Source organism: Trichoplusia ni, chromosome 7 (assembly GCF_003590095.1).
Source record: "Trichoplusia ni isolate ovarian cell line Hi5 chromosome 7, tn1, whole genome shotgun sequence".
NCBI classification, from domain to species: domain Eukaryota; kingdom Metazoa; phylum Arthropoda; class Insecta; order Lepidoptera; family Noctuidae; genus Trichoplusia; species Trichoplusia ni.
Genome location: NC_039484.1, coordinates 6,697,295 through 6,769,383, shown reverse-complemented (window position 1 = coordinate 6,769,383; position 72,089 = coordinate 6,697,295). Strand labels below are relative to the sequence as shown.

Below are 72,089 nucleotides of genomic sequence, written 5' to 3'. Positions count from 1 at the left end.
TCTTCTACCCACGGGGACGAAGTCGCGGGCAACAGCTAGTTGGTTGATATAGGAAATAGAAGTAGTCTGAACTTGATTTTTAGGCTTTAGAACCAAGGATAATTTCTTGCGCTGTTTATTCTTCACTACTATAGCTCTCGAGAAGCGATGAAGGGTGGGCGTGCTCTTTAATATCTAGAGAGATTGACAACTTTAAATAGTCCGCCCTTAATAATGATAACACCCATTTTAAATCTATAAACAAATAATACTGCAAAATACTATCTGAAAAATGTAATCCTCGTTTAGTTGTAATTGAATTTAGAGTGCTCATCTTATGCTTAGTTTAATACTTCATTAAGGATTAAGATCACGTGTTTCCTCAATCCAGGCAGAATTGATTACATCGTCCACAGCTTCATCAGACGAGATTGAAATTACAGCGAGTAACCTTTAACAAAACGAATGCATTCATCTTTACAGATGACCTCACTATGAAAGTAATTACGGTTAAAAATGTAGGATCGGCTGCTGTAAATCCAGTCTTGAAGAAACATTTTTTGTAAAGAGTCCGTAATTATCTTATCACAGTACTCTATCCATAGGGCATTCAGTGCAGTGCAAATACCTTTAAAATGACTGAATTGTGAGTGTATGTTTATCACTAACACTCCTCGGTCTTATCTAAGATACATTCTACTTCCGAAGCAAATTAACCTACATGAGTTACATTACGGCATGATTGAGTAACAAACATTCGAATTTCCATTCATTTTAATCACCAAACCGAGTTAACTTTCGCATAAATAACATAAAAATGGAATGATGAAGGTGGTATAAAAAGCTGTCATAATGTATCATACTTTACCTTGAACTATGCCAAATAAATGTGAAGATTATACACCTCAATGCTCACTCTGATTATTTCGAGAATATCAACGAACTACAAACAAAGCCACAGAATACGTAAACCCAAGCGATGACTAATTTGCTCCTCATTTATGGAGCAATTTAACTTTGCATAACATTAAACAGACAAAACACACCAAGTTATTTGACTCCAAGCTAACAAAGAGGAAAGTTGCATTGTAAATCAAATACTTCCGACAAAGTTTTCAGTTAATCACCGAACCAAGGGTATTGTCAGACATAATTGAAATTTTTTCCACGTGTGCTATTTCGTTTTCCGACAGTGAGCATATGAATTCGACTCAACGTAATTAAATGGCTAACAAAAGATCAAGGTTACGTTCTGAAGATAAAACTTTTTGTTGATATTCGTGACCAAACTTGAATAATGGTAAAAAATCAGCGTGTAATTGTAAATAGGCTTCAGAACGCGGACTGGCATAGCGACAACAACGGCGGGCTTAAGAAGGAAGTTAGGTTGAAAGGGTAAGTGAACACGGTAAGCGGAATACCGAACTAGCAGTAAACAAGATCTTACAGACAGACATATGCACATTTAGCTCGCTGTGTGTAACGAATGTTAATACCTGTTATAAATTGAGAACTCGCGCTGAATTTCAAATCTAGATCATGTTAAATTATGCTTTCAAAGTAGCAAATTAAGTAAGTTACGTGAAACGAAGAATACGTAACTAGCACAAAGTATTTTAGACATTTATTCTCAATGAATCGCTCTACACTCTACTTTAAATTTAATTTAACTGATGAACTACATTTAAAAAGCGCTGTAGTAATTAGTAGCTCGTTCTGAGTCACAAATAATGTTGCCGTTTGTTACACTCGCTGAACACTTTATACTTAAATTAAAAATAAAGCTGACTATAAAGTTTAAAACATTAAAGGTGGTTCGACTCGCTAAACACGTTTAAAGCTTTGAATTCAAAATATATTTCCGTCTCTATCAAGTTCAAACGAACGACAGAAATAAAGATGCCTTAATTAGTGTAAGGCGATTTATTCGATGCGCTCCTCCATCCTAGGACATAAACAACAAACGCACTGGCTTAAAAACATAATGAGTATACGTATTAAAATAGGCGTCATACAGTCAAATGAGTTTACCATACATTAAGGCATCTAAACACGCCTATGCAGTGTACACGATACGGAACACTAAGTACGGAATAAAATTACTGAACGACTCCAGTCAAGGTCATCACATGCGGATATGGCGGTGTTGCCAGCCCACAGCCCACGAATGTGAGTACCTACTCACTCGATGCCACAGACACCCAAATCATCAGATCTCTAAGATGTAACAAGGACGGTATAATGAGATTTCATTGTTCGTTTCATAGACATAACTGAAATATAAAGTAATTAGACTGTAGCATATTTCATCTCTGTCCAATTAACTTCGTGTTATAATTATGATTTTTTTTCTGTTTTTTTGGCGTTGTGCTATTTGATTATAGTCAAGGACTGCTTAGCGAAGGTCAGGTAGGTACTAAAACTTAAACTTTGGCTTCTTTTTTATGTAATTATGTGTTACATATAAAACTAGAAAAAAAACTAAACGTGTCTACCCTTGTTTTATATTTTCGTATGTCTATAAATGAGTCGCCCGGTCGAGAGGTAAGCGGGCCTAATTTGCATTAAAACCCAATTTTACGTAATATGAAACAGGTATTTGTAGGTATTAGCCTAATTAAAAGAAGAATAATAACGCTACTTGATAATTAATAATCAAACATCTTGATTAAAAGGGGCTTTTGTGCTAGTTAAGTCAGAGAAAGGTAGTGAGCGTGGTTTTTGTAAGCGTGCCAAGTGGCGCTAAGTAACTGAGGTAGTTGTTAATAGCAATTACATTTTATGGTGGCTATCGAAGCTTTTCCGTAAAACTTGATTACGTGTTACTGCTACCGAGTCTGAAACGTCTCTGCGTCGTCTACATACCTACACACACATGTATTACGCACATACCAAATATTCACACGTCTTCCGATTTTAAAAGTCATCGAGTAAACTTCCACTCGATCAATTAGTGAAGTCGAATGCTCCAACGCCTCACGCGACTTGCTCAAATACGAATCCCATCTTAATTGTGAATCAAATGAATTTGATTGTTACGACCACCTTGGCCACGTCTAACGAGATAAAGCTTTAAACCGTGAACTTAATGAAAATCTCAATGACATAACTTATGAAGAATCGTCGGAACAAGTGAAGGTTCACCACTCATCGTGTCTCATCAAAGTAGAGACCTACTTCAGATTCATCCTAAATTAGATAATAATATAATTAACTAGCATTAAACGCCGTCTTACATAATAATTATTACAGACCAACATCTCTATAAAGATGAAAGATACAGCAAATTAAATAATAATCATTATTATCGACAATTATCAAATGTCGCGTTACGTCATTCTGCATAACAAATATGTTCGTTTGATTTTTCTGCACCAAAACTTTACAGCTGTATAGTATAAATGTAATAGAACAACTTCCTATTGTAAGTGTAAGTGTGTAAGTAAGGCAGTGGCGTGGCGTAGTGTTGAGCTATTATCTAACAGTGAAAGTGTGAGTGTGTGCGGCGAGCGGTGACGTAACGCGAGCCGGTGCGCGGGCGCCGCGGCCGCTGCGCGCGACTCGCTCCACTCTCACTGCCGACGATTGATGCTGGTTTTCAAGTAAACAACTAGGAAGTTCCAGATCAACTGGATATTTATTGATTCCTTATTAAGTTTAAGATTATATTTACAAGGAAGTGCGTCAAATAACTACATTTACTTACATTCGATGATGTTTAGATAAGTAAGCGCGTTGAAGTCTTTTGACTGACACGCTGTTCTTGTTTACTTATGTAACACCTCTGTGCATTATTTACATAATATCAGAGCTCCACTGATGCATTTACATAAACATTATACTTTTTGAAGTGCTCATAGTAAATGGTTATTGTATTACATTTTCTTTTAATGTTGCATTAATTTACTTTATGTTTTTATGCTCTGTGTGTTGTGCGGAATTTGTTTTACCTACAACTGCCGACGAGATATATTTTTTACCAAATATTTTAGTGTTAAAAGCTTCGAGATTTTTTATATAACGCTTTAAGTTGTTTCGTAGACAGGCTTTAATGGTAGTCACGATAAGTTCGCATAAAGTGTAGGTAGGTAAGTTTAGTTAATTTATGGCTCTTAATTTAAATCAAGGTTCGTTTTAATCGAGATCTCCCTCCGTTCTAAATCTCCGTGTCTCGAAGGTCCCTTGCTGGGCTAGGCGATGACTGTCAAACTCCTGCGCAGTGGAGTGGAGCGCTACGCACTGCCCAATTTGAGTCGCCACGCTCCGCCGGCCGCAGCTATTTCAGTCTTACACTTTTTGCTCGAAACTGAGCCACACCGATTTTTGGAGCAAGATTTAAACATCGAATTTAAATAAATGCTACTACAAAATCGAATACCCCTTTAATAAGTAATTGTTCTGATTTTCGGTCTCTTTCTGCATGTGGCAAACAAGGATTAAATTCCTTAGTGCCGGGTGTCATTATAAAAAAAAAAACACTTTTTAAATAATACCTTTGCCTTTATATTGCCTAACGAAGGAAAAGTCCTAGACTGTTATTTAATACGCATTACCGGATAATACACAATTTCTATTTCAATTCACATATGCGGATATACGCGTAATAATGACGGTCATCTATCTCTGTAACATCTTAGTCACTGTAAGGCATAACTTAACAAATGAGAATCGAATTGTGACGTCACACGATTGTGCTGCGATACATTCTTAAGAGGCACAACTAGGTTAAGCTATCGTTATTATTTAATAAATATGAATTAATTAATTAATTCTGAAAGCCAATTACATAAAATTACGTCTATTTTTATTTACAAAAACTTGTTTTTCTAGAATCGAAATCTAGATTCTGAGAAATATTCGTGTAGAAAGCTTTTTATAAGTTTCCATAAATAATTGATTATTGAATTGAATTTTGCACATAACATTTATTTTTATTTTTATTTTGAATTAAAAGAAAATGACTTATGTACCGAAACAGATCGATAAAAATGGTTTCAGTACCTACTTTTATTCAATTGAATAAATCCTTTAACTTTTTAGTATATTATGAATCGATACTAAATAGTTAAATGTGCATCGTCGTTTATCCGAAATGTCACAGAGTGAGAGAGGCGCACGCAATGACCTCACTCAGATGTTACATCTTGACATTTAGGTGGCACTTATATACATACATGTAAGTGCCTACGTTTAACACGTTTTGTTTATTCTGTATGTACTCTTGAACAAATTATACAAACATTTTATGTCGGTTGTAAGTATATTAAATACTGCAGTCTGTATAAAGTGGGTTCGATTAGATTTTGTCTCATTTTTAAAAAAATGTTTCATAAAATGAATGAGAACAACATTTACCAGGCGTAATTACTCACCATATATGTTAAGTTCGTAACAATTCGAACGATTTACATAAAATATTAAACGCTTCGAATAGGCAAGAGCTAAATCTACACACAATGCTTTTCTATATGCATATCGCTCGCTAAGTGGAACATTAAATTAAAGTAGAGGTTAGGTCAGGTTATGTAAACACCAGCCTCATTTGTTACAATTTCGTCGATCATAATAAGTGTGCCGGAAGACGCCAGTGGGAAACTCCGTCGAAGAAATAATAAGCCGAAAGAAATATCCAAAATTATGCAATATGTTGTCATGTGTTGTTGACGCAACGCTTGTTTTCGTGGGTCGTGCTAAGTGTGCCGCGACCATTACGGTCAGCCGGTGCCCCACTGAGCCGCGCTATGACATAACTGAGCTTCCGCCACCGTTCGCTCAGTGAAAGGTACGTTAACTCACATAAACTACGAGCGAAGGCGCTTCTCTCCAACACCATTGAGGTTTTTGTACTTACTCAAGTCGACGCTCTACTCGTCGCCAGTTTAACGACACCTCAACAAAAACTTAAAGGAGCTTATAAAGGTTGCGTTCTAAGGATGCCGGGTGAAGTAACGCCTACAATTATAACATCATTACGATGATTAGGCGTTATAATTTGTATGGCGAGTCAATAAACTGTCTATAGAATATGCCTTTAATAATTGGATAAATAAACGAATACGAGTTTTCGCGTTGTAATGTTTGTGTCGCAACTTAGAGTAGTTGCGCGGCTAGTTGCTACGTTACCGGACTAGTCGGTTATCGGAGCCAACTGGCTTGTAATTTGTAAGCTCTAATATTGTCATTTGAAATCGTAATTAAATACTAAACGCAGTGATACCGGCTAAACTGTTGCTTGTTATTCTGATATACGGGCGTTCTAATTACCTTGAAGTCGCGTCACTCAAAGATAATGCAGGGTTTTAAGTTTTTGTGGACGATGTTGTTTAGTTTCGTTTTCGTAAGTACGTAAAGTGGTTTCGGCTACGGTGAGACATCACAGTAATTTTCCGCGTTTAAAATATTGTTATGCCAATTTAACGAAAAGAAAGCCTATAATTTGATAGGAAACTACTTCCGCGAAGTTACATTGCAGGTTTTGGGTCTCCGACGTGTATGTAACTGTATGGAAGAAACCATGCGTTGCGTTATGATATTATGAAACGTGAGATTTACAAACGTCAGTGTTGGTACATGCAGCGAATAAAACAGATTAGTGTTCCGATATGTTTTTGTTTAATTTTATTGTTTGAAGACCACGCCTCAGAACTAACCAATGAGAATTTACAGACTGTCGTTAATGAGTACATGTTTAATGAGTTATTTTTGGATACATCGAGAATTGGTAATACTTTTTTAAATAAAGGTGTTTCTTAAAGCATGCTTAATTGGTTTTTTAAGCGCTATTTGCCTACACAGAAAGCCATTTAAAATAATCAACTGTGGGAAATACAAGTAAATTTTGTATTAAAAACAAAGAGTCAAGTATTTTTTTAAATAACTGTCAAGGGCACAAGAAAAAAGCGGGCAGTGACCTATTGTTAATTAGAAATATTTAAACTAAAAGAAAATAGTGAGCCCTCTTCATAGTTTACTCGTGATGAATACAAATATCACCTTTCAACGGTCCGGCGGCACCTTACAAATAAGCAACAAAGAAATAACAATTAAAAAAACATGACATAATTTATTTATGGACAAAGAAAATATGTTAGTCCACATTTTGAGAAAGGTTTTAAGACCAAGTTATAGAGGGCAGAGCAATTCGATGTGACTTTAATAAAAATCGAAGTGCTACTCTTGCTTTCACACTTTGTCAGCTTCTTGCAGGCCAACACTTAATGTTGATAAAACCTTTTTGCCAAAAATTAATTACTCAACTACAATTGTCTCTCTGGACAATATTAGATACCTGCCGACGTACATACACCCCACTGCTGGTTAAAAGTCTCTTCCCGTAAAGGGAAGCTTTGAGCCTTGAGTCAGCGATTTCAGAGGCTTGGCTTCTCCGCCTATAACTGGTTCCTTAGAATATATATAGATATATTAATACGAACCTGCACCTCAAGCATACCACCCATGCATAGAACCGCAAGGCTCCACAGCAATATCTGATTACTCTACTTAAAATACATGAAAATATTCGAGCACTCTAAAGCCCCAACTACCAGTAATAAGACATTATAAAACGCTTATGCATAAGTAAGTACATAAGTATTACAACTGGTTATTACCAGCGCGGAAGTACAGAATCAAGCTTCGATTAAAACCGACAATTGCATCACATACATTTGGTAATACTTACACTTTAGTTGTAAATAGTGGCACAAATTGCTTTGCATTATCGCTCCAATTCACTAGATATAATAGATAATGCCACACCAATAATAATAACTTGAACGCCTTCGGTTACAAACGAATGTCCAAGACTTAAAGTCGTCCTGTGTTATGTTGAAGCTAAACCAGTGACATTTCTGAACGATAAGTCATAACTGAGATCATTTACATACATTTTAGCGTTTTCAACGTTTATGTAATAGATAAAATAATATTCCCTCTTTGAATGTCGCGGTGGCCTTGCTGTGATATGTATGGAATTGCATTTACGAGGTTCTGCTTCAATCCCAACTCAGACAAAATAATAATGTGAGTTTTTAAAAGTTATATGTACTTTTAAATTATTCTATGACACCACTGATAAACGGTAAACTAAAAAATTGTCAGGGAACCTGAATTCCAAATATTGGCATCTAAAATCCCCAACCGGCAGTGAGCTAACGTGATGATCAAATGTTCTATCTAACCTTACTTATACGAGAAGAGGCCTGTGCCCAGCAGTGAGATATATATTTTAAATAGAGTCCGCGTTAGTTTAGTAAGATAGAGTTCTAAGTTTCAGTTACTTTGTAAAGTATAGCTCTACATTCTAGTATCCATAAGTAGTCCATAAGTTACGCTTTAAATCGATTCGATACCTGACTTCAACACACGTTCGAAATTGTAACACCGATTCTGAAAATTTGTTGCCACTGCGTTCAAATCGCGTCAATTCAATAGTCGTTTTGCCTGCAAATGGTTGCTACGTTATTGACACAATAAAATAGTTACGAATTCAGTGCGCGCGAGCGAACACTCACAGCTAAATTACGAGTGTCGATTTTGAATGTTTTCTATCCATTTTAACACTTTTCTGTTGGTCAAATGAAACTTGTTGCCTGTATTAATTTAAACATGTAAAATTAAGTTATTCTTTTATAGCTAAGTAGTCTTATCTAAAAATACATAATAATAAATATGAATAAGATAATTAAAATGAAACAAAATCATAAAATTAACACTAATTAAAAAAGACGTTGGTGGACTTTATAAGTCATCTAATTTATTAATATTAACATCTAAATAACACAAAATTTATAAAAGCTGCTACCAATACAAGTCTAAAAGAGAAATACTGAAAAAAGATACTCAGGTCAGGGTTAAGAAAAACGAGATTCGACTCGGTCAAAGTTAGGAAAGGTCACAGCAATAAACCTAGATAGCACACAGGATCTAGGTGACCTAAATATTACGTAAGAGCCGCATTCACAGCCGCCACAAGCTCCTCTAGTTAGGCAACGAAAATACCAGTCTAATAACGTATACACGAATGTATCAGTAAGCATATTGATATTTTAATGAAACTAGATTGGGTACAATGAAACGAGAGTACAAACAATCATCTCCTATCTGTCTCGAACGGGATAGAATTTCTTCTGAGAACTGTTTTACGAAACGAGCGAGAAAGCTTCAGAAACAATTTTTACATATGAGTCTTTTAAGTCTTTATAAGAACACTTTTAAGTATTTTTAATTTCAATTCAACACCACTTAATACCGAACCAGGTATTTATACATAACAGGTATATCCACTTAATTTATTGCATTTAATAAATCCCGATTTTAAATATAACTTGAATTAATGAGCCAGCTTTTGTATATAATTTTGTATTTAAATTGGATTGCATAAAGTATGAATAGACTTTCGTACTTAAAAGCTTTGTTTTTAATCTGCTTTAAAAACATACTCTAAATTCATTAAATCTCATGCCGTCTCTATCACTTTCATTTGTAACGTAGAGACAAGTAGACATTTAGAACCTTCACACAGCTAAGTTGCGTTTTAGTATGTGTCAGTGTGACGAATAGTTTAAAACGACAATAGTCCTTCAACTGAGTGCGCAAATATCACGTTATGTGTCATCAATCAATAATAAACATTGTCGCAAGTGTCATTACGTGTGTTGGTTAAGTTGAGCGCAGTGATGCGTAGCGCAGTGCACTGTACGTACTGAACGATCCTCGGATAATTGGCTCAACGAGCCTTGTCATTATACCTACACTTTAATGTGCGTATGAACACATCATATTAGGAAAGTACATAAAACATTACATATACATGTATTTGCCATCCATTGAGTTGAAAAAGGTAGAGTACCAGTGGAATTCTACAAAATCTTATGTTCATACATTTCATGCGCTGTCTAATTACAATCAGTATTCAACGCCTACCTATTTGTGACCTCCATTACTTAATATAGAGTTTTAGATAATTGAATATGATTCATTTTTTAAACGGGAAAAGTACGTTCATTTTTATAATTGTCCATTCGCAATTAGTACGACGACATTGTAAGAAAGTTTGTTATTGTAAGCAACCTACGCAACGCTAGAGTGGTCACGAATATTATCTTTAGAAATTGTAAGGCAAAATATATTTATTGCCCTCATATTTTAAATTGATTGAAAAATAGCTAGGGCTATTGTATTTTGTTTTCAGTAGAGCTAAAAATAGCTCTTTAAAAATATAACGTTTATTGAATAGGGTAGAACTGCCATAAACCTCTAAAAACATATTTTGAAGTTACAATACCGAAATATTTCAAACTAGTTCTTTAGCATGCCCAATAAAAATACTAAACGTAAACGTGATCAAACAACAAAAATTCTAGAAACCAAATACTATGCCAGTGGAGCGCACGCAAAAACGTACGCGTTGCATGCCGCAAAGGCACAAACACAATTAACCTGCGACTTGTTGATTGGCAATTGAACTGACGCGATGCACTGAAAGTATCAGCTGTACGTCTGGTGCATGGCTGTGTGATGATCACGACTCCGCATGATGCTCGTTGCCAACGAAGGCCGGTTCACGTGATTGGTAGAGCCGCCTTCGCCGGCTGGGGACGCTGGGGTCAATTGATGGCTAATTGTGAAGTCGACGACTGGGCTGCCAGTAGCCAGCCGATGCCCAACGATACAATTATTGTGCGTGCTGTTATTTTTCACACTCGCGTTTGTGTGGCGAGTACGCTTTCTATTTTTGAGTTGTTTATTGAGCGAACCCTTATTGCAGTGTGTTTTTTTTCGTTACGATACATTGCGCATAACTGTTCGACGTTGGTACGGGTTACAGAGTTTTTGCTCTCGTGTAAATTATAGAATAGATGGTGTATATACAACAGACATCGAAAATACATACTTAGAAATAAATAAATTAAAATAAAATTATCACGATCATATAATAAGGAATTTCTTGTCTAGGCTACTTAAGTGTTTATCCTTTTAAACTAGAACTTAGCGAAGAGCTAGAGGGTAGGGTACTAGGTTTTAAATGAATTACTTACTCTTTTCTCAAACATATCTTCTATTGCTTAAGCAATTCGTTAGCTTAAGCAATAGTCGTGATAAAGCCCAAAGAGCAAATTGCACCATCTAATGTTACCATAAAATAATTTTCTATAGAAAATCGTTACTTTATCCGATTATTTGACATTGAGTTGAGATGGTGCAACTACAACTCAGAGTAATTTGCAATGGGCTTATTGTGAAAATCTAATCAGTTGCCATGCAAAATTACTAGAGTTTTAAAACCTCCTATCAAGTAGTGTCTTATCAATAGATAGATAATTATTATAGTGTTCTATTTGTCACGTTAATAACAATAGATCATACACTAGACAAAATGTATGTATCCTTTTCCTTCAAAATTCTAGTAATTTCAGTTCTTGGTTACGTTTATTTACGAGTATCTCAAAAAATAACGCGAATTCTGTATAAATTGTTATTTTATTTATTCATAGAGCACAATAGACTCAACAATAAAATACAATCTATGATAATTCCATAGATAAAAAAACTATTGTTAATTACCTTAAGCCGTACGTTGCTCTACATTATTTTAAAGCAGATTATATCAAAATCGTGGAATTAGAATCATCGATACTAAATGTCGATATTTTTGGAACAGTCTTTTGCTAGCATGACAACACTATGATCTGCTGGCGTCTTTATGAGTAAAGACATAAAGTTGATTTTTGAATGTTTTATATGTTGTGTGTTGTTTTAAGGAAGGTACATGTTGGTTGGCGGGCCTTTATCGGGCACATATAGTGGGGTCGACGGCTCTGATAAGCATATCGGACTCCCGTCTCCACGTCTCAACTCACACCATATATTTCAATTATTAACTTCAATGATAAAGCTGGAACCGAACAAACTCATTTAAAATTACAATGCTTCGAGTTATGATTTTTTTATTGGGAGTCAATCAATGTGCTTTTATTTGTTTTCTGTAGCTGTTTTTCGCTAATTTTGGTACGAAATAAAATTAACACGATTTTCATCCGAGGTCTATTTAATTTACCCTTTGCGTTCGCTTTGACAACTTCACCGGATAATATGGATTCTTTTTGTGTAGTTTTAGTAGAATCTTTTGTACCACATGGAATAAGCTAGGATTAGGATTAAGATTAAGTACTAATTATCTTCTATTATAAGGTTACTTACAATCAGATAAATAATTTAAGTAGGCCAGTTTATTTTAGATATTTATGTACAAGAAAGAATTGAAAAAAAACCGTTACTTATCAGAAATTCAAAGTAGAGCTATTTCTCGTGCGTATGTATTGTTGATACGCATAAATAAAGCTAAAATGAAACTCTTTCTTGACATGTAAACAATATAATAACTATCATAGGCTCTTATTTGTAGCTTTAATGTATTCTTAACATTAATGTAAATCAATATTTCCTTTTATTAACAAATACAATTAACTAGTTTCACAGTATTGTCTTAAACATAAAATATTTCGTGTCATCCATAGATTAACAATAAAACAGCATAATATATCAAGTCCTTTATGTGTTACTTATGGTAATACCTGGTATAATATATTATATACATCATAAACATGATGAATATGTAACAGTGGCAATATTTTAGCACATGCGGGTCGCCCAAACTTCCGGCATGACATAGAACTAACCCGTTAACCTATTATCTTAAACTTTATTTAATTTAAATGATTCCGTGTTTTTTTAACGAATTTGACAGATTTAAAAATAGTCACATCTCAAATACCTAATTATATATCTTTTATATTTCTAATAGATCAACAGTCAATACGAAATAGTAAAACAAATAAAAAGAGGAATGAAAATATTAATGTTTTAATTATAACAGAACAACCCGCAACCCACTTCGATTCGATAAGCGCAATATTAATTAATGGTGTCGACGATAAACTCAATACTACATACAGTACCTAATAATATTTATCTCTACGAAAGCGAAAACAATCCGTTTAATTTGGCCACAAGATAAACTTGTTTATAATAAGATGCTGCGGTCTATTTCCTGAAAACAAGATAGTGATCTCATAACTGGGCGAATATAATAAGCAAGTATCAATATTCAAAATAATAATAAAGCTACTTTAATTAAGACAGCTACATATCACATGCTCAATGACTTCCTTTCCTTATTACACAAAGTAATCATCTCAATACCACATTATGCTAATTGCATAATTGACTTAGTATTGGATACAGACTGGTTCAATGCGAATAAGCAATACCAGTTTGGATTTATTTCTAACACGCACAAAGCCGGTCGATCGGAGTCAGTCGGACGTTTGTAAGTGGTATCGAAATGCCGAGCGATCTTATGTAATATCCCGCTAGTCGACTATTTCGTTGGCAAAAAAAAAACAAAACAAAAATTTCTGTTCTCATTGTTTCCGTCCACACGGGCGCGATTTATGTGGCAGTTCAAATGACCAGGCCTACTTCCAGATTGTGCCTAAAAACATAACTTGGCGAATGCGCGCTTTGTTCTCGTCCCAACTCTGCGGGCGACAGTTTTTTCTTAGAACCTTTTGTTTTTAAATTATGACCGAACCCCTAACAAACGAAAAAACTTTTGATGATTGATTGCCTCGTGTTCCTAGGTGGTTAAAGACCAGATACGTCTTTAACTTTAACCATTATTTGAAGCTCTTACAGGTTTAATTCGACAGTTAGAATTGAAGCAACAATGCCATGTTCGAATCGTAATTTCTTTTAGTATTCGATTTGAGGGAACGAGAGAATGGCAAAGGTATTACTGCTCACGTTTATAGGCCAGCATCCCTTGGTCGTAAACCAGCGCTCGCGCAGGCACGTCGGAGCGCGGTCGCGTGATCAAACCGGTTGTGGGGGTAACATTGTTCATTATTCAAATTAGTGCGTGCTGTTATAATTCGAGGCGAGTCGTTCCAACCGCGATTAGGTGCTCGAAGCGGCCAGGATTCGCTGTTTTAAACACTGTCTTCGAGCTTTTGTAGCAGAATTTTGATTTAAAGTAGCAACATTCCATTAGAAATTTGCATTTTATTAGTAGCAATCGCCATTTTGGTTAGGTTTACTTGGATAATTTAGTTGTTTTATTTGTTTACGCTTTATTATCACAGCTTCTATGAAACTCGTTTCTCAACCGGTTGACACGAAATTAAAACAAAGACCCAGAACTTTCCGTAACGAGCGATAACTTACGATAAACGCTGCAATGATCGCGTCATACGAGTACCAATACTTCCTAGTTGTAAACTGTCAGTAGAAGGAGGGTATTATAATAAATGGCATGTGTATATCGCCGGCGACACTACGTCGGTTGTGAGGCAGAACCGGTCCTAAACTTCCTCGTGAGCGATCAGCGTTATTGGAACTATTAGTGAGTCGACCAGCCGACGCGTTTGTCTGCTTATTGCTAAAAGACTTTCAATACAATTAATTTGAAACGACGCAACCCTGCTTATTCTCTTTCAAGAGATGTATTTTTCAAATCAGAACCTTGCCCGCAAATGAGAAAGTTCATTTTCCAAGTAAAAGTAAATACTACTAAAATCACAATCCATATTTCGCCGGGATCGTTTTTTGAGATACATTTAACACTTAGTGAAGTGAAAGAACAGTGTTACACCTTTACCTTGAACCTGCAATAAGAGTGGTAACATGAGGTTCCATTATACCACCTTGGGGAACACCACTTTTTATTGGATCTTCGCACGATTAAAATAAGATAAACTTTAACCATCAAACAGTCGGATGAGATAAAAAGATAAGCATAGTTTACGCATATTTTCCAACAATTTTTAATCTAGGAAATAGCCGAGTAAAATACTGCGCATGAGCTATGCAAATGCTATCCATAGATCGTGAATCTCGTCACTGATGTCTGCTACATGTGACCTGCGACGCGTAAATCTCATTCATTATACAGAAACGCCTTTAATTGTATCCATTATAATGGAAAAATACAATGTGAGTTTCTGTCTAGCACTGATGTTAGTCTCCTTTGTATTTTTCATACATTTACCTGTTATTAAATGACTCAAAGAGTCCATAGTGTAGTGCATGCTTGTTATGATAATTAAAAGTGCAATACACACTATATTACTTTTGTTTAATATATTAATATTGTGGTTGTGTATTTTGAATCACGGTTAGCTAATTGTGTTATCAAGATGTTATATTTTGACTGCATCTTAACGGCGACTTAAAATTGATTTCCTTTTGATACTTTATACTAGTTCATACCTTGCCAAATATTAAAGGATTGGCGACTTTTACGTATGTAAAGCCTTACTATTAATTACAAAGCATTTTTTGTCCATATGTATTTTTAATAATTCCCGCTCTTGTTACGAACCGCGTCATAATTATACCGATCATTAAATTCTCATTACTAGATCATTCAATAAACTGCAAAGGGCAATTAACATGATAATAAGTTACTATCGGAGATAAAATAGAATTTTCCTTTGTACATTTAGTCACGTATTGTTGGAAAAGAAATTAAGGCTGATATGGATTTTACAGTCGATACGGAAAATACTTAGACTTTATAATGTTATCATAAATACGTATGTAACGAGAATAAAACTACATAAGATCAACAAAGTAGTTATGTAAATGTACATCACGACAACCTATAGCCGATAGGAATACAAGAAACGCTTTAATATGGCGCCTGAGAGAAAGAAAAATACGAGGAATATCAATACTCATGTATGGCTTTACAACTTAATGTACTTAATTACAATTATATTCGAACCGTTACAAGCAAAGCTAAAATCGAGTAGGTAAGTACAACATCGTCGACATATATACGAAATTCAAAAGTTTAAGGAGGCTTTATCAAATATAAAAGCAATGTTCATTACTAATCTCTTCAACTTTCAGTGCAGTCATAGTTTAGATTTACATAATTCCAAGTTATCCAACCTCCATACAATAATCTGGTAACAGTCTGCGGTAGGCTATTCAATGTATTGGGAATCTAATCTAAATCGTATCTAATCTAAATTACTAATATATAAAGCTGAAGAGTTTGTTTGTTTGAACGCGCTAATCTCAGGGGTCCAAGTTGAAAAATTCTTTTTGTGTTGAATAGACAATTCATCGAGGAAGGCTTTGAGCTATAAACCATCACGCTGCGACTAATAGGAGCTAAGATACAATGGAAAATGTGAAAAATTCCGGGAAGGTATACCTGAATCATAACTTATATCTTCTACCCACGGGGACAAAGTCGCGGGCAACAGCTAGTTAGTATATATTTGGAAACTGTATTCGATATATCACGGGCTAATTATATCCTTACCGATAGTATTTCATTAAAATAGGTTAACGAGACCTTAATCAATTGTTTTCGTTACGCTTGCAGAGGAAAACCGCTGCCATGAATAACGTGTGCCAAGCAAAAATAGTTCCTGACAATGGTAAATTATTCATTATTTACACGTCGCGTTGTTGAAACACATTAGTTTATTCAGGGTCGTCATGATAGCCTAGTGGTATGTCTGTTGGACTGCCTAGTCAACAATCGGTGATTCGAATCTCGGCTTTTTCAATTCAAGAGTGCATTACAAAGTATTACTGAATGAAAGCTGTGAAGGAAAATATCATGAGGAAACTGACACATTATTCTTTGAAGGGTGTGTATCTCTGACACCAACTTGAACTACCACCACGTGATAAGAACGTTCAGGGTCGAAGTACAGGACTTAGAAAGTATCACGTCTTTGTATAATCGTTCAAATTTTTATAGACGATTTGACGAGATAAGGGAAAACGCACCTAAAAATTGTTTACATATAGTTCATTACCCTTATCACGGACGTAGTGACTAGCGATTAGATTTACGTTAATTTCATATTTATGACGCAACACATTTCTTTTTTCTTTTATGAATGTTATGCATGTCATCTTTCTAGATGCCTGATAAGGGTTAATATGTATTATGTACGAGTTAGTACAAACCCTAAAGTAGACACTTTAGACGTGAGATACAAAAACAAAACATAAATAAATAGAATTATACAAGTAATTGAATGCAAAGGAAGATTGAAGTTTGACAATGATAAGCGTTATTTCGATTTTCCAATATGCACTTAGTACTTCGATAGGCTCTTAAAATTAAACAAGGTAATCTTAATAAGCCCTAACAACCATTTTACATACTTTTACCTTATTATATTAGCATTTACGATTCGTTTCCTATCACGGTAACTTGTTTTGTTCTCGCATAAGGAAAAACAAGATAACGTGTGCACAGCAAACCAGAAAATAAATGTTTTAAGTGGTCTTACGCACTAGTGGTTACCGGAAGGCTCGGCGTTTTTCACACCAAAATGGAAAAACAGACAGCTTCGTAGCTAAAGCGGTTGTCGTACAAAATGGAAATGGCAGAAAACCGCTCGTGGCGTTTAAAAACTAGTGCGTGCAAGGGATCTGTGTTGTGTATTCCTTGGTCGTGTGTTCAGAACGGGTCGTCAATGGCTCAGAATTGTTTTATTGTAGTCTTCATTATAATTTGCCAGGTGTTCAGCCCTTCTCGACTCCAGCCTATCAGGTAAACCGCTTCGGCTAGATTAATTATCAGTAATTCTGTAAGAAAATATATGCTTTATTAAGTAAAGGATTGTGGAGTTATTGTAACCTCGAAGGTCTCATTACCTTATTGCTTGTACATCAAAATGTTTACCAAAAATTATAATACTGCCAATAAATAAAGTACTAGCATTGCAGAACATGTTAAATATATAATAAAATAATAAACGAAGCGATTACTTTCGCACCGATCAAGATCCAGTAAACCTATTATTTTCTTTTAACTCTCTGAGCTTATGTCTATGAACATAGGGTCAATAACGACTTGTAATAACATAAATTTTAAGTGTCCAGCCTCATACTACTTGCGATATAAATAATACGTAAAATGTCGAGGGATTGAAAATGTTATGTATCGCTTTATATCTAGTGTACTTATTTTATTTTACAGACATTCCAGTTCCGGCATCGCAATGAATCACTGGATTAAATGATGCGTGAATACATTATGAAATATTGTTGGATAACAACCAGTGAACTCAGCTTTGCAAGTTTTTATTGACGTGCTTTAGAATTAAACGAATCGAAGTTACACAGACGCGGTTTCTGCAATCTCTTACACCGGCTAATGGTCGCATGATTCTCGTTAAACTTACTATTAATTATTTATGAGACCCATTCATAACGATGTTTATGTGGTCTCAGATATATTCACCTTACTCGAAACAAACAAATAAAAAAGTACTATCAAAGTTATTGAACACGCGCACATTCAATGAGGAAATTACAAGACCTGTTGTAATTCTATTTGGTAATTGACATTTGATGACGAAAAATATTACATTTAATCATCATTATTCTCACATCAAAGTAATATTGCGTATTTAAAGACCATGAAACGCTATAAACTTAAGTTTGCCCGCCAAAAAATATTTGGTCATGCCTTTAATCTATAAGCACGTATTATATTGTTTTTGTTCCCTTATCTAACAGCAAACGGTTTGATTATAAATGTTGACTAAGCTGGTCTGTGACGAAACGATTACGATTGCTCGCATGGGACTAATTGCGTCGGATCACGTTAACTTGGTGTTTTTTCGCACACACCGGGTGTCGTGCGTGCAGTCGATGCACGATTTCATACACAAATATAGTACAAACTTGCGCCGTGTTGTAATTATTACACAATGCTTAATGACGTGAGCAATCGCAATATTACATTACAAGTATCCACAAATTAGGTTTCCGAAGAACTGTGCGGTTTATGTGGCCTTGTGTTTGGAGACAATTGTTTTGATTGTATTGTTCAAGCTATTTCCTTTTTATACGGAAGTTGGCTTTATCTTTTCTATCTTGCTTAGGGAAATAAGTAGGTAAGTACGAGTATTCAATTCAAACTAATAGTATTCTTTAATCGACCTATCCACGTCAACTAGTAATGCCAAAAGTTACTAGATCAGTGTGTTACAGCTGAAAAGAGCCTCAGTCCATGTAGTACATGACTGCATGTAGTTGTACTACAGTAGTAGCTATACTACGCCCGGACGCGGACGTTAATGTTGCATAAGTAACTTATACTGAGTTGTTGTCCCAAGTCATAATTTTAGCAAAACCCTCAACAAGCAGTACCTTTAGTTACGTAGTATAATGAGCAGCTTGTCTTCGGTAACATGGATTTTCGAAAATCAACCTTTCTGCCTTGTACTAAGGATGCTGTTTGATTCGAATTGTAACGAGAGTTGTGCGGTTCGCTGTACAACAGCAGGAAACAGAGAACTACGCTTCCTGATCTACCAAATACGTACACAAGTCCTATTGAAAGTATCGGGCGGCCTCAGGTGGCCTTTCATCTTTTTTATTATTAATCCATTATGAATGTGTACGAGGATCGAGAACCCGGCAGTAATCAGGAGGTCACCAGCGTCGTCTCGAGGTAATCGTTTAGCTGCCCTTTACAAACCACCGATACACGCCATGAGCACACTGCTGTAGAGTGAATCTCCAGAATACTGCTAGCTAAAGTCGATATCATATAACACTATCATTTGATAACACACCAATTACTGCGATTAACCTCTACATGTATGGCCCAACGAAACAAAAGCCACCCGCCTGAGAAAATGAATCTGACATTTAAATCACAATGAGTCTTTAATCTACAAGCGCGCCATCCAACCTATAATTTTCCAAGAATTAGCCATGATATTAAGGAAACAATTGCTTTATTTGTGCAATGTATTAAGTTGATAATTACAATACGTATTTCCGGCGTAAGTCTTTTATCTATTTATTAAGATCTAACCTTTTATATACCTGATTCTTATTCTTCTCTTCTTTTTACTTTAGTTCCATTTGTCATACAAAATGGGGCTATGAGTTTTGTTAAACTCAACCAGCCTGGAGGCCTACTCTTAAAGTATATCATAGATGTGGAAACGTGACAATGCACTACACGGCGTCTCTCTTTCACACCTTCCTTTATATTTGAGGAAAGTAGTCTGTAAAAATTCTCATACGCACCACATTAACGTAAACGACAATCAACTATGAAATGTTACAATTAACATACATAGTTGCCATTTGTTTTCTCGTGTCTAATGAATGGTTCTTGTGATATGATTGATGGTAATAGGTAAGAAGTGTGCACGTTTAATACACGACGCATCGCTCCACGTGGCTTTCAACGAGAACTTATCTCCTGAATCGCAAATAATATGATACCTACTTGTTAATTGAAATTTATCATGTTTTGAACACAAGTGCCGTTGCTCTTTATAGTGTTATCGTCCGATGACGCTGATCATCACGATTATATTGTACTCAACCAAAAACATTCGGTACTGAACAAAGTACACAAAGACTGCAATGAAAGTGCACAAGTGATGTCACGAACTTCTATCTCAATGCATAAAATGAATTAGCTAATCCCAAAAGCCTCTTTGTACTGAATAATGGCTTTGCTAATCCACAGGGTAATCTTTAAGTCGCATTACACGACACGTCCTGTAAAGTTAATATGTACTGTATTATATCCTAAGCATGTAATTAAATTCAATAAGTTTCAATTACGCTAAAGATTTACCTACTATCTAGATATCCACCCATTGTTGCGCTTAACTACACCGCGGATCTTAAGGTTTTTTTAAAGACTATAGCTATACACTAGCTACATAACTCCAGTGCATTCATGTATATAGGTACTTTAGGTTAGTTGGAATAAAAACGAACAATTTCTGTGTTTTTTTCTTCTGAGAACACACATCGTAGCCAAGCCCCTGATTAAATCTAGTAAACGAGTGCTCACATGTTGCCGGAAAACATCAGCACATAATCAAGTCGTGTTCCGGCACAAATGCCGCTACTATCTGCCCAAATTTGGCAACTAAACCTGCTTCGTGGATTGTTATCAAATGAGCTATACTTTGCCTTATCACGTTCGTAAAAACCTAAATGTCTAGAGGTGGTTTGTTGAACGCATAACATAATGAGTGCAGTCATTTGAGATTTGAATCTAAATAAGGATAGCATATCAGTTGCAGCTGTTGCGTGTGCTAGCTACCTAATATTATAAAGAAATTTGCCTTTTTTGTGGCACCTTCCAATTTTCCAGTCTGTATGATCTCCAGTTTTCCTCCAAATTTAAAAATGAGAGTTCAGCTCATGCCGTTGATGGAAGACGGTAAACAAATCACATTACCATAAATAAATAAAATATAATGTAAACAGAATGCATGTTAACAATGCGTTTAATTTTATTACGCTATTCATTATGTTAGTTCATTACATAAGTATGTAAAACAGTAATTATTATCGGGTATCGCTCTGAATTGCGGACTGCAACGGTTGAGGGTGATAAGCGATGTCCCGCCCGCATACTGTTTCACAGTGTTGTGTTGAAAACATTACACTGTTGGCTAGCGTTACAAATATACGATAGGTTTAAAGTTAAAAGAATTACAAACAGAATTAACGATAATTGTTGATTAAAACTAATTAAAAGACGTGTTGTTGAACATAAATCAACCAGATTGTTAATTCAAATAGTTCGGAGGATATCTCTTTAGAATGTCACCTTTTGCTTGCTTATTAACAGAAAGAAAAAAAGGCTCATAATGCATTTTTTTTTCTCTTTGCTAGTACATACAATAGATGCAGGCAGTACCTATAAATGAAAACTGTTCATTTAGCGTAAATAAAAAGTTTGTCTCGTAAAAGTTACTTGTGTTAAAATATAATCAACATTACGCTTACGAGTAACCTATTAAAGTAAGGTGTGAGACTGAAACAAGCAAAAACAACTCCTAAATAAAGTAACTTACGTAAACAATTAAGATAATAGTACGTAATTAAGTACCTATAAGTATTTTTCGCACTATAAACGCTTTCGTCATTGATTTGAAATAGAAACAAACACGTTACAGATCTTATCAGCCTCTTACAGCTGTGACGTCACAATTTGTGTAAAACCCGGGGTTTATTAGCTTTACTTGTGTTATGAATAGGTTTCTTAGTACATCTTCATATGTTATAATTGTTACTGATACCGGGTGGGAGCGTGACAGCGCTATCCACGATGTAGATCGTCGTCTCTTTAGCACAATGGCGAACCTCCCGATAATATACAGTATAATTTACATAAATAAATCAATTGAATGTACTTTAAAATGTAATTATGTGCATTTAGAACTAGAAAGGAACTTATCTTTTTACAAGTAAATATAATTTATTGTTTTTTATGTTTTCATAGCGCACTGTTAATTAAAGTAAGACCAACCACTGCACACATATATCGCAAATAAATAATTCTGATTCTGATAACAAAAAAAATAAAAATAATTCTCTAAACAACCACATTGAACCTCTCACCCAAAATAGGTGCAGCATGAAAACCTTGTAATATGTATGTATATTTTACTAGATAAAGCATTTTCTATCATTCCTAGGCAAGTAAAGGCAGCAGAACAATCAACGATCACCTATCTGCTTGCTAACCGTGGTGATTCTAGTTTTATCCTCAGCCATATCGTAACGCTCTATGAATAAGCACGTATTCACTGATTCTAAGGGCATCAAAATAATTATGCTAATAATTAAATATGCTTAAGACCGGGACCATGGCGTAAACGAAGGAGGCAGTAAGTAATAATGATAGTATCTCGGTTACGAATAGGTTAAAGTTACCTTATCGCTTCCTGTTTGTTTCGTAATATAGATTTAATGTCGATATCCGGAGGAAGGGCACCTCTACCACTTTCGTTGTTAGGATTATGTGATCGCTATCTGCGTGCTATGTTGTTTATTGGTAATACCTCCCCTGAATTGAACGTAGCTTTCGCGAAGTCGACAATTGTCGTAGTGACGCCATCGGCCGACTGATTGATACTATATTTCATAATATTCACATTTGTAATAAAGTGTGCATACAAAATCTATTTGTCAAAACGACGAAATTACGGCTCGATTTATTAGATTTAGCAGCAGCATTTAAATAGCTTATAGTGAATTTTCATATTACTAAAGTGTTGCCACCTTGCCAATTGACATTTTTGATATAGATCAAGTTGGTATAAAACACTAAAGTAAAAAGAATAAGTAAGTCAATTTAACTTGATTAGCATTAATGAAGTCAAAACTGTCACTTGGTTAAGCTCTCTGAAGTAAAAGCATAGTACGCAGGTGGACAATGCAAAAGACATATAAAATGCATGAAGCATTACAGGGGGCCTACCATCATTTCTTGAAGTTATATTATTGGAGGCGTGTGAAAGAGACGGCTCTATGCCTTTTAGAGCGCTGTCACGCTTTCACAACTTAAAATAATGTTACTTTGAGCGAGGCAGCAGGGCCACAGGTAAAATTAAAGACAATGTCACCTTTTGTTCTTTATCGCGACACCCACACAATTTATACTGTAATTATCGCCAAGAATGAACTTCAAAATAAATATTTTAAAGTCATTGATAATTTTAAGTACATTTACAACGGTCTGGTATGCACAATTATAATTTAGAGAGTCGTAAAACCAAAGGTTTTTATCAAGGTGATACTAATTTTGTTCTTGATTTCAGTGTTAAACCAATTTAAAGGCATTAGTTAAATATAATTAACTAACTACTTTTGATTGGGAATCAATACCAAAATGTTATACCTACCACTGGATTTCAGGGTAAATATTTTTACGTAAACAATATATTTTTTTTAGCATAAGGATGTTCGCTACTTTTTCCGAATTTACCTTAATTTAGATCGATAGCTATAAATTAATGCCTACTAATTACTAGTAAAACTATTATAATCTACCATTTATAAGTATTGTGATATACTTAACTGATGAAATTGATTGCTTCCATTGAATGCTTCGTAATAAAGACCTAAGTTCTTCAAACAGTTACATTGTAGCGAAGATTCATCTGCGCAATAACTAAGCAATATTTTCTTATTACGATTCCCCGGGCTATGCATCTCAACTCTAGCCGTCTGGGCAAACGCTACCAGGATCTTGATAAATGATTTATGTTCTTCATATAAAATTACTTATTCTTCTACAGAGAATATTATTTACTAAATTATCCTTCTCTCCGTTTCTAGAATTCTTTTGTCAGACTAAATAATAATAATAAGTACTCCAAGGTACGCTTTGTTTAAATAACATTTTAACCATCTATTGTTTAAAAACTTTATGTAAAATTAATACGAAAGCTGCTTTTAGGTCAGAGGAAATGGTATTGTTAAATACGGGTCCCTTTTTACGATAAATTTGTAACTTTTATTATTTTAGGAAGTTTTTATGCTTAGGGTCGGTTCTATAGTGTGTTTACCAAGTATTTTTTTTCTTTATTTTAGCGCTGGTATTTGTTTTACCCTAGGTATTTAAAAGTTGCACCCAACTGAGTTGTGGACTTGTGGATACTTTAAATACTGAAAGCCCGTCATAATAATAACGTTACGATTACTGTAGCATTGAAAAACTAGATGTGTTTAGTTTTAAGTCAAATTCATACATAGTATTAATAATGTCCTTTCGAGTTGTCAGAATTTGTAGATAAAAGATATAAAGCTTAAACAAAAAAAATACTATTTCATTCGACGTGTAAAATAATCTTTTGAAATAATGTTTAATATCTAAGCGTTACGCAGACTGCGCGTTCATTTACATCTTGACATTTCATAGAATTAACGATTACGTATAATAATAACATGCTGTCTGTTCAATTCGAAATAAAATTAGGAGATTGTGGCATTGATTAATTCCAAGGTTCAATAGCAAATAATGTGGAATGCTGATTCATTAATGATGTATGTCTGTAGGTAGTTATTTAAGCTTTGTCAACAGTGCTATCACAGGTTGGCGATGTTTGCACACAATGTGTTGTATTACCAAGCGCCATAAGTTTAGGAGTAAGCACTACGTGACCGATACTTGACACTGACCCATAATATATAAAGTCAGTCGTACAACTAACATGTCTGCGCTTTAGGTTCCGTAGCTGTTTTTTTTTTTAATCGAACCCTGCACTCTGAACCAGTTTGGCTTTGAATTCTCTACTTCAGATTAATGTCAATTCGTTCGACGTTTGAACATCAACGACAACGCGACTTATTTTTTAAATTCATGGCTAGAGACATTCGAATTGATTGCTTAAATGACACGAAATTAGAGGAAAAAATATGAAGGAAAACGAAAGACATGGAATCGACAATATTAGATTGGGAACAAACAATGTTTTTTTTTTAGTCGTCTCCTTAGATGGAGTTTCGGTGTGATGTTTATGATGTTGTATTAGAGACCCCTAACCATGTCGCGCAGTTTATATTTCAGCTCGCATTTCAAAATATTTCCCATGAGAGACTGCCAGCCTTCAGCTAGCAACTTTATGTTTTAAACGAACACTATTTTAATGTTTCGTCTTGTCAGCCACTTTGTATGGCGTCCATTTCTTTCCGTAACATGAAATATTGTTTACCAGAGAACACATTAATTAAATTCTTAGACAGGAAGTTAGATTGCGGGTCACGTAATAACGAAGCAGATTAATAATGAGCCGAGTTAGGTGTATTGTTATTTTGTCGGCATATACATGTTTCCTGTGATAAGCTCTAGTTACTTTATTAACTAATTGTAATAAGTGTAACGGTTTCCTTTCTAGTTTACAACTTATTAATGAAGACGGAGCTTTAACTAGAATTTCCGCCGCGCTTGGGTTTGAATGGGCAACCCCTGTCTACTCCTATGGGTATGAAAGGCCAAAGACTATATCCATGGTTAGGACAATGGACAATTACACCCACCCTTTTGTCGATAACGTCGCGAAGACGACAGTAGCTTTGCATCGAACTGAAAATTGTCATATTTATTATTATTGCAAATAAAATAGCTACGGAAGATGTTTATCTCGATAAATTCTCAGGAAGACGAGTGCGCATTGAAGCGCTACCATAGACTGTACTGTACTTTTGGAACTTACATAAGTAATTCTAGCATTAAATATTCAGTACGATACGCAGTTATAAGTTAAATTACGCGATTCTAAAAGTAGTATGTATAGATAGATTAGATACGATCCCTCAACAATGTGGAGGCTCAAGGCTCGATTCCGATTCCGTAAGCTTGGTGTGTGCGATATAGCGCATAACACTAAAACCGTCAAACGGGTTTCCGACGAACGAATCATGCTATTATAAAAAGTTGTTCCAGAGACGCGGACTCGGGGCGGTAAAGGGTTAACTTTGTTGTTGAGAATTAGCGAACATAAAACTCGATTAAATACGTTTAGTAATCAAGTTGGTAAGAAAGAATTCAGTTAGAGATCAAGTTATTTTCTATTTAACTGCAAAACGTACTCAAAATCAAAATCCTACAGGAAGATTCTAAAATCAAAAGAGCAGCCACCGATATTAATTAATATAACCGATTTTTTAATAGGCAGGTTTCATTTGTGTTCTGCCTGAACTTATTTTTTAATCACACAGGCTTGGACAAAAACAGCAAGTAGTAAAGTTTATGATGTATAAAACAAGAAAGTCTTCGCTCATGACTATGGTCGCTACTTGTTGGGTGACTGGCAGACATCTCGATTGGTTAAACCAGCTCTAAAATTGCAACTTTTTGTACAGACCTTCAACCACTCATATTTACTAGGCAACGAGTTTAAACTTCCTTGCTGAAATAGAAATCTATAATAAATGAAATGAACAAAAGAAAGCCTTTATAATTACACAAAAAAAAAACTGAGCAACACAGAAAATATCCGTAGCTTTGGGTTATAATATGGGTATATATTTTGTTCCATTTTAGTAACCTCTGCAAATCTAATACATACTGCCATTCCAAAGACAAGTACCTAAGTACTTACAGAGAATTATTTTAAAAACTAACCTCGCTGATATACCTTTGAGCAATCTACCTAATTAAGTAAAAATACAAAATTGTCTGCGATACCTGTCCATAAATTTACGAAAAAGTTATATAAAACGACGTAAATCATAATATTATTATTATTTTGTTAACTACATAACTAAACGAGATATAAAATTAGATACCTACCCACCTAAATTAGTAAAAATGCCTGACAAAGTTTTTGTCGAACTGTTGTGGCGACTGCGAGCGGGCGGAGCCGGCGAAGCAACAACAAAACATACAGCCGAATATTGCCGAACCCGCCCGAATGGAAAACGAATCTCGCTCCAAAACGTGATCGTGCTGTTTGATTTGAAAACAAAATCCACCCGCCCGCTGCCGGCGTTTCACGGGCGAAGGCGAACTACAACAGCTCAGTGCGCGAGCAAGCGTGATACGGAATGTACGTGTGGTGCGTCTTGCGCGGACGTTAACTCTGCGATTTATTTTTTTATCTTGCGATTTATACGGCCAGAATAAAAAAGTTTTGGAGTATACAGTCGATAACTAAAAAGAGTTTTTAATATTAAAGTTTACTTCGAGACAGTTCGCGCAGAATTTTGACCAAAATCTGTGAATTTCCGTATAGACGCGAAAAAAGTGAAGGAGACTTTTCGAAACAAAGGACTGTTTTGTACATTTTCGCAACGATTGCGAAATTGTGTTCAAAAATACTGATCTGGCTCAATCGTGGAGGGTGGAATAAAAAAAAATACTGCCCCTTGGCCAACTAGTTCGGACACAATCTGTGGTCACCGAACGACAAAACAAAAACGCAACGATTTTACTAGAATAACACAAGGACTATATTTATAAAGGTTTTCATAAAATTCTCGTTAAAAGTATCGTGAACTTTTCATCGGCTAACCTAAAAATTACAGTGAGTTCGACGACCTTACAAATTCGTGCTTCAGTGGATCAGTCAGTTTGCAGATTTTTGATACGAGATTTTTAAGCACTATACCTGGATTAAGTGCCGAGTTGGTTTTGCATGATGTCTACTGCCATAATGCATCAGTCTGCGCTGTACGACTTTGGTGATCTGTTCTTGAAGGTATGTAAGAATTATTTATTTCCATCTTTTACTTTCTGTATTCTGCTATAGACTTAAAATGTAAAAGCCTAATATATACAAGCTAGATTGTTGGTCCATTGTTTTCAATTTTACGCGTTGTTTCGTTTTATTATTACTTCTTTAAGTTGGTAGGCAGGTACCTATTTTACGACTCGCCTACCTACCTCAACAATAATTGAGTCACTTCATCAGTTACACGATATATTATTATAGTTACAAAATAATTTGAACTTGCATCCCCTAGAGGTTGTATCAATAATATTGAAAGTAAGTTTGTAGGTGGACGTTATTTTTGAAAATCTTGCAAAATTTTATTTTACATACAGGTATTTATCACTTTTGTAATTAATTACATTAAAACGGATAGTATTGTATCATTTTTTTATTGTACTTTTGCTATAAGTCGCTTATCTGTCAAAATTAATTACTATCGTATCGTGGCCGCAGACATTTATCGGTAATTTTATAGTACCAATTCACTGTGCCTAGAGATATAACGTACTTTTATGTAGCAACTTACTCTTGGTAATAGATCGAATACGATTTTTTAACAAACTTGAATCACAATAATGAAAGCCAATCATTTGAACTGATCATGATAAAATATGGCTGCCTACGTGGTCCCAGCTGATACAGATAAAATTTAGATTGTATTAGAGACTTATTGCGTTTTATTAACTTTACTTACTAGTGGAACATGGGCAAAAATAATACCTACATGCGTTGTTAAATTCACCATAATTACTCAGTTTACATGACAAGCGTATCATAGACATTTTTTTTTCGTGTAATTCTGGGTAGGTAGGACGTAGTGGGGTGTACCTAAACATGCTCGCAATATATGTATGTTTTGTTTTCTTTCATTACCTACCCCAAAAACATAACCAAAATAATTAGCCATCACGTGCTTATTTAGGTAGCTTACAAAACATTACGCCATTAACCATAAAACATGTGCCTTTAATCTACAGGGTTACTAAATGTTATTTTATTTTTAATTATATATTCTTCGTGTAAAGTTTCTAAATACACTTCTGGGTAGAGATCACAAGAGCGTTCAATTTCCCGCCTAAGTCAATGTTCTAGCCAACATAATTACACTATACGGAAAATAAGTAAAACCAGTTGCTGTGACTTGCGTGCACCCGCATGATGTTGCTACTAAAGTTGCAAGACGAGGGCTTATTCTGCAAAGATAAATTAATGGTATAACTCAGAAGTCCTACCACACCTTACAAATAATAATAACGATAATGATAAATATATTTTTTATATAATTCGTAACGTCTTTGTAAATATTAATTGGAATCAATAAGTTCGTGAGCCTACTACTAGTACCTACATATAGATCCGCGTTACTTTAATTCTACTAAAAGTGAAATAGGCAAAGCATAAAAACTATAGTTACAGCAGCGATTGAATGGTACCTACGTTAGATTTCGTGTCGTAGTCTTACAGAATAAGTCCCCATGCTTCTCGGCAATATCTAACCAAGTGAACACGACTAGGCTAAGCTCGAAGCGGACAGTAGGAAAGTAAAAGTAACTAATATAAGGTTACGTTCGATTACCGCACCGTTAGTTGTATTGGTTTAACCGTAGGTATAATTTATAATCATTTAACCAAGCCAAAATCTATCGTATGATGGCTGTTTAAACTTTAAATGTAAAAACTAGAACAAGCTTCATATGAAAATAAGTTAATGGCATGACGCACGATTTTCTGATCTGTAAACGCCAATTAGATCATTGTGTATGTAATTAACATATCTCAGTGCTTAAGACACTATAAATGAACATTGCTTGCTATAATATAAATAGGTAGGTCACCCCAAGCCTACCTGTCAAATTTATATTACTTTATCAGGATTGAAATACGTATAAATAAACTTGTTTGCGTCTTACTGGTATTGGTCTACCAAGAATTTTATTTTAATAGTCATGCTTATCTGGTATGTTTAAATAAATGCTTGATCCTTTTCAAATCTCGGCAGGGGTGAGTTACAGACAAGGCTAAGTGGTAGGGTATGGTTGTGGAATCTGTGAAACATCATTTATTGCCAGCCGTATAGAGATCAAAATCGCTTGTTAAAGAGGCTTTTCATAATAACAAAGTAAAACCGGTCCTATTAGTTAGTCCTCATGGTCATAAACGCTTTGGCTCTCCTTAAAGCTACCTGCTCGGCGTTTTTGTGTTCTTTTACTTTGCGTAAAAGACACTTGTTGCTCGGGGGTATTATGTTTTGTGTTAGCTTGTATATAGACCACGTGGTCAGGTCTGTTGTAACGTTCACTTATATGGTACCTATTTTTTATTTACTTCGTTTTAAACTTACCCAGTTTACTAAAATAAAATAAATGCGCAGGTTTTGTTAAACATCCACTTTTAAAAGTGCGTTTCGAGCCCAGGCAATTAGATACAACATTATGCGACAATATTTATGTAGGTATCATATATTATGTACTTGCTTTAATATTTAGAATATATTATTGAAAAACCTCTTTTCAGCATAATTTGTGATCCAGTTGATTTACTCGCCACTTTAAATAAAAATTTAAGAAATTAGGTTATTATTAATTGTAAGCGTCAGAATCTTCGGATACACGAGTGCAATAATAAAATCTAAGGTATAGAATTGCAGTGGGAATTTTGAAAGGTGCATCGTGTAGCTGTTTTATGTGCTTAAATTTTAGATTCAACCAAAAAAATCTTTTTAAACCGTTGAATACACCTACAACCTTCTACCTGCCATCTATTTACAAATACAACCGCTGCTTTTTTGTCGTCCTTTGAGCTCCAGATAAAGAGATTTTTGTTCCCTGTCTCCCCTTTGTCCCGAAATCTATTGGTGGTAAAGCCCAATATTTTTTTTTAAGTTCTGAGATTGTCTGCACAATAATTGGCCTCCAACTGGCGATAAATTCTAGCTAGTAATTTTGCCGGGGATTTTATAATACCATATTTTCACGTGTTAAACCCATAAGCAGATCGGGAAAAACCTTTAACGGAAGTAATTCTTCATTGCGTTTCTTCTTATCGATAAATCGGGTCTAACATAAATTTACCTTTATGAGTGTCGAAGATTCGTATGTTGATGAAGGATTGAGTTTTGATAAAAAAAATACTAAATTTATGCCACTGAAAATGTTAACTATTTCGCTAGTTGTTAGTTGGTCAGTAAGGCGTGTAATCACGTGGGGCGGCGGACCGTGTTCGTGCCACGCTTGCACGCAACTCGCCGATATTGTTCGTAAAATCGCAACACATCACCTATTACCTTATTTACTGTTGTGCATCTTTTTTATGAAAAGTAGTGTATATGCTTCGATAGCATAGTTACGATGTTTAGCTAATAACATTAAAACTAATAGCTGATATATCGCATGGGTACTTATTCAATAAGCCGCGTAAAGTGCACTTCACCAAACTTCAATAAAAGATTTTAAATTCGGGTTCAGACTCATTTAAAATTGTATTATTCTAGATTGCCTCGTTAATAGTTATTCCTTGAAATATGAATCCGGTGAAGCCTAAAAAACTATCAAAATGTTTTTAATTGCACTCAAAACTGTAAGAGTAGAAGTGGAGGTCGTCACGCGACGCGATTAGCTCTCCACGTGTGCTGATAAAGGTTGATTGTATAGCAACCTCATGTATAACCAAAATGTTGTCTGACGTCATATGAAAACTTCCACAAAACTGTTTAGTAAAGCACGCACCACTCACAAATCCCGCTATTAGGAACTTTAAAACAGTTGTGATAATCTGAAGTTGGCTGCAAAATAATATTTTTGTAAAATACAATTCAAGTAAATACAAGCTTTCCACGTTTTTCGCAATCTAAACTCGAAAGGTTTCTCAAACAGCCGGTTTTAACCTCATAGTCGACACCTCCGCTGTAGTTTCCCAACATCTAGACGTTGCAGAAACCTCGTAGTGCAACGCAAACAATAAGTGTTGATCGTGGGAGCCCAGAAACACTCTGTAGTTCTAGCACAGCATTTGATTGTATGCTAAAGTCACTTGAGAGTATTTGCACACGTGCTCTTTTGGTGTAGTTCCATTGATGTAGTGTATGAGGGGCTATATCTGACTGAAAGAGTTTCTTGATGCCTGCAATAAATTAAAGTATGACTTAATATTGGTATTCTACAATTGACCTGCTGAGTAGAGAACAGAGGACTAACCTACCATTGAATAAATGCCTACGCCCATTGATATCGTGGCGTGATAATTGGGTATCCTATGTCAGGATACGAGTATAAGAAGCGATCTGCGTAGGCCAGGTCCAACGGCCGCACTCGTAACTGGCAGCGTACTATTTTTAGCCCGGCTCCTTTCTCCGCCGACTGAGGCCCGGACGTGAGTCAACCCTTTGTTCCCCCGTAACTCGACGTCCTCAGCTAAGGACGCGCTTTACCTCACCACACATCTCTGGTGTGGTTAAGAGTCGTCAAGGTGCCGCTTTCCAAACATGCGTCAATATTGTTTAGATTTTTAATATGCTGCTCGCCTTGAACGCTTCGTTGCTCAATGTGGAGATGCCATTATGCTCCGGCGCTCGTATAAACACTAGACTCTAATTTAACGTAAAGATTAGAGGTTTCGCACTACAGCCAGCCCGTCATAGTCATTGCGACAATCGCCTTGCTACCCACACTGGTGAATTTAAATTGAATATTTATGAGCTAGAACTTGTCTTATGAATTGAATAAAGAACTGATTTATGAAGTCCGTCACTGTGTGGATATACTACTTTATATTTAAGTTATTTACCAAAGTATTTCCAAATATTGTGGGTTCTACGTAACTTGACAACAGCATCTAAGAACATAATCTTGAGAATAGCATTATAAAGTCCCCTTCGTAACCAATTGTTTAGACAAGGAAAAGTGAATGCTTCTACATAATACTTCACACGATACATCTATTCAATTTGTTAGACACTTCTGATAATACTGGTAAGATATTTGTATTGAAAAGAATAATACACACGGAAACAATTACATAATTTTTCATTACCTTCTAGACGTAATCTTTTAAGTAAAATAATATTTTATTCATAAGTATCATTTACTTGGCCCTAAGTGGGTCATATTTTATAAACAAACATTGAGAAGGAAAATCACGTTAGATATCAAATTAAACATGTCGACATAACCTATATAATTAACATGAAAACTCTGCAATTTGCTTGTTGGAAATACATTTTATCAGGTTATTTATTTATAGTCTAATAAATGATGTATGTATACTGTGAAATCTCTATACCGCTACTGTTACTGAAGACTTAAACATGGAATAAATAATTACATGATATTTATCGTAGTGTGATGGAAACAAAATGGTGTAGTATCAATTAGATATATGAATTTTAGCTTGTACAATGGCATCAAGACGATTGCTGTGCAAATAGTCTCGTTAGATTCACGACGGTTCGCTAATTGTTTCGGCAGAGCAAATGCGAGGGTTCATTGTCGGCCAAACGACATTGTCGTATGCCTGCCCACGGCCGATGCTTTATATGTTCTTAGTTTCTTACTAATAAAATATTATTCATTTGAGCAAGTGACAAATATTTAATTCAGTATATTTGAAGGCCTCAAAATAATATTTTTAGCCGTCCGTTGAAGTTTCTAAAGAAAATAAAAAGGTGTTAATTTGAAATTAAAACATTTTGATACATGTAGAGAACAAAACAAAATAGAGAACAACAAACTTAATTGGTGATACGTCAATCTTTTTATTTCCTCTTATAATTGAAAAAATACCTCGGTTACTAATATTTATCGAAAGAGAAAGATAAAAAAGTTTTTGAAGTGAAAATGATTTATTTAAAGTATTTATTTTAACCTCGAAGTAGCTAACAAGTTTACAATATTTACAGTATAAACAAATTGATAAGAAAATCGTAACGCAGGTATTAAAAGTAAATGGCATTACTTTTCATTGAAATAGATAAGTGAACGTGTGGCATGACGTCTGATTAGCTCATTGATTAGGAAACTATTATTACTTACATTGTACGAACCACGACAAAGAAACATTACCGTTCTTCTAAAGGTGTCGTCTAGAATATTTGCTGATAATAGGAAAAAAACGTAAATAATATAAAATAAACAGACGCATCCGATATTCTTATATTCTTGTTTCCTTTCAGATGGCACATTAACATAGGTTAAAATTACTTAACTGACCTTACCTTGGTTTGTATGACCTCTGCTAGTCATATTTTAAGCAACTGTGCTTTAGAATTAATTCATGTATTTCATAGTAAATATCATACAGCAGCTGTGCACCATTTGACTGTTAATTTCTGTATTAAATTCGACACGTTTCTTTTTGTTCTCAGTATTTGTATTTATTATGATATACGTTTCCCTTCAGACAAAGAATAGACAGACGTAAGCATCGAGTGAGTAAGCAAATAACTAGTTACTGTACTTATGTAGATAATGCATTATCTAAGGTCTTATGTTGGAGTGCAATGCATAAACAAAGGGGTACTGTACTATATCTTATCACGGCGGCTGATAAACGACTGGAAACATTATTAGTGTTGTTGTGAGAAAACAACGTGGCCATTTAAACTATTCAAAAATAACTTCACGTCTAATTAATTTTCCTTTCACTTAACCATGTTAAACGATCGACTCGCAGGCGAACTACCGTGTTTTATCGAAACTACTAGGTAAATGTAATTGCTAATTATTTTCTTGACCTACTAAAATAAATTGAACATTACCTAATGTTTTGGATATAGGTTACCTAAAATAACGAGCACTAGATGCTCAAGGTTTTTGTTTATAAAAAACCTTAATGAACAACATTTTTAAATGAAGACATGTATTTAATGCCGTAAACTAGGTGTATCGAAGGTTTGACTGCACTTTTGGCATACATTCGCTGAGTTGTTGCGTCACAGCGCGCGCGCGGAATCGAGCACACCGCGTAACACTTTTACCATTACCGCCGCGGCAACCTCTCGCCTACTTGTGCTCAACACGATCCACCGCTTTACATAATTGCTCGTAAAGAACACATCAAGTTATGCAACACCAAACATTTTGATATTCTGGTTCACTTTAAGAGGGTCACGGTGATTTATTGAGGTCTAATCAAGAATAATATTTTCGAATGGATTAATGTAATTTAATATTCTTTATTACTTATAGTGATGAGGAGAGGTTCACTAATTTTCTATTTAGATTTTTGTGTCCGAATATGTCGCTGTCAAGAAAAGAAAGCTTTATCATTCAAAACCATGATAACAACCAAAACATTGAGATTTGGCAAATAGGCTTTTACACATTCAGAAGCATCCTCATCAATGATGCTCTCAATTCAAATGTTAAGCATCTAGACCCATGTGCTCGTTATTCGTTAAACAAACAAAAAGTGCAAGTAGAGGCAAAGCTCTGTTACATCACAGATACGATCGGAGCGGGGATTTCGCGAGGATGTAATATGGCACAACACGGCGCTGCAGTGCTGGCTGTGAGCCGACTGGAGTTACATTCTCTCGGCCGAAACGTTCTTAACTTTCTTTTCTTGTTTCGTAATACCACGGCCGAGTGGAGAGAAGCTGTTGCGGCCCAGCGCCGCGCTGGCGTCTGTCGCGGGAAACACCAACACTGGCGCCGGTGAACCGATTCTGGCCCAACTGGGACAGGCTCTTCAAACTAATTCAAACATTGGAAAAACTGTTTTCTGGACTCTTAAACTCGACAAGGGGATATAAAAATACAAATATAATGTTTGCTTGACAAGTAATTCCTGACTTGGAGATAGAATCATGTTTCCTGGAAAAGTGGCTCATCATTAAGAAGTTTATTAAAGTAAAACTATCAATACTCCTTGATACCTTAGCGAGCTTCAAGTGGCAACCCTAATTGTCATACACCGCGCATGTTTCGCGCGATTGCAGTTTGCATAAGCGTGTTGCACAAACGTGGAGTTAGGTACAGCGATGTGATTATAATCCGCGCGTGCCGCGATATCTTATGCACTCGCCTTACAGGAAGTGAACTTTCGAACTCTTTCACTTTTTATGGTATTAATCCCCGACCTACTCCAACGATTACTTCACGGTCTCTTACTTTGTTTCACTCATAAATAATTAATTCATTTAAAGTACTGTACATTTTATTACCCATTTCTTTAAACGTAATCAACCGTCACGGAAATCCTTCAGACTGGGAATGTAGGCTACAAGCAAAACAAAAACAAGACATAGGCAAGTTAAAAAAATCGCTATCGTAGAACATTAGATTGCATTATTAACTAGACTTACGAAGCACTCGCATTCGACCTTACGAAGTGTTGGATGCGTCATTCGACCCTACATTTAAAATGTGTATTGTATTGTAAGTTAAATATATGTGTCCGGGTTCCACTGTCCTTCCTATGCTATATGTATAGTCATTGCAGACTCATTTAAATATAAATAATCAAGTTTTTATTGATACAAATTGCCTACAATTTAAATGTTTTCTATAATATATTTTAAAGTACAAAACCAATGTAGTAGAGTAACAAAAGGTTAATATAATTAATTTTGCTGAGCATAATTATGTGAAGTGAACTTTCTGAAATTAGTAAATATTCATATCATGTACCGTGTACACGTTCCGTTGTACAAAACGTCTGCAATACTCATTACGTTGTATATCACGTCACTTATAATTGCTGTGTAACATTTCGCAACAGTCGAAGAGCCACCCACAGACTTAGATTGTTAGCTGCGAAAACTTCAATCAATGACAGATAACATTTGGACATGGCATAACATGACACGAGTATAAACAAGCTTAAGCATATTGACGCGGCCTAAACTCATACATCCGTTGTAAATATTATCTAACATGGCAAGCAAATTCGTGACAATTTTTTTAGATCACTTTGTATTTATTGCATTGACTGAAGGTAATTGAGACGGTTGGCGCATCCAATTTTTGTTGTCTCTGCTCGTGTTTTTATCGGCAATCACGTAGCTAAGCTCGGCGATAGTAGTTGTCCGTTTATAGATAGTGTGTCAATAATGAAAGGAAAGTGGCGCGGCCGGCCGCGTCGGTAGGTCAGTGTCGGACCACTCGACTTTACGTAACCCATGTCATACTGCACATCCATCGTGCCAATTATTCTACATTCTTTTCTTACTTAATTGATAAATTTACAAAGCTCGCCTCGAAGAGAATTCGTTGCGTTTCGACGTATTGTTATCGATTGCATAAATGTTATCGGCCGGCCTATTGCAGCAATTTCAAGCTTGCCAGTATTTAATATTCAAATGACTAGTCGTTGTTATTTCAAACTATTTTATAGACGACCGTATTTTGTAATATGTGCTTAAATCTATGAGTAGTTAGTTTTGGAATGAATGTATTTTTATCACTTACAAGAGCATGTTACTTAATTATTTTCAGAAAATTCTTTTAGTAATCGTTTGAATGAATGAAACAAATATTTTACAACAGCTAGGCCAAACTTAGGGTTGCGCAAAGATCATTTTGTAAGTTTGTGTCACTTGCGCATTGCATAATGACAAGGGATATCTGAAATGTTTGATTGCAACATGCAACAGGGTTCAGGGGTCAGTTTTCTCTTGTAGCATTTGCGGAAGCGTTTATAAAATGTGTTGGCACAGTCCGGTCTGTGGTCTTGTCATCACCAGCCGTTGAACTTTACAAGGTCTTAGTGCCACTTTACTTCCTGCTTCGTGCAGGCGAATGACTTGTTCCGAACAAATCGTAAAACATTACACACTAATACTTTTAATACTTACAGTCTGTACTTACAGTTTCTGTAAAATAATTAAGGTTTTAACATCTGTATACATAAAACATAATTCAGTTGCAAGTCATTGTCAGAAAACCTGTTGTCAAGTGTTTTTCTTTTCTTAACTTAATCTTCGATTGGTTAGATAATATGACAAAAAAAGCTTTACTATTACTTCACATTTATACAATGTGTAAATAACCATGCCACCATAGAAATGTAGACTTAATATTCACATTAACGTGATCATATTCATACTATGTTATTAATATAATATATCTAGACTATAATTAATTCTAATTCATCCATCTAGCTTTGAACCTCATAATAATAGATAAACGACTGAGTAAATACGATGTTTTCCTAATTGAAATTCAGTTTAGACATTGTTTAAATCTAAGTAGGTAACGCCTGTTTCTGTTCCTTGGCACATTTTTTTTTAACATAACCTATAATGTATTTATTTATTTTTACGATAGCCTTTAAAAAAATCTTTCTAATTTTAATTTGTAATTATTATCTACCATTGTAATTCATAACGCTATGTCTATACAGGTACTTGTTGAATTTTTTAATGTAATGTTTTATTCATTGATCATAAGTTAAATAGCGCAGTGAGCGTGATGTTCTAAATAACAGGTTCCAAACAGGTGGAACTTGCCCTAACTGCATTCTGTGCAACAATACGGTGCATTATCAAATCGCTGCGTCCGCGCATCGCTGCTCACCACGAGTGTAGCGTACCTGCGTGTTCAAGGGCCCGTGAAATGTGCACCGCAATGTACCCTGCTACCCCGCCTCAAAATAATAAATTAACCTTTACCTGCTATTTTATTATTTGCTTCTAGCTAACGTCCTAACGATAAAATCGCAGGTATATAGCAATAGCGTGATTTATTCCTCGCAGTTACTCAGCGTGAAGTGTACAAAGTCTCTCAATACGTCTAGCAAACACACATAAATATGCAAATACCTAACAAGCGTTATTAATAAAACTTCGTACCTGATGTTTCAAAAACTAGCAATTGAAATAAGATGCCGGTTGTGAACATAGTAAAATGATTGTGTAACTCATACAAAGCTGTGGACTATGGCAAGTGGATGGGCAGAGGCATCACCGTGACAAATGGGGTGGTCTATGCCATGACGTGGAAAGCCATGCTTCGATGAGCGGCACCCGTGGAAAACGGTTGCGATAACGAATAAAGATTCACGTAATTGTACTGACTTTCTATCGCCGTCTACACCCGAATAATTAAAACAACGTTCCCGTTTTTTCAACACGACGATTTTAATGTATGCATGTATGTAGGCTAACTTTTAAAAATAATCGTATCATGACGCACATTGATAACTTATCCGAAACTAGTACAGTCGGTTCATAAGTTATCTCGTTCTGACCCGGCGACGGCCCATATCACTACCACGAGAGCTTATTTAATGACAGTTTGTTCAACTTGTGTTACGTTTCATCAGTGTTTTTATTTACAAATTCCAGGGTTATAATATGCAGCCTAATTAAATTTAGGAATCTTTCAAAAATTGTTCAGATAAAATAAGTTCAGCTTGTAGAGCTCTTTCCTCGTAGGCGTCTTAAAATAGTTTTCCTTAAGTATTGTGTGATTCTGCATTTTGTTATGTGACCGCCGTTTCAACGGTGGTGTTCAGGAGTCACGTCTATATAAACGCATCTCGAAGCCATCAGAGATCGCGGCAGGGGCGGCGCCAGCGCATCGATGCACTGCGCTGACCCGCATGCGCTTCCAACGAAAGTGAAACTAGATGTAATCGCCCGCTTGTTCTCCATTTTTGTTTGTAATAGAACTGCTCACTATTACTTCTTACTAGGCCAACCAGTACAAATACTTGCGGGTTTTGAACTACCTTTGTAGTTCAACATGACCCGAACTCTACAATTCGATTTTTATTCAGACTGGACTATATCTATAGCCAACTCCCTACTCAGCATTATCTTTGGGTTACAGTTCGCTAGTTCTAACAAAATCATTCCTTGAAACAAGATTTCTGCTACAAAATGAAGATGTCTGTAATTTTGCGCTGAAAAAAAAATCAAGCGCCTTAGGAGCGGATGTTGCACATCTGTTGTTTGAGACATAATAACAAGTAATTAGCGAAGGAAGACGTTCGTCCAGCGGAGGAGGCCATGTTCGCACGCACAATGTGTCCCGCACGTTGGACCGCTTCCGTTGCCCCCCGCGACATCAGCTCCCACCCCGCACCAAAGTTGTACCCTAAATGAGCGGAATTATTGTGCACTTAATCCGTCAATTGATGAACGTACGTCGAGGAGGGTCTATTAACGTGTACATTTAACACGCTAACCAAAATATAATATGAATTAATTAACATTTAAAATACAAAACCAAATTAAAAATTGATGTTTAAAATATTCTAACATAATAAAACAGAAGGTATCGCTTTACATTTATGAACGTTAACACAAAAGTTGAATTAATTAAAGCCATTTTAAAAACGAGTGGACTGGTAGAGCGGCGTTGATGAGCCCATTCCCCTGCTCCTCCTACGAAGGTCACCCGCTCACACACCTACTTACCTTACTCTACGAGGCAACCGAGCGTTGATTGTGTTTCAACTCACATTAATACACATGCCGATTGCTATATTTATACATATTAAATTCATTTTGGCATTTGGGCTTGGGACCGCGCTTTTATACATATTACTAGTTTGTTAAGTAAATTATTTAATACACCACGAATTCATGGTTTATAAACAATTGAGAATTGCAATCTCTTGTTTTTCTTCAGTTGTTGTTAATCAACGTTATCTGCCCACACTCGGAGTTTGCTCATTAACTGTTATGACTTGACTTAATGTTGGTAGAGTACGTACTCGGCTACGATCAAAAACATAAAAATGTGTTGCTAATTCAGTCAAACAGAGTAGTTAAGTTAGGATTAAATATTTATTATGTATTACTCATCTTACGATCACTTAAAGAATATATTGTCTCATAAAAATCATTTCTTATTAAAATATCTATGTCATTGCGCTCGACGTAAAATTGGATGAATCGGTAACTGAGTAAATGTGGCCAATAGAATACTTATTTCAGTGAATTATGAAAATATTGCTCAACGACGGAGGTTGCTGGCGCGGCACCGGCACGTACCTACTAACACTTGCCGAAACTCGCTTGCAATACGCCACCATTGCGTCGCAAGACCTTCGATTTCTCCCATTTTAAACACAACGTAACGTTTGTTAGTCAAAGAAGAAAATGGCTGTGAAATTTTGCGTATATCATCACGCTAATCACATTTAAACCTGATCACGCAAATAGGCAATTTTACACTTGCCTTAACGTGGTCAAGACGTAAGAGTGTCCTATTTGACATTTGGTGGCCGCCTTTTATTATCAGTGTTCCAATTGCTCCTCACAACCTCGTCGCTTCTTTAAAATGCATTCATAAAGGCGCTTTATTATTGGTCTCGGACTCGCGCTCTTGTATTGTCGATTTACTGACGTCTAGGATTTACAGGCTAACCAGCAACTTCTAGACAGTTCATATCCCTTGGTAGTCTGGTACTGATTTCACTTCTTATTTCTCCTTTGATTACGAATAGAGATTGTTCGAGGGTTTGATCTCAGGATAATTAACAAAGAATCAACCGCACACAGATTAATTCGAACTCTCATGAATTCTCATGGAGAAGTGTGAGCCAAATCTGGATCCATTAATTTTAATCGGCCAAGAAAAAGATATTTAAAAATCTGAATTCTCAAATATCGCTTACATGTTTACATGATACGTATTTATCTTACGAAACTGCGTGGGTCATAATTATGGAAAGAGAATGTCTCGTCACAGTTGGAGACCAAGGTTTCGTTTATAACTACACTGCTGAAGATACCGATGCTAATGTAATCTGAATTGTTTCGCTTTACTGTGTATAGAAACGCAGTAATTTTGGGTGATTATGTCAGCTGTTCCAAAGAATGCGTCGGCGTAACAGAGCCTGTGGAACGTGTATTGTTTTGTGTAGTATACGTAACGCACGTGGGCTCTTGGATCTGCACCGGAGAAAGTAGCACAGCCGCCGGCAAGGCCGTCTCGCCGCGTCCCGACCTTCGACGATGCACTTCCGGGAACCCTATTGTATTTAACTAAAGCAAATCATTAAATATAGGGACGTCTCTAGGCAATCAATAGATCCTTATCCCCTGATCCGTAAAAGATTTACTTATTATTATGGTTGAGTCTTCACTAACGCGGAAGATAAAAAGAGCATAATATGTATTATACTCGTCTTTCTAATTGCTTTCGACCTCTACGTTTAGCCTTTATTCAATACTTTCCTTACAGTAAGACCTTTAAGAGGACTGCAAAAAATAAAAGGTCAACTACTTACAAAACTGCCATCTAAAGGAATATTTTAAACATCTACGAATATTTCGAGAGAATTTGTAATCTTTTGTTTAATTATTACCTTCTAATATAAAGGTCTGTCTGCGATTTCATTAACTTTCCTATGTAATTGACATGCTACCTTTTTATGATTTTGGGACTGGGTGTAATATAGGCCAAGTGAAGATAACATTTATGCCAGCGATTAAATGTCTTGCAAAACAGAGGTCGCGTGACAGTCGCTACATGTGATTGCAACACCAGTCGCAGTCGCGTGCATCACGCTGTACTAACCATACCGTAGATCCGCGTAACCTAATGTCTCTGTAACATCGCTCTTTATAATTACATTGTCATCTATTAAAAAATGACAAACAGTGTTGCAGTAAGTTATGAACAGGCATAAAAGCCGCAATGTTAGGTTCAGAATGTACCATTATTATTGTAAAAAATGTGTTTCGATTTACCAGAAAATTTGTGCTAAATTTATTAAACTTTTCTCACGATCGAAAACATTGTTGCATTAAAAGTTACTCACATATGAGTTAGTATATACTGACCAGTATCCGCGTCTTGAAGTGGAGTGGAGAATCAACACGCAAGCCACGAACTCGCCAAACGAGTTATGTTATAAATAATTAATTAATATTTGGCCGGCGAACTCTTTGTAGCTTCAAGGTCGTGATGGGTCTTCAATATTAGTCAATTGGCTTTTAAGTTTTTATAGGTTTTATTATTTTTTGTGTTAAATTCTTGCTGCACAATAAGAATTGGAATTTTCTTTTTTTTTTTCTTATAGAACATTCTACTTTCTTAATATGACAACCTTTTTAGAGCTAATAAGTTATATTTGATGCTAACACACTGCTTCTTTTGATTGTATTTCATTAACAGTATCACATTAATAAATTAGATATTAACATTTACGATGTTAGTAGTTGTGTCCTCTTGTAAATGTTGCACCATTAGGGCCGTGGGTTAAGGTTGTACCATTAGCAATGGACCAGTCACTAGTAAGTTATTTAATTGCATCTTGAGTAAAGGGATTTAAATGTTTTATTAGTTATTAATAATTTATTATAATATGCGGTCAACAGTAAATGCCTGCATTAACAAATTTATGATCCTGCTATTCAAGTCATAATAATTCGATATGAATATGTAAACCAGAGTTTTCTAGACAAGCATTCGGTTATTACAAGGCAAACTCGTTAACGATAATCTTGTAATAAATTAAACAGTAAAATGTTTCATAATTGTTAGCATTCTACTAAAGTGACTTATTACACGTTTGTTATCTAAACTAAAATCCATAAATACAGAACTTAACCAATAAATAGACAATTTATTTGACTTATGTTATTATGCAAATGTCAGGATTTTTGGGGTAAGGACTCATTTAAGAGTTCACTACAGGTAAGCCACCAACATCAGTAGGTGGCTATCCAAGGCCAGTGTCGGTTTACTTTAATATATGTATTGTTGAATTTTACAATATCGTGTATATTATCTCCATAACTTTGCGAAAAGTTAGTCTTTTACGAAACATGTCTCGCAGACGAATTAAATTGGCCTCCGTTTAACAAAGACATTAAGCTTAAATATCCATGATTTCGTACGGCGGCCTTGCTGCCGAGTTCATTGTCTCGTCTTACCTATCTCACATCTAATTAACACCTCATGTACCTATGCTGTGTATTCACTAATACACAAAAACTCCATAAATTGTTGTACACTTAAGATCTTGTTAAGTTTCTCACTATTTATTTTATTCGTCATCTGCTCGTTATTTTCCATACGCGAAGCAGACTATTTTTATTTGGTACCAATGTAAACAGTAGCGCGATACGCCTGCTGAATTAATGTCCCCAATTCAATTGAAGTGTTTCATTAGCACAAGTGGCCCCGATTGCTTCGTTGATCGAGCCCGACGATCGTCGCAAAACCCAGGCGCCACGAATACTTGTGCCCAACTGACACGTGATTACTAATACATAATATTCTTGTTATAAGGAAATGAGTAAGAAGTTAACCCTACATGAACTCTGTCTAAGTCAATAAAATAACTTTATACTAAGTTTTGATACCTTGTAAAGCATTGAGGTATGACATAGTTTGCTGTTATGTAATTTTGAGAAACTTTTAGAAAAAATCTCGGGAATTAACAATCAGGTTTGTAAAACTGGTGGTACAATAAGATTGTGTTGCTAAGTTCGTGATCCGCACAAGACCTTCACTCGCTGCCGGGTTCAATTAGAGATCACCCAGTTGCGTTAGAAACGGAGTCTCCCATTACCGGCTAGGGTCGTGACACCGCACGTCTCAAGCAGTGGCGTAATATCACTGTTGTCGGCAGTCATTCACTAACGTTCAACTAACTTGGTTAATTGCGTGCTAAGAAAGATAACACGTATTTATTTAATTAACGGAAGCGAAAAATATTAATGTCGTTTTATTAAAATTACATTTAAAATAACTATCAATTTTACAGGAGTAATGTTAAGGCAGTTTATACAATTATAGTCTAATATCGATATCGAACGTAATAGTTTCATAACTGTTTCATTAGAAGCTTGCATAACACCTCAGATACTTTATAACCATGAAGTGTATGTCTGTTGCAATAAAAACATCATAAAATGCCAGTAAAACAGTAATTGCTGTATTACTCTCGCAATTATACCAATTAGAAGCAGTCCATCGCTTTGGCAAACATCAGGTCTTGTCAAATACATGTAATCAGTTCAGTTATATCGGGCCGACTGTGTAAGCTTTCCGAACGGCTAGCCGAGTACGTTTTACTTTCTTATAGGAAGTGCTATCGCTTTCAATGGAGACCGGTTAAGTATACGCGTTAGATATATTGGGGTTGTACACATTGGTACCACATTGTTAAAGCTAATACAGCTCCTAGTATTTCTTTTAGTTATGCGCCTCATGATACGGTTTAAAATAATACGTACAAAACTTGATTCTACCTAATTATTTCCTTAGGGCTTTATAAATATCCTTTATACTTATAAAATGTTTCTTCTACATATTCCAGTACTTATTTGTGTTTTCTTTATTTTACAGGTGAGACCCGATTACGACCTAGATGAAATGACGATAACCGTAAGTTATCTAGATCTTATTTTAATTAAGTATAGACCGCTGTTGCGATTTAGCCTTCTAACCGGCAGATATAGTTTTAGTATCAACAAGCCACAATAAGATTAACAACAGTAAAAATACGTATTTCAGTAAATTCCCTTCGTTTTTTGCTAGAGACAAAATTGTATGTGTTTTTCCCTGCGCCTCTGGGATTTCAACGAAGTTCCTTTTCTTACATGGTGACTAAAAAGATCAACTACATATTAGTCACAGAAAATGCTTTTCATAATAATCTATGAGTCATATAAATGTGTCGTACAATTTGTAGAGAAAGTAAAACCCGGTAGTGTGACGCAACAATAAAAATTACATGGACAAAGGAATTGTTGCAACTAGACTCGCGGTTGACGTAAGGGCCAACAGCTTGTCACTAATGACCGCTACACAATGATCCGTTGTCATGACGTTAGAGCTAGCTACGCGGCATAGATAGTTGCCACAACACAAACGTACATTACATATAGTCTATTCCGAGGCCTGGGCGACTCGAAACGATCATCTTGTACAAATTGTTTACCTGTCCGTTTTGCAAATCAACCCCAAGACGGCGTTGTCTTGTTGCATCTATAAATAAGGAGGTGCTAAAAGCGGACCGTCCGGGGGACGCTTCCTCTGCTTTGAGCGGCCGGGGGGTAAACATACTCGACTTGAACGAAGCTCTTTGTTGACATTTGCTTTACGGCCGCTCCACCTCGAGTCGCAAGCTTTATGGCGCGCGCGCAATAAACATGGCACCCGTACCGACGCCAGCGCCTTGCGTCGCCGCGACGCCGAGGTGAACGTCTGTTAAGATAGTCAGACGCCAGGCCCACTCAAATCAACGTCTTACAACATAATATAAAGCGTTTAAACCTCATATCAAACCGCGATTGGATCATTGCCGCATATTGATTTAGCTTACTAGGAAAACACAACAAAAAAGGCTATTTTAAGAATTCTTGAGACCCGTCTCCAGTATACGTGATTTCCTTTTCGCTATGTTAATGATTACCTACTTCTTCAAATACATTTCCATTGTTTCGTCTAATATAATAAACCATCGGACAATCGTTTGGTAGGTGTCCGTAATATAAATAAAGAGGAGCGGTTGACATGTGATGGCATTTATACCTTAGCCGGTGTGTTCTCGCATTGCAATCACGGCGTGCTGCCCATCTGCATGCGTGCGGTACGACCGGCGTCCGGTCTTACTCATCTAACAGTCGCTCACTATGTGAACTGCTGTAGATACCTTTACATATTCATACCGCACTTCAACCTAACGCACAAATAATAAGACATCATTACTTTCAGATGTCTTGTACCCTAATAACTACCTTTATGTAATATTTCTGAAACATGTTAATAACAGGATAGGTGCTCGACTCATTTAAAATAATTAAATGTGTCGCAATAATAATAATAATAATAAACCCCTCGGGGCTAGTCGTTCTCTCTCTCCATGGGAATAACGCAAGACCAGAGGGCATATTAGTATGCTTTTTCAAACCTTGAGATATAAATAAAAAATGTATCTGAAGGTCTATGTAGGAGCATACATCCGCAGGGCAGCTTGTGGCGAGCTGTTTGTGAGTAGCGACACAACGGAACCTGAATGCCCCAGGGGGTCACTCTTTATGGGGACTCCCAGCTCTTTCTTGCCTTAACTGGCTGGCTAGAGAGGGGTCGCTAGAGCTATATGCTCGGGGGTGGAAGTGTCTAATGGCGTAATAACGAGGAAACCCGCTCCGGGTCTGTAGCCCGCGATGGTGAAATCGGTGTCGCACCTCTCTACACCCCTAGCCGCTCGCACTGGTGTTGCCCACCTGCTGTCAATCGTGACGGTATCATAGGGGGCCCATCTAGTGAGCGGCGAGTCACCGCCTGCCAATTTATTTACATTACCATGTGTAGAGAGGCAGGTGTCATAGTTTTCTGGAAAATCCAACTAACTGGTCCACATAACTTATCATAATATAATAGCCTAATTGTTCATACACACATTCTTGCAATAGTTTTGTATCTACTTTGGATTCTTCATGTCCGTTCTCCCATAGAGCGGAGATGAATGATCCCTAGTAGATACCCCGTCACATATTAGATTAAAATTCTCAACAAGGCCTCTACATGTTGGACCTGTGTCCCCGTGCAAGCCTTTAAAAAGGACCGGGTCTCTTCACATGAAGTGATCCCGTGACTATAAAGAGATACAAATAATAATAATATTTATTTCAGACTTATTTTATAATAGTCCATAGTTATGTATAACATAAATTCTAAACAGAAAACTACTCTAGAATTAATTAAATATTATTTTATATAACTAAATGCTGGTCGATGTCTGGTCATGCAGCGCCACATTATGGGGCTATCTACATGACCAGCTACAATAGCAACCCGACTGTTAGAACTATCGCGTACTCTCCGCATCAGTGATGCTGAACGCTGTCTCACAAGTGAACCAAAGTCAGGAACACCTGCATCAGCGAACATCCCTGATGCGCTACAAAATCGCGGTAGTCCCAAAAGTACTCTGAAGGCATTATTGTATTGGATCCGCAGAGCATTGAAAGACCGTTTAGTGTAATTGACCCATAGGGCACACGTGTACAAAGATTGGCAATATGCCCTAAACAGAGTAACTTTAACATCCCTTGTACATCGTGCAAATCTACGAGCTAGCATGTTACACCTTACGGCCAACGCTCTGCGCTCTCTATCCAAATCCGTATCATCAGTAAGATCATCGGTGACCCAGTGACCCAGGTACTTAAACCGAGTGACTCTGTTGAGTGGACTACCTCCTAAAGTTACTGGTGGAATTGTCTTGTAACTTTTGTTACCGTCGGCCTTGAAAACCAACAGTTCACTCTTAGATGAGTTGTACCTGAGCCCATGAACCACCGCATAATCCTCACAGATACGGATTAGTCTCCTAAGGGCGTTAATCGAAGGGCTCAGCAATACCATATCGTCCGCGTAACTGATGTTATTAACACACTGCCCATCAACGGAGCATCCGATATTGGCATTGCTGAGTTCCTGTATTAACTCATTCATGTAGAGGTTGAAAAGGTTGGGCGAGCTAAGACCACCTTGCCTCACCCCACATTCCAATCTATACGCATCCGACAGTACACCTGCCCATTTAACATGATTGTACTGATTATTATACCAGTACTGTAATAGTTGAATGAGGTCGTTAGGAAGGTTGGTGTTTTGTCGAAGTTTCTTCCATAGACTATCATATGATACTAGATCAAATGCTTTTGAGAGATCCAGGAAACAAGCGTACACAGGTGTTTTCCTAGCCGTGTAGTATTGAACGGTATGCTTGAGACAGAGGATAGCAGTTTCTGTTGACAAGTGTCGTTTGAAGCCAAACTGAGCGTCATGCAATTTTAAATGCATACTCAACTGTCGATCAATCAAACCGTCCAATACTTTGGCTATTATAGTGGCTAAGGAAATAGGCCTATAGTTGTTCTTGTCGCTCGTATCACCAGTCTTATTCTTAATTATTGGAACAACTATCGTCTTGACCAAGTCTGCTGGGAGATAGGAATGACAGGCACATAAACTAAAAAACATGGCCAGAACTCTAGGCAAGTGCTTACCTGCATATTTTAAATGTTCCAATGAAAGACTATCATGACCGGGTGACTTTCCCTTTTTTAAAAATTTTATAACTGTAACTATTTCCTTAGCCGAAAACCTGGTAGGCTCACCTCCCGGTTCTCCCGTAACATTCGATCCAGAAAAAGATGGACCGAGAGACGATTTTACTTGAAACAGTTTAGTAAATATATTTGCAATCTTACTGGGTTCATCTACTCCATCTACACTTGCGGGCAAACTTTGCTTAGGGTTCAATTGATTTGTTGATTTCCAAAAATTTCCAAAATGTTTACATTTATGATGATTAGCAATAGTATTCATATTTATTTGATCTTTATTATTCTGACACCATTTCAATTTCTTCTTAAATTTTTTTCTAGTTTCAACCATGTTGTTAAACCAAAATCCATTCCTTGGTTTATTAATCAAGGTCCACTTTTGAAAGGCAAGACGCGCTTGTTCATGTGCAGCTTTTACATATTTGTTCCAACCTGGTTTACACTGGTTGTGACCTTCTTTCTTCTTCTCATTATAAGTTGATATAGCACCTGAGCTAAGGATATCAATTATTTCCTTATATAAACTATCTAAAATTACTTGATGTTCCAAGTTATTACATGAATTATTACAACAATCAGTAAAGTCGATCGGAAAATCTATATTCTTCAACTTATTATTACAAAATAATGAGTATGATTTAATTTGCTCTAAATTTCTATACCCCCATATTACCTTATTACATTTTTTTACTTCAGGAGTGACTTTCGATCTCAATACATTGATATCGGACGTTATTAACAAAGGTAGGTGATCAGACCACGAGACGTCATACATTACACGAATTTTCTTAATTGTTTTCCAAGCTGCGTCTGTTACCACGCAATGGTCCAACCAGCTAGTAGATCCATGAGCATCACTTAGGAACGTAAACGTGTTGGAATTAATACCAAGTAGTTGGATGTCAGCGCACCGCCATTGCAATTCAGATGTAAAGTTTAGTAATTCTGTACCAAACAGACTCCTAGGTTGTGCGTTAAAGTCACCAAGGACGTAAACTGCATCAATACCACTGTTTTCTATGACAGCATTTATCTCACTTAAACATTCTACAAATTCATTGAGATTATCTATTGACTCAGTTGGCATATAAACTGAGAAAACTAAAAAGGCTCTGGTGCCTGCAATTATTTTAATGGCAATTAATCGCTCACTTTCACATTTTATGGAAGTCACATTGTCATAAACATTGCCATATGTTCTAGATTTAAAAGTTCAGATTTGCTTGTAGGAGTTCGATGGTAATAGAAAGACGTGATTTCTCAATACTGGTTTATTTGCTAAGTATACTACATAACGCGTTATATGTAAAGTTATTAAATGACACTACTGTAACATCGTTCCACATCACATGGCGGGTATCCGTTTAAAATGGGTCTCTTAACTATGTGGGGGAGCGTTGTACTAGTTGGTTACTTGTTAGTTATTTTAATATGATTGGAAATGTCTGTTGTGAAGTTATAAATATCACAAACTAGTCGTTTACTCCTGAAAACTAAATAACAACAAGTGTTTGAGATAAATGAGTAAGTTGTAAGTACGCTTCGCTCCGCTCAGCGGTGTGGTGTAGCATTGCGTGAATCACATAATATTCATCCATTGTTCACGATTTCGCGTGAGTGTGTACAAGCGCTTATTTGAATGTCCGATGATTTGAGGGAAATCTCTATTGCATCAATTATTATAACAACAGGAAAAGTAACAATTCTCAGCGACGCATTGTATGCAAACTGAAATAAACGACATTATGTGTGAAATAAAGGGGCAACGTCAACCACTGAAAGGTTAATGACTACTGTGGTCATTATTGGGATTGTTGTTGTTAGGTCTCTGTCAGAGGGGACCGCAACATCTCGTCTGCGATCGTTTTCGCGCAATCATTCAATAAACGTGATGGGATCAATCGCCAAGACCCTCGCTTGCCTCCTCAGAGAAATGGACCACTTCTAATAGGAGAATACTTTAAAGCACAACGGCCATTTTGTTTTATGGGTAGAAGTAGGATTTTAATAAGAGAAACACCCTTGTATAAGAAGAGTTTAGCACTGAGACAGTGAAGAGTTTTAAATCGTTAAAAGTTCATTTAAATATAGAACGCATTTGATTAGAACCAATTAACATTCAATTAAGCAGTTCTCTTGTTTGAGTTATACGGTTGTATCAATTGTCGCGAGGCACTTTGTCTTAATGATTCGAATTTACGCTCGTTACGATGTGATACTAACGACTGCCTAGTAAGCTGACCACAAAGATACTTTATACAAAGATAGTATTTGTAATTGTTGCAATAAAGGTCAGGTCGCGTCATTGTATTGTGAATTCATAGGTTATATTTCTAAATGGTTAACAAATAGTGGTTTGAGTGACGACATTCGTCTTACTCAATAATAGCAACAATTTGCTTTTTTCTAAGATCTGTAATTCTGTAATTCTGCTGAAAGCACGTAATCCAGAGCTAAGTTATTTGTTATTAAGTGCCATTGCTCTTAAAGGTTATCTAGAAAGAATAATGTATATTTAGCAAGAGCTTGAGTTTGAGAAGCATTGCCAGAATAGCAGAGGTGTAAATTTTCGATGATTGCCAACGTAAATATGCGAGCAACCGCGTTGTGAGTTGCTTTGAGTTCGATAACCTTACTGCCTGCAATATTTTCAGTTTTCACAGCAATATTCAGTTGAGTATGTTGAGTTTAGCTGTCTTTGTGTATAAGTGTATATTTTCGAGTCGTTAAACATGATAATGTTTTGTTTACAGTAGATTAAATTTGTAAATTGTGATATCTGTTATGTCCCTTACGCGTGGTTTTTAATGGCTGCACATTACGGAGATAGATAAACATTTTTAACCAGCATACAATTTTGAATGTTGTTGATTTTCTTCTTAAAATGGTGTAAGTAATAGGTTACTTAGAGCAACGCTTAAAATAGCCTGGTCATAGTACATTATGCAATCTGGTACCGCCATAATAACGAGGAGCGCAAACACATTGGCTCGAGCGGTCGGCGTGTTTGTCACGTTGACAGCCTCGCACGCTAACCATAACAGCACACATAGCTGCATGAGGCGTGAGGCGCGAACTGCGCCCGGATCTTGGAAACGTTCGGTTTACCAGACTTTACCCAAAATTATATTTACCAAACAAACACCCGTTACTGTGTTATGGATTAGTTTGTTGCCCCGATCATGTAAACTGATGACGTAGAGCCAATGTCTTAACATGTGTTAATATAACATGGAAGGCGCTGTACGGCTGGCATTCGTGGTGTACTCCCCACCGGCTGATTGCCCTCAGCTTCGAACGCAATGACCGCAGCCATTTGAAATCGACAGTGATTTTCCCTGAAGCTCGGTTGCGCGAGCGCAACGTCCGATGGAAAGCAGCGTTTAACCAATGTTCCGCTCTGATAACTCTCTAATTACGCCTCAACCGTTTTCCGTCGACACTTGGCCGCCACCAATTTAACCCCTGGCTTTTCACTGCAACATTTCACCCGCAACTGTACGCTCATTTGTGTGCTTCACTTTCGCCTTAACTATAGTATTGTCTTTTTAATTCATTAAGCTACAGCTCTCTCTACATATTATAAAAGGACGAAAATATATTTTCGTTGCCTTTATGTTCTGACTGTCTATAAGCAAATACCTTAAAGGTTTGTGGACAAGGTAAGAACAATCTCTCGTGAAGGACTTATAGCTAGTGCGCAGAAGCAACTTAAGAATAGTCGGCTATTGCCCACATAGTGAACAATAGGTGCTCATACACCACTAAAAGCATTCGTGTGTAATTGTTTACCTACCGTTTGCTGCTAACCGCAAGACTTAGCGTCTAGTACAGACTTTGTCGGCTGTGAGCTATTAGTAAGAGGGTATATCGAGTTATTTTTGTTGTAATAAAGACCAGTACTGGTAGATACCGCTGATTATTTATTTGGTTTACTAATTCAATTTAATGCTTAAGATACATACGAGCTTAACATTTATTAGCCATATATGAACAAAGAGTACAGATAGATAATAATTTGTCCACTGTATTCCAAAACACAAGTGTTTGAGTGTTTGCGTGTTTACGATCCCCGGACGACGTGGAGGCGAATAGAATATACAATGACGTGTCATTCACATCGATTGAGGCCGCATACAAGATGCGGCGTATCATACATTATGTATAGAGCTCGTGTTCCGCGTCGAGCTCCAATCCAATCCGACCTTCGGGCTAAACTTGTCTCGCTAAAGATTTACTAAAACGGACATTTATCAGTCTAAATTATTTGCACCTACCTAAGTAAAATAGTGCAGCACCAAAAATCTTATGAGGACCTTAGATCAAAATTCATATTGACATTAAGAAATAGTGCGGCCATTGCCCTTTTGAAAAGAAGTGTCGTTAAATTCCTCGACAACAATTATGTCCGTCATAGAGGCGACAGTCGATGCCTAAACAATAGTGCACAATCATCGCGATTGTAGCCGCGCCCGTGTCAACTGCCTCTCGCGTGAACGCCAGCATTGTTATGGTGATGCTCTGTAACTTCAGGTTCGTCGCTCTGCGAAAACAAAAGATACTTTACAAATTTACATCACTAAACATTCACACCTCTAGAAAGGGAGAATATTGACGAGAATTGGGAAATTTACTGAAATAAATAATTCATGACGGGATAGGTACCGCTCGTCGTTTAATATACTTAACATTAAAATCAGACACCCCCCGGGCCCGAAGCCATTATTTTTAAGTTCGCTTAATTGGTAGTATTAACCATTTTAACTTGGGGAGACCATTAGTTAAAGGAGATGAATCTGAGCAGGTAGTCGATGAAACCATCGTACGGGATTGGTTTTTTGCTATCGTAGCAGGTACCAGGCCCTTCTAGAGAATCTGTGTACCAAAAACATTCATGCAATTACACATTATTTGAAATAACATGAATTTCAATAATTTTGACAAACTAATAGATTAATTACGTACGGCTGATGCATCATTCAAACAATTGTTATTATCATTTTTCAGAACCAATCTCGACCAGTGCAGACAATGAACACACTGGGAGCATCCCTCGGACCAGTAGGAGGCGGAGCGGTTTCTGGCGGCGTCAACTGGGAACAGCATCCCGTCCTCTCCCGCGCAGCCTCTGTACCAGCACACCGCGCTCTCGCCGGCCTACTTGACCGCCTGGGCCACCGCCGGCTCGAGCGCACCACTAGCGAACCTGCGCCACCACCACCAGCCACTAGCAGATACAAGACCGAACTTTGCAGACCCTTCGAAGAAGCTGGTGTTTGCAAATACGGTGATAAATGCCAGTTTGCACATGGAATGCGAGAGCTGCGCAACTTACAGCGCCACCCCAAGTACAAGACAGAGCTGTGCCGCACCTTCCACTCGGTGGGCTTCTGTCCTTACGGGCCGCGCTGCCACTTCGTGCACAACGCGGAGGAGGCGCGGCGCCGCGAGCCGCCGTCCCCGGGAGGCTCGCTGGCCTCGCTGTCGTCTGGCGGCTCGCTGGCGTCCTACATGAGTGACGGCTCCCGCTCTCCGCGCTCGCCGCACTCGCCGCTGGCGCCGCAGTCGCCGCAGTCTCCAATGGCACCGCAGTCGCCGCCCGCGATGTCTCCTCCTGCGCATGCAACTGCATTTGCGTTCCGCCGTGCACAATCTCCTGACCCCGAAGAAGAGCGACTCCCCGTGTTCAACCGTCTCTCATCGGCGTTCGGAGATCTCGTCATCGCCTAGGGCCCCGCGTTCGCCTAGTCCTAAGTTAACTTATACCGAACTTAGCTTAAGGATCGTCCGTCACCTTAGTGCCTACTCGACGTCTTCCAGCCAGCGCCCGAGCGACGTCCCGCTCGTCGCGCCTCGCGCACACGCACACCCGCTCAACGAATGATCTCCATTTTGTCGATGCTATTTTGCTACTTCGCCTTGTAATTTATAAAGTTAACGAATCGAAGTGTTTTCTGGCGTCTCGAAAGTTTGCGGTGTGAAGTATAGTGGTTTTGTACCTACATTTTTTAGTTATCGGCACGCACTTGTAAATGGCACCTTATAATATTAGATATTTATTGTGTAGCTCGCGGAAGTCTTCCCGATGATCCTCCGCCGAGCGGTGGTCTCTGTAAAGTTAGCTTATAGAACATTTTATTTATTTCGTACTGCCTATCCGCGCTCGGTACTGTACCGCGAGAAGGCGCTCGTGATCTATTTTTAAGGGTTTAAGATAATAATTTATTATTTATTTTGAGTCTCTTTAACTGTAATAATTATTTTATTTTGTAGCAAGCAGCTGCGATGCCGCACCGCATACGGACGAGGCCCGCGTCGACGGGACGTGGCTCGTTACTAAACTCCAAACTCGACTGATTCTGCACCTGAACTCAAATATTGCTATTTTAATACCGGTACTTATATACACGCTACGGACAGAATCAGCCGACCAACAATTCGGTAGCTCGGTGGGCCAGTGCATTGAATTATGCCACATTAATTAACCTCCAATACAATAAAGTTATCTCACAGTTGAAACCGAAAGTGCTCATTTGTGGCAGCTTGTCGCACGATTACCGCAGTTAGCTAGACGACACCGCTAGTGATCTCATCCGCAGCCCATCTGAGAACTTTAGGATCTCGGCGTAGCCGCGCTCGGCTTCTTCGCTGAGGTCTTTTTCATTTTGCCTCGTGCGGGGAGGGCGAGATGCGGCTCCAAACAGGTTCCGAGTTTTGGTGATTATTTTTTTATTGGTCGCGCCGAGTCCTCGCTGCTCGCGCCTGCATCGCAAAAACCTTTGGGATCGAGCACTCGCCCGCCGAACTCCTGAGCTCTCGTAACGTTAAACCTGTAAAAAGATATGACACAATAATATATGAAACATGTTTATACAATTGTTGTCGGCGAGCGGTCGCCGCGCGGGGCGCGGGCGGGGCGCTGCCGCTCGCCCGCGCTCCGCTAAAGTGTGCCTTTTACTAATACGAGATAAATCGATTTATTTAATTTTTAGTTGATCGAGATAGATTATTGTTTATTTATTGTCTCCTTTTGAATATAATATTCAAATTGGCACAGTTATTACTTTAGTCCTACTTTGACAGAGCTAAGTGATTAGTTTCCAAGTAGCATAGTTTTCTTTTGAATTTAAAGTGTGATATTTTATAATATTTATATAAAACAAAGTTTAAACTTTTAATTAAGGGACCAATGTAAGTGATTAGGAGAAATTCTGATAGAACCATCGTATGCTATCAATTCTACCAAGAGACTGTATCCTCGCGCCACATATCGAAGATATTTTTGTTACATGTCAGATCTACGAGTTTTTAATATATTACAATAAAACGACATTTGACCAATACTGGTTTTGTGTTTAATTATTATTCAGCTTTATAGAACCGAGATGGTATTTTTTATTTTGTTTTACTATTTTTAGTTTCAGTTTTTCTCCCTTTCTTAGCGAGTCGTTGCATGGTGACCACAAGATAATAATTTTGTACCTAATGTTAAGGAATTTTTAGTTTTAAGCGTTCATAAAGATCACGATTATTATTTATTATCAGTTCATTACAAATTATAAACCATTAAAAAACTGATTAATTTAATTTCTTTTGTATTTATACCAACATTTAAGTTGTACGATGTCTTGTAACTTAATGTTAGTAATATATCATGAGTCATATAATATAACAGTTTAGTTTAGTACCTACGACACTTGTAATTAAGTATTTAATTTTTTTAATTTAATTCCAATCGTAAGTTAATCTTCCAAAAAGCGACTACTATGTATTCTATTTTCTTATGGACAAAAATTAAGTATAAAGCTTAATTATGACATTTTCTTGTAAGTTTCCTTATTTCCATCTGCATTTTTATTGAATTATAGTCAAAATAATGTTTATTTTTTGTTTTTATTTTTATTTTCCTTTTTTACCCAAAATACCATGCTTGTTTCTCCTACACAAGAAGACATTCTTCTGAATGTCTAACGAATGACATTTTCATGTATCCACTAAATACAACGTGGCCACTTAACGTGGTGATTCTTTTATTCACATGCTATAGAATTACAGGGCTTAATACCAATTAATTAACATTGGACCTTATTTAGAAAATCAACTCATTTTGACAAAAATATCCAAAAGAAATGAAAACAGTTTACAGACCATTTCTGGAACTGCCATTTAGAAAAAAAATCTTGATATACCTATTTTGTCATACATAACTCCTTTGTGCTTAAAAGCGCATATTTCTTAGAAGGAAAGATCAGCAGTAACTGGTTATTTAATGAGTAACAAAGTCAATATTAGTAGGTACTGGCAGAAGGTAAGTAGTTACCTGAATTGTGTAAGGAGTCACTAGATGTCTCTGAATACACAAAAGAGCAAACAAACTAACACGACTTAAGTTAATGAGTTGCTACCGCAAATCAAGACTGAGTGATGAAAACTTAAATGTAGTCTACGCAATGGGTGTTTGTGGTACCTTCGTTGTATCTGAATTCCATAACACAAGTGCTTTAGCAACTTACTTTGGGTTCAGAACAATGTAGGTATGTGATGTTGTCTGCATATATTTATTAACAAAAAAAATATAAACGAAGACTTTTTGTCAATTGGTATCTACTTATCCACTCTTTCATCTATAATGACTTACAAATGCAGTTAGGATGGATCCATAGCCCAATTATTCTGGAAAGCTTTGGAAGATACAAATTCCTGAATTCTAGGGTAGGCTACGCGCGTAGGCTTACGTCTAGATTTAACTTACGTCATATGATGTGCAAAATCCATTGTAAATTACAATAAAAGCCATTTTAGATATCTTCCATAGACAAGCCTTCCAAGTTCCATAGACATAGCACGAGCTCCTAGTCCATTCGAAAGACGAATATAGATACTTTGGCACTTTGGCGATTCTGTCCAACCTGAAAATCTTGGATGGTTTTCCCAGTAACCTAAAACGCATATTAGATTGAAAAATACTACAGATCACTACCGACCAAACCAGTAAAAATCACTCACTTCCCTTGACATGAGATAAATTACTTAGTTAGACAGGATTCCTGATTCTTGTTATTCAGAACTCTGGTTACGAAACATTCAGCAGCTTTCCGAACTACATTAACTTCTAATATTTAAAGCGCATTGTTGAACTCGTGCATGTAGGTAGAATAGATACTTAGCTACAGATTTATGGCTTGAGTACCTAATATTATTTTGACAAAGCACAAACAAGTTCTGAACCTCAACAGTCCGCTTCGCAGTAAGTAAATTGATCCTTGTTTAAAACGAAGCCGGGCGTTGAGTTCTCTGGCTGAGTCGGCGACTCTTGTAACCCAATACGAAGATAAGGATTGGCCTTGACAAAACAGTAACGACAGCCGATTGTAATTTCACGGTATATTGTAAACTACTCTACTATAACCGCATAAGGTTCAAAATACCATATCCCGCATTATTTCTACAAACGCAACGATGAAGTAGTTAGTAACGTATAACGGATGTTATAATCTGGTGCTTGACGAACAAAATAATGAACAAGCTTGTACTGAGGTCATAAGATCAGTCTTAATTAGGTAGTTAGGTCATTATTAATACTAAAATAACATCAAAACAGTAAGTCATTGTTAACTGTATTTATGTTGATGTTGTTTAGAAAAATACCACGTGGAGTTATTATTTTTTGGCATAACATTTTCGAGTAAATTTACTTTCAAAGATTTTATAGACAGTCATATAACAGTCGGTTGTTGTTTGGGGTGCATTGTAATGGTAAGTAGACAATGGGCATGAAACACACGGTGTACACCTAGAAAGAGAGACAAAGTAGTGAGGCGAATGAAACTAAAAAAAATCGAAGCTGAAATAACTTCTTCTAAAGGAACAAGAGTTCATTACTGTAGACTCCACTACCTACCTACTTATTACTACTAATCAGAGACTTTCTACTAAATTAGTGAGACAAAGCTGCTCAGATCTTTTAAAACTTTAAAAATCTGAAGGCATATGAATCATTACTTCAGCTACTGTGGGTCTGGTCTAATTTAAGTAAGATAAGCATTGGCTCTTCAGACTAAAAAGATAATGTAGTTTGTAGTGTGGTTACTGATTAGATACAAACATAAATTAACGTAACATTTTCTGCTTCTTTTTGTACTTTAATGAACTATTTAGTCTCTTAATAACATTTGCGGTTCCATTAAAAGCTTAGATGGTGACCTAGACGTGAGATCGGTATTATCCTACTGGGTTAATACTAGGCTATATAAAATATTGCTCTTGTTATCGACAACTCGACAAAAGCTAATTCATACAAAGCATTCAGATAGAAACCACGATTTAAAAACTCGTGTAAGCAATCTGCGGTCAGGTTTTTTTTAAGAAAAATCTATTAGAAATCTATATTCTGACTGACTGTTTCAGCGGCAATAATCTGATGTTTTCATAGGCTGAGTAGGAGCTTTCAGATAGGGCCCGTCACGGATCGCCGAGTGGTTGAGTTTGCGCCAAACCACGCCAAACCCGCTATTCGCGTCGTCTCGCTGAATGCGACTCCTGTGTCTGGTTGTCTTTGTACATGTGACTTGAATGTTTATGAAATTCTCTGTAACGAAAGATTTATATGCGTGCGGGAGTTTCAACTAAAAATTAAATATAAACTAGTTTTCGATTCTGATCCTTACCACACCGTTTAATTCAAGAGTAACAATTAATAACAAGCCTAAACAGTAGGTTTCACTAGTCAAGTCAGCCTTTCTGACACTTGAGGACAACTAACAATGGCAAACAGATTTGTTGCAGTTATGCAGCTCTGTTTCCCCGAAAGTAAAACCAGCAAAAGTGAACCATATAGTTGTATCAGAAGACTTATCGCGTCTAAGAAAGTAAATACTTAACCCTATGTTTGTTTAACGATAATAATAATTACTGTTGGATGCGTGAGGGCGACCATTATCTAATATTTGTACAGAACACTGATAAGATAAAGTGTATGTATGTATATATAGTTTGAAATACTAAACAAATTCAGTTGGTGACAATTGAGAAGGCAATGGTTTGTTGTGACTTGTATTGTTTATTTATGCATCAGTTGCTTTAAGATCAGCGTGTTATTGTACTTATTTTATGGCCCTATGTAACATTTACTAGAGAAGTAATAGCACTTATGCGTGTTATAGAAAAGATTTTATATGATAGTGATTCTAAGCAGTTGTCCGGAACGCAGGTTTTTCTGTTTCACCGGACTACAGAGTAAATTTGCTTAAGCGCGTCACTAAAGAGTAAAGACAAACACTTAATGCATTGTTTATACTTATTTAATGAGATATCATCATCATCATCATGATCATCCACAGCCTTTATCTTCCCACTGCTGGGCATAGGCTTCCCCTTTTTCGTGCCAATTTCTCCGGTCCTGTGCTAGCCTCATCCAGACATCATACAATAACAGAATTTCAGAAACACACTGCCATTGACTGTACCTCTTTTTCTCAATATTAATAATTAATTTTGGTGTCATTGAAGGCTGTAATGTATGAATGTCGTCAATAAAACCATAAAAGGAAGTTTTCTCATTATTTTATTTTGAAATATAATTATTTGATAAATTATTACTTTCAATGACGAAATCGACTTGAAATCCTGCTTGAATAAATTATCTTGATTGCAGTTATAAACTGCGATTTCCATTAATGTATTTTCGAGTAAACAAATCAATTTTGCTATACACTGCATTCACTCTGTTTTCTTAGGCACAGGATGATGATTTACCTACCATCTTATTAATCAATTTTATTTACTTGCAGTTATTAATAATATTTAGCATTTTGCAGAATAAGTTTTAGACTAATATTTACTGAAAAAAAAATCTGCACATTTGACATTGTGATAATAATATAATAAGGTAACATCATTATTACTTGCGAAAGGATTAATAAACATTTATTTTACAGATAATAGAAGCAAATATGACGGACGCTTTACATCCGCTTCCTGCGAAATATTTGAAAGTAACAATCTCAAGGGTAGTTATAAAAAATGGAATCACAAATTCTGCATTCTGTAATGTAAACAATATTTATTTCTGGTCATTGCGTGTTTGTTCGAAGGGCAAACAGACGTGATAAGATTTAGGGGGTACTGTTGTATTATAGGTATCTACACAGTCTGAACGTGTGAAGGATACTCTAAATAAACTGGAGACTTGAGGTAGTTATCTGTCACTGCTATCTAATATAACCATCCTTATAAACGAACAGAAAAAGCTTTAGCCTCATCGATAAAGTTATCGCATGCGTGTGCAAACTATGAATTTCATTTCAAGGTAAATATTACTGAGATATAAAGATAATAATAAGGTTGATTGTAGGTATAAGTGCATAAAACGATTATAGTTGCTCGTGTCTAGTAGAGTCTAAAGTCAAGAATATAAATCTCAAAAATTCTACAAGCAGTCCAGTGTTTTTGTAGCATGACAAAATGCACTTTCGAAATGCGAAAAAAAGCAAAATAATACAATAGAATAAAACATAAAGTATCATTATCAATTCACACTTAAGCAAAAAGCATATAAAACCAGTAACAATGCAAAGACACGGCAAAAAATCACACGTTAATCCTTCCTCACACAATTCGTTAAGCTACATCTAATTGTAAGCAGACATACTTGAAAGACCTTCCAAAGACTAATCAAGAACAATAAACATTGCATTAAATCACAAGCTAACGAGTTGGTCTTACAATTACATAACGCCACTGTTTTCTCTTAAACGAAATTACCCATCTAATATCTGTTTACTCCGCGAATGAAGTGAAATTTTTAAACGATTTCATTTTAATCACAATAATCTCGGATTTCACAGTTGAATTAGCGTAAAACGTTTTTCATTAGGCTAGTTGCGGCAGCCCTGGTATTTAAACCGCGTGTATTCTATTACAATAAGCGTGGCTTAGAGAATGCTGTATCAACGGTTAGGCACGTCGACAAGTGACCCGCTACCGGGTGAACGTAATATAAATTTTACTGCTTGATGCATGTACTGCCAGGTACGTAAGTGTTAGGTACTATTGCATTTAAAAATGTCAGAACATTAAAGAGGAATCCCGTCTAGTACATCTAGAAGCTTATCGTAATTTGATCTGGTGGAACAGATTGCTCCGCTGGTGTTGTCTCGATGTCTACACATCCGTAATCAGGCACCCAATGTATCACCTTATCTGAGTTTATCCTTATCTCCTTTTATACAAATGTACACTCACCTCTCCGGGAAAATTGTAATGGATGACATCTGTTTTCATAGGAAAATAGACACATACCACCAAATTTTTGTATTACATGAAAATCAGTGCGTTTTTTGCCGGCACTCAGTGGCACTCTGTTTGATGTGACAATCTCAAGTGTTGCGTTTATCAAGGGAACAAATACTTAATAACGATTTGTGCGGTTTTTATTTAATCAATGTTTAATTGTTCTTGGAGTTGTACTAAGCTCTGATGTGCTGCGAATCCATTACTATGTCAGCCTGGGAATCAAAGTGTAAGGGTATGAACTTTACTCATTTGTGTTGGTCTATATTAACTCTATAAAAACCAAAAGCTTTTCAAAATATTAGGTACGAAATGTTTGCTAGACTATAGGTTTTTTTGCTCAATAATCGTTAGCGTACGAATTTTTGTACATGGTTAAAACGAAGCGGTGACTAAGCAGGTTTTAATCCGATTACACGTCAAAAGCTCCGTATTGAAGTGTATTTGATCGAAACCCCTATTGTGGCAATGCTGTTAATTCCAGCAAATTATCACGCTTAATGTACGTAGCCCAATAAAAATGCACAAAAGAAAGCAAACGTGTTCATACGTTTTCGTTAATTGAATATTTTGTGAGCAAGTATACTCGAGCAATACGGTTGGCAGGAGTCGAGACAAAGGCTCGTAAAGATACGCTACGTATCGCTCGCTTTACGTAACTCAGGCACTCACCTCTGCGAGCACTCACACGCACTCACACTCACGCACTACCTATTCTACTACAGTTCATGAAGTTGATGCACTCAGCTTTGTTTTGTTTACATTCGCCGACTTAAAGATAGTATTTTCAGAACGGTAAAGCTTTTTAAACTCGCCAATATAAATACGCAAACAAAAATATTTTTACTTTTTCGCAACCACCCGTGGGAATTTCTTCTTTTGGATTCATTCCAAATGCGAACTTTTTCACCCAAAACGCTTCGAAGTTTCTCGAAAGTCATTTTATATAGTTCAGTAACAACTGTGGTCGTTAGATTGGTAGGTAATATAAGGAATTTACGAGTTTATGTAACAATAAGGCTTACTAACAGGTATTACTGGGTACCGGGTACTAGCTGCGTAACTAACAAATTGCAAAACAGGGTGCGGTGCAAGAATAACAAACTTATTTCCTAGTATCGTTAGTCCATTGACACATTTAGAAAAACAACTCAGACTTCCTAGACATAACATTGGCAAGGAAATCCTAGATTGTAGCCTACCTACCGACAGTAATGTGTAACAATTAATTAGTCATACAATTACTAAGAAGGATGTGTTTGGAAAGAAACAAAAGGTTATACATAAACACATTATAATTTTTTTAATGAAAATAGCCCTGTTAGGTGATCGAAACAAAGCAAATATGAAAATGAGATATTTTACTCTAAACACTTCAAACGTTCGTAAAACAAATAAAAACATTTCCTGATTAAAATTAACTATGTATTAAAGACCAAGTCTAGGCTTCATACATTCAATAGTTATAGAAAATGTGTAGGAAAGCTAAGGAGTGCATAATTATAACACCATACCACTTTCTGTCTGAAAGAGAATTATTATTACTTACCAAATGAAGATAATCTATAAACACAATAGACCCAAATACAATTATACCAACTTCTGTCATCATAATAATAATATTACACAACTTGCACACAACGCCATCTAGCGTCAAATTAAGGTAAGCTTGTATCATCATAGCCAACTGCTACTTGTAGATCTTAAAAAACGTACATTTTATACATTTATTATACCCAGACACAAAAAATGATAATGCACATCACACAAACATTTTCCTGGGTCGGAATCGAACGTACGACCGTGTAGCTGACAGGGTTACTAACCGCTAGACCATCAGCCCAAATTGTTGGCAACATAGGGAAATAATACCAAACTATCGTTAAGGATCTGTTTTGTGCTATTATAACCAACAGTCGCTTAAATTAATTAAGACAAAGACAGTTTAATACTTGCATTGCATTGTAATATGATGTAATCAACACTGTGGTACAATAATTATGTAAGGTCAAAGCATTCGAAGCTTTAGCGTAGCCTAGAGAAGAGTACCTATACTATTGTGATTACGGAACATAAAAAGGTAGATGGAAGTGCTCTCCAATGAAATGCCCTCCTCTCCCAGCAAAATACCCATTTATGGTTGATAAGATGCTATGCTAAGTCTACACGACTAGTTAGGAAGTGTACATTGTTTTATACATAGTTCCCGTAGTCCTGGTACCAGTGTCGAAAATATTCGTTTTCTGATTATTGTTGCTCTTAGTCGTCTTTCAATTATGAAAAGTATTTAAGAACCTGCTGAGTGGTTTAACTCTGGTATGCAAGTATCCAAAGATGTGTATACAATTGTACTTTCGTTTTAAATCTGAAAATTTTCGATGATAAAGTTGATCGTCATCTCCTAATAGTGACACATGCTCCTACCTTAAATACCACTTCCTTATGTTTTGAAGTTTCTGTTGCTGTGATTGCGGTTGTGTATAAATTTATAAATCGATGTCGTGTGTGGGTAGCGTATTGCTATTTAGCGATAACCCGTGATTTTACAACACCTCGTACTGCGTGTGATGATGTCACCCGAAGTGATATTACTTGTCTTGCAAAAGTGTGGCGATATTCGTGAACGTTGAGGATATAACAATACATAATTACTTATTGTTAAATTCCCAATTTCATTATCATCATCATTAGCTTATTCCAGTCTTCTGGACGTACTTCCCTCCCAATGTCTCTTATCGCCGCAGAGAACCACTACTTTATTTAGTTACTAGTGTCTTTATTTCGGTTCAAAATAAAGGTATATCTAAACCTGAGTAGTCTAATACAAGTTATGATTCAACCAGCAATAATTGTGCAAACTTTGCTATTGCTCTACTTTACATAGATATGTAATACCGCAACCGTTTCCCTCGTTACGTTTATTATAACAGTCAACTTCGATTTTGATAATGGCAGCTGTTACAGCGATAAGAAACAAGAGGTTTGCGGATATCCCGAATTAGTTTGATAAAACTCGTTAAAAATGTTAAAACACCTTCATTTTCCTGCGTTTTGTATATAAGTTTTATGTAAAAACTGTTGCAAGCGTGACGCCTTCTACAAATCGAAAATGATCCCTGGGTAACATATAATCGGGATAAAGCCTACCTATATGTTAATCCACGTTATAAACTATCTGCGTACCAAGTTTCGCCTAAATCTGTTCAGTGGTTTTTGCGTGAAAGAGGAACAAACACATCCACACGTACAAACTTTCGCGTTCAATATATTAATAGGATTATTATTAGTAAGTCTTTGACATTTCCAAGTGATAACGCCTGTAAAAGCCAAGTTTGATATTAGGCGCAATTAGCTCCATTTAAACTTGAAATAAAAACTTTTTGAATTTTGTATTAAGATTTGTTGTGAAATATGAATGAGTCATAATTATATATCTACCTAAATTTTGTATAGGTATAAGATTGTGTCGATTCATAAGTGGTCCCAAAATGTGAACATCAGACGATATGTAAGATAAAATATCGTTTAAATTGTGATAGTGAGTGACTGATAAAGAATTTTCATTGGCTGATAAATAGGTCGCCAGCCAGTATTCCACTGAATTTTCCGTACCTATCATAAATAATCATGATACTGTGATGACTTGTGACTTTGTCTGAATATTACTGCTGATTTTAATAAAAACATTGCCAAAGACACGGTTTAGTCTTTCAATATTTATCCTTCTTACATTCAGTTCGTTATTTAACAACCGACGCAAAAAGAGGGATTTTATAAGTTTAAGGTGTCTGTTTGTCTGCATGTGTCATCATAGCTTCCGAACGGATTTACCCATTTTAATTTAGTTATTTTTTTGTATAAAAGTGGAATTATGCGCGAGTGTTCTTAGATTTTACGTAATACGTTGACTAACACACCTAAATTATTGCTTTTGATACCTTAAACCATTTTTGTTCTTAAAAATCTGGCATGAAAAGTATTGACAGTACTGAGAAAAAAAAATAAAGAAGGCATTCACTCGCAGTAACATATCAATAACTGAAAGGAAGAAGCTCCTCGCTAAGAGAACCAGCATTTTGTTTATTTCAAAAGGAGCAGAAATTTTCTTATAAGCGAAGCTTCTATAATGTTGTCCATTACTACATAAAAGAGAAGGAAATGTGTGTTAAATACTCGTCCAATAATTAATACGAGTAGGTATATTACTGTCTATGTACTATGATCCAAATGTATTTCTAGATCATGTCTAGACAAACAGAATTTTGGTGATCAAATTTCGGTCACGGAGATGTGTTCTATAGTCTAGCCAACTGCGTGCAAACACTTAGTTATTATTGTTTACGCAAGTGTGTATCAGCAAATACAGGTGCACTCCAAATTCCCCAACTATTATTGGCCAATAGTTATTATATCTCATCGTACAGGTAAAATTATGGATAAGAGAAATTGAATTACTCTTACTACCGTAAAGACATACTATGTGGCGTCCTACGTCAAAAACGAATGGCACAACCTCCAACGTCACGGGGAACGCAATTTGTCTGCAGACATTGCGACTGGCGTTGTCGCTCCCGTATAGGCCTTGTTATCCATCAGCGCAAGTGCCAAAGTCATAAAAATTAACACGGATGCTGTTTCAATCATCTGTCATAGATGTTAGAGGCCACTGATGATGATAGGCATAGAGGATGATCGCGATCGCGGCCACTTTCCTCCATACTTTTCAGGAGTGATAAAGCTAACAACCCAATATCCATGACAGATAGGTTCATATCTGATTGGTAATGACGACAGAATGTCCTTTTTTACTTAAGTTCATATTTTTTTATAGTTATGATGATAGATTTCAAATCAAAAGGTACTGTAAAAAGTCAACTACTGAAACATTAGATTCAATTAAAGGTCGCTTCTCTTAACACACCAAACATTGCATCGAGACAGGCTTTTTCTTATACCTTACCCAAGAAACATAAATGTCATTTTCATACGTGCCAAAAAGCGCGCGTAAAATCTTATCAACATCATATTACAGCCATACACAATCAACGGCATTCGAAGAGGGTGGTACGGAGCTCAAACGTCATCGATGTTAGATCACAACTGTTAAGCAACAATTAGCCGGCAATGAGTGGTTGCATGATCATTTACGTAGCCGGCCCGATAAGTGGAGAACGCATTACACGTCTGGTCGGGCCGATGTTAACATAACGACTATTACGAGTGAATAGTGCATGATTCAGTGTGTTGATGCGAGAAAACTCTCAGTTAGTTACTAAATGCTTACTTACACGTGTCTCTCATTTGAGACCGGTAATTATCATTCTCCAGTCAGCTGTTACTTGACCCGCTGTCAGTTTAATATGTAACTAAAATCGAAATGAGGAAGTTCATTGCTTAATATAATGTAAGCGAAATATTTGAAGTCTGTTTGAGTATGAAGCGCTGCCAAGTATAGATATACATTTCTTGGAAAACCCGCGCCATAATCGTACATTGATCCAGTAATACGCAGACATGTAGTCACCAATTCGCAAGATTGAGTCGTCATTTGTTTTGCAGCTGTTTGTATTAAGACATTTTTGTTCTTTTTTGAGTTTGCAATGAGTTACAAGGTGATATCGTTATGATATGAAATGCCTCTCCATCTTCAGATGATATAGCTAAGCATATTCACTACATTCAGGTCATTGTTTGTCATTTGCGTCTGATTGGACGATTTACCATCATTGCTAACGAACCATAAACGTTAACTTTAATGTACTTACTTCACTTCTGGAACAGAACATCAAATTCGCACTACATGAGATAATGGAAATCTGGTCTTTTTGTGGAATTTGACATAGATATTCCATCAAGAGAAATAAAAAAAATAGTTTTAAAATTCATGTTTCACTGTACAAGACAAGGTTTTGTTGATTATAACAAAAGCAAATTGCTAGAGTCAAAACAAGAATCCATGTTATCACGTCATTTATTCTAAAATCTTGATTGATATCGACTAATTATAGTCATTGTAAGTAGATATCTAAGTACGTGAGGGATGTCATACTTGAACATTTAAGATATTTATAAGCTAGCAATAATCTAAGTCCATTATGAACGTTGAATTGCGGAATAAAGATGACTTAAGTTTAATGTTACTTGCTTTATAATGAACTATGTAGACACCTGCGTAGAAAAACGCAACAAAATGTTTGTAACCGCAAGTAATTGGACTTCAACACCTCTAGGTAAAAAGTAAATACATTACCAATACCGCGAAGGAACTCCACAGACCTAGTACCATGAATAAAAGCAAAACTCTCGAAGTTGTGAAAGAGAGAGGCTGCTCTATACTGTGTATAGCGCTGTCCCGTTCACACAAATCCATAGATTTCGTTTCAAGCGATAGTGGCAAGGCCCCAGTTAACTCACCGTAATCAGCCAAATAGAAAATTAAATAAGAAACAAAATTGGTTGAAGTTGAATAGTACTTTTTGCTGGTCGTGGTTTTACAACATGGTTCATATCAGTTTATCAGTAGGTACAGAAAAAACAGAAGTCATGACTTATAATCTGACGAGACAGCGATTGAATATAGATGTGGCATTGACCCCACAACAGTGTCTACCTCAAACAATAGAATTTGAGAATGCAGCTACTGATAACACCAAAGATTTAGCTGAATGTAGGAAAACAATGCTGATGTGACTTCCATTTATCTTAAAACTAATACATACTAATAAAATATGTTTTCTATAAGGTGTTGTTCATGCTCTTTCCTTGTCTGAGCTTGAGAATGGAGTAGGTAAAGGTAGTTAATACTAGATTAAGTATGTAAAACTGGGATGTAGGGATGAAATGATAAAAGTGGAAACTCCCTATAGAGAACAAGGTCACTTGTCTTTCAAAGTCAACTCAATTTCCGTGTTTTTGTTATAATGTCATTCATAATACCCCTTGTTTGCTATTCTCGGGAAAAAATAGGGTAAAATACTTAACATTCAGTTTGCCCATTTTTGAACGTTTTCAAGGAAGCCATAATTGAAAACTTTCGCTTTAGCATTGTCTAAAACCACAGGGAACAGGTGTCTTAGTAAATATAGAATGTTCCTCAAATAATATTACTTTTCACACTTCATATTCCAAATAGGTACGGCCAGTAAAAACGAAGGAGTTCCAAAGTCATTATTGGAAAAAGGTTTTATGTTGGAAAATCTGCAAGAATATTGATATTTATTTTTATAATTTTATGCCTTTAACCGGTAGTCGAGAATATCATAAAGTTGTTCACAAATGTCAGTTCTCAGTCAATAAACTTTGTATGCTCGCTAACCAGATACAATACGGCATTTGTCTCGCCAAAAACTCTCCAATACCTACAGCCACAGCATTCGTCTGGCTTCACATTTAAATTCATGTTTGAACTATAACCCACAGTACCATAACATTGTTCCAAATGTTATGTAAATTAAAATATAATGGTTTCACATTATCAATTGTAATGAACGTTTCAAACGCTTTATCTTATTTATCACTATAAATATATTCGTATTATTGACCTACATACATAGTTTTTTTATCTGGAAGCAACGAGTGAGATAGAAACAATGTAGATATGTTAACAAAAAATAAATCCGCCGCTTGATTTTTTTTTAATTGATAACCTTTTTTGCTGTCTGTATGTAGAGCCCTTGAACACAAATTGTCCCTGGAGTTATGTACGGCAAATTGATCACAGCTGCTGTTGCATGGAATGAAAATTAACATTAAATGAACACTTTATTATTTTCCTGTTTACCACGCTTGCTATAATAAATGTTCGAACATAATAATTGTGAAGCTATCACGACTTGTATATTGAATGTAACTAACAATGCAAAGTTTTATAATGTGGAATTAAATGTTCTCATTGGCCGATTGATATTTTTATCCGTTCGATAACCAAACAACAATTATTTATCTTTACGAGGGATCATGTAACGAAATTAATTTCATGTTTAAATTTATCTCCTATCTGAAAATGATGTTATTATTAATCGTGACATGGAAGTCGACCAGTTTGCATTCGACTCTCCTTTATTGCAACGTGATTGCAAGTAATTGTAAAATACTACACGTATGAACCGACATTGGATAACAATTTTTAATTATAACGAATGTAATTTATATAATATTCACATATCTGTGCATTAATGAGAATTAAAATCCATTACGTATCGTTAAAAGCAATTAAATTTCTTAGCTGCGGCTATATCTGTCTTTTAACAAGTTTCAAAGTAAAGTTGGACCAATAAACAATACATTTATTACCGAGCGAGTATTAAATAGACCTTTTTTCCTTCTCCCTCGGCGAGCTCGGGTAGTTCATTACTAAAAATAAAAATTTAATGGATTGAACCAGTTCTGCGGGCCGCGACCGCAACCCGCAACCCCGCCGCTGCACCGCTGCACCGGCCAGTCTGTGTGGCTGCCTCTTACTCATATCTTGGCCACTGGCCACTGACTCAGCTCACAATTGTTCATTACGATCTCACTACACAACTGCAGTAGAATGACCTCTGTATTCTCCATTACTTTTTATTCGTTCAGCTTTTTACGTCATTTGACTCATAAAATAGTTAGGGCCTATGCCTTAGTAATTACCGTAGATCATTAGGTGTACTTGTCATTTTCTTCGTTCATTCGGTTGACCAATCCTTACTCAACAAGTTTCTAGTAGTTGCAATTGGATGCTAAAGGTATCCTATCTAGCAAAATAAAACATTTGCAATATCTACAGATATTTTTTGCTGTTGAGATTGAGATTCAAGTGTGTTAACTAACTCAGTACGGAGAATTTTCTAGAGTGTACGATGACAGCTTTTTTAACAGCTTACAAAATCATCCTTTTGCTCTCCATATACACGATTTCTGAGTATATAGAGTCCAGTGTATAAAAAAATAAAATAAACGTAATTTTTGAATAATGAAATGCAAATATAAATTAATTATAAAAGCTAAATATTGTCCCTTTAGATAATCGGCATCAATAACGAAGTCTGGAATTCTGATGGCAATGTGCCGTTGTAGATAGATATCAGTCACATCTGGTTAGTCTGGACCAGACGACAAAGGTTCAACGGCAGCCCATAAGTGTGGTCCCGTACTCTCAATTATAGTACATATTTTTATTTTTAGTCGTAGTAAGTGCGTGGTCGTCGGCCCTAAATGTACCGTCAGCACTATAAAGGTAGCATTGTTAAACTATGAATTAAAATCAAGCTCCAGGCTTTACTTCCATTAATAATTTCTCTTCATTTATTTTTATTTACATTCCACTATCATTTTACTTGATAGTTTCAATCTGCTAGAATAATAAAACTGTTTAAGCACTGGGGACAAAGTCATTGAATAAAATTTTCATATTTATATGTAGTTTTTGCAGTTACTTTATTTAAAAAGCAATTAATTTTGTAATGTCAACAGTGATTACTTCTTTTTTCTTCACACGTATCTATTTACGTTTTATTTGACGGAAATAAAAGTATAAAGACGCAACAACACCTGACTTTTACTGAGAAAGGTAGTAAGCTTCTACTAAAATAATTACTCTCTTCTCTTCTAGGGAAGGTAGATCATCTATAAGTTCCTAAAATATATATTTACGAGCATCAAATCTTTGCGCGCGTTAATCATGAATTCAAGTAAGCACTGACAGCATCTAGATTGTCAATTATTTCATCACACCTTGCTAACCCACAGGCCGTGACCAGTCCATCTAACAGACACACATCTGATGCTTGTCCTCACGCAACCACCGTACATCACGTATACTTACATAGCGA

At 36.3% G+C, this 72,089-nt stretch overlaps 1 protein-coding gene across 2 annotated transcripts; it reads left to right on the top strand.

Annotated features, from left to right (window-relative positions):
• The first annotated feature begins 27,289 nt into the window (after positions 1-27,289).
• On the top strand, positions 27,290-56,750 carry LOC113496199 (protein TIS11). 2 transcript variants are annotated; one of them, XM_026875358.1, is made up of 3 exons: positions 27,290-27,995; positions 45,260-45,298; positions 54,001-56,750. In XM_026875358.1, exons 1-3 carry the CDS (start codon positions 27,933-27,935, stop codon positions 54,721-54,723), a joined length of 825 nt encoding a protein of 274 aa, XP_026731159.1. In that variant the 5' UTR covers positions 27,290-27,932; the 3' UTR covers positions 54,724-56,750. The 2 variants fall into 2 exon arrangements, with proteins under 2 accessions (XP_026731159.1, XP_026731160.1); XM_026875359.1 differs by lacking the exon at positions 45,260-45,298 and having other exon boundaries at positions 27,293-27,995.
• Positions 56,751-72,089: the final 15,339 nt, after the last annotated feature.

What these genes read in the sequence shown, in the direction of transcription:
- LOC113496199 (XM_026875358.1), top strand. Translation starts at nt 27,933, where the DNA reads ATGATGTCTACTGCCATAATGCATCAGTCTGCGCTGTACGACTTTGGT. An exon ending in TTGGTGATCTGTTCTTGAAG is followed by an intron (nt 27,996 to 45,259) that starts GTATGTAAGAAT and finishes TTTATTTTACAG; the next exon opens with GTGAGACCCGATTACGACCT. An exon ending in TAGATGAAATGACGATAACC is followed by an intron (nt 45,299 to 54,000) that starts GTAAGTTATCTA and finishes ATCATTTTTCAG; the next exon opens with AACCAATCTCGACCAGTGCA.